The sequence below is a fragment of the Protopterus annectens genome, chromosome 15.part0 (genome assembly GCF_019279795.1).
Source record: "Protopterus annectens isolate FY-2018-M chromosome 15.part0, PAN1.0, whole genome shotgun sequence".
In the NCBI taxonomy this organism is placed as follows: domain Eukaryota; kingdom Metazoa; phylum Chordata; order Ceratodontiformes; family Protopteridae; genus Protopterus; species Protopterus annectens.
The window spans coordinates 284420623-284492711 of NC_056749.1; positions in this window are offsets into that span (position 1 = coordinate 284420623).

Sequence of the window (72089 nt, forward strand, 5' to 3'; positions counted from 1 at the left end):
TATATATATATATATATATAGAGAGAGAGAGAGAAAGAGATACGGATACTTGCACATACAAATGTATGCGTACATTTCTATCACAATGTATGTCTTATTCATATATATATATATATATATATATATATATATATATATATATATATATATATAAAATATAGAGAGGTTATGTGCAGGTAGTCAACTGAAGTTTAAAACCAACCTCTGTTTTGCCTATATACCTTTGACTGAGTTGTGTGACATCGCACAATTCCCAGGGTTGGGGAATATGCTCTTTCCCTAAAGACAGTACTTATTTATTCCAACTTCAAGATCGCAATTAGCAGGTGGTTTAGCTCCCTGAAAAAAACTCTGTTTAAAGCTTGCATGGTGCAAGGAGTAACCTCTGAGCATGCAAAGAAGAGTGTCAGTATTTGTTTGTTGACATTAATGTTTCAACGTTCGTGACATCGACAATTCATCGATTCATTGACTGCCACTAAACACCCACACAAGTCTATATCTTCTTGCTGCAGGTTCGTCAAACCCCAACTTAGTGAAGAAAATTTAGGAAAACTTATCTCAGTGAACCACAGACAGCTATGCTATCCTGGGTCCAGTACAGGAGGCAAGTCTGTAAGCTTAAAATCTTAATATAAAATGACAGTTCCTTGAAAAATTTGGGAAATAAATAACCAAACAAAACAAAATGAAGCATCTTTTTTTTTGAATGGCGGCATGTCATCTTGCACACCCCTGCGAATTACATATGCCAACACTGAGATCATACTACAGTGAGAAAAGAGCAAACCCCCTGATCCCTGCTGTTTCACAATCTCACAAGAAAGCTCATAATTTTTGAGCAGCTGACTTTCGATCATCTGTACTGGCTTTCTACTTTTCAGTGAAAAGAATTATTGGTGAAAGGTAAATGACCATACACATGCATGTATATAAACACAGAAAAGTGGGTGTACATTTGTGCGTACAGATATATAGTTGTATATTAACTTTGAAATGCTTGAATGTTGTTAATGGGGTGGCATCCTTAAAGGAGCAGATACCAATATTTTACATGACCCACCCATCCTGAAACCATTATTTTGAACCCTACCAGAGAGGTTAATTGCTTGGGACAGCCTATAGCATTTGAGTACCTGTGGCTGGGTGGGTGTGTGCATGTACGCAAGCACGTGTGCGTGTTCAAACAGTATTCCTTCCTAATAAGCAAGGGGTTCTCTCACACACTTTACCTGACCATTCCTGCTTCTCTCTTATGGTGGATGTTTTAGCCACAATTAAGCTGTGTGCCAGACTGAAGTCTAGAACAGCCTGCCGTTCATTAGTCTATTCCTATTACCCAACCATGTGGGCCACTCAGATCCTGTTCTGTCCATACTAATATGAGCATTCTGGTCAACCATTATAAACAGCAACTTATTTTGTCCTGCTTTATTGAGGAGGTCCTGAAACTGCTGCTTAAATGCCTTCTTTATCTGACAGCTGCAATCTTGGTCTTGAGCAGAGGCTGAGATCATGAAGACTGCTCTATCTTTATGCTGGCGTCTGAATGCCATGAGTCTATCACTGATTCTGATGATATCCCTCACTTTCTTCTGAACACATACTCTACTCTCTCTTGATCTCTCTCTCTCTCTCTCTCTCTCTCTCTCTCTCTCTCTCTCTCAGCAGAATTTGAGTTCTTGACTAAAGTCCAGTGCAACAGATTTTGATGAGCTGTCCTCCCACCCACTCTTCTCTTTACCGTAATGTCATCTACTTCAGAGCTTCTTCCATCAGTGAACCTACATTCAGTCACAATCCTTAATTCATGTTTGGCAAATTTGACTTTATGTCCAGATTTCACAAAACAGAACTATACCATTTATTCCTGTCTGCGCAACTGGCACTGGCTGGCCAGCAACTTTCTGAGCTAGGGTAGTTGGACTTTATGGTGGGCAGACATACTATCCAGTAGGGATGTGTAGACCCCTTCTGCTGTTAAGATTGGTCCTTGATTTAGACAGAAGTAGGCCAGGTCCTCGACCTGCTTAATATCAGCAAATACGAAGTCCTTTTGCCAAAATTAGTCAATGTGACTAAATCACTCAGTGGCAACTTTTATCACTACTCAGTAGCTAACCCTAAAATGCTGAGCAGCCTGCAGTCCACATTCTTCTGTGTGGAGGATACTGTGCACTGCAGTTGATACCTACATTTTTGGTCCAGACAGCTCCCCTGATCTACACCACCTAGAGTCTGCATTGCTGCACATAACTCCATTCATTTTTGGTGCTCTCTTTTTGCAGTCCACTGAAGTTCATCTGAGAGGGTTGGGGTTGAACCTAGTGCTTGGCTAACAAGGAAGTTAACTGAGCAACTACACTAGCAAAGATGGCTATATTTATTTATTTATAATTTGTTTACCTGGGTAGTGCACTGATCTCAATGGACAATTTGCAGGCACAGCCTGGGTGAATAGGATAACTTAAGAAATGAACAAAACATACGTCATTCTAATGCTAATGCACAAGAACAAAGGGGACATTGGCAACCGCAGGCAGTGCAGAGATACCATAATCCTGCCAGTCTACCCGAAAGTGTTTGAGAGGGTGATTGATACATGAATGCATACAGCACTAGAAAGTACGATTGGTGATGAGCAGTTTGGATTCGGATCAGGATGCAATATAACCAGTCTGGTACTGCGAGTAGATAAGAAGACAACAAAGAGCAGAGAGTCCAAATGGGCACTCTTAGACATGGAGAAAACATATGACAAATGTCCAATTAAGGTGATTCAGTCAGTTCTGCAATAGCTTAAACTCTCAGAAACAATAATGGATTTAGTTCCAGGGTATATATAAGGAAACTAGGACACAACTGTTAACAGTATTTGGACTCAAAGAGGTTACCAGTGGGGGTAGGTATGGATTATGGTTCAGCCCTGAGCCTACTCTTTTTCATACTTTTGACGGAATACATCAGCAAAAAGGCTGCAGGGGAACTATCAACAAAGTTCTTGTATGTAGATTATGTGACAATGCAACCAGACTCTGAAAAAATAATTTCAGTAAATGAAAGTAGATTGGAATGTAAAACTTGATGCACAGGAAATGAAACTGAGTACAGACAAGATAATGGTCATGGCAACATCTCAAATATATCTGTTCTTCCACAGGTTCGTAGGTTGGCACTAGGCTATCGGCCCTAGGGCCTATACAAGCCCAGCCACAACAATTCCCTGTTTATTTCTTCCCACAATATTTACTTCCCTGGACCCCTGGGAAGGTTGTGCTACTAGGTAGTGGCTGAATTCCTTGAGAAAGTCCAAGGTAGAGAGTTGGTCTTGAGAGGTCTGGATGGTGAGTGGAGTGGATGTGGAATCTCTAGATTTTTGTCCTGTGAGAAATTTTACTCCCACAGGCTTTCATTCAGTGAGCACTCCTCAATAATCTCCAAAATTATCTGCAAGCACCAATACTGTCCGCCAAATTAGTTACCTTCAGACCCAGATTCACCAGCAATACAGCAACCTTAAAAAATACAAAGCAACTTTTGATTGGTCTCCCATTACCAATTTACAGAACCCCAGTTGTACTACAACAGCTCTTACACATACCTTCCCACATGTTCTTTCTTCTCACACAGTACCTTTTCAAATGCAAAAGAAAATTCGCCAGTTAACCACTGAACTGAAACTCTGCTTAAACTTAGGAACAATGCATGGTCTTCATGAAAACAAAACCCCTCATCAGAAAAATTGGTACTTTTCCGTTATCGGGGCAACACTGTTAATGGGGTTGCTGACTTCTGAATCCAGTGTCAAACAGTGTATTTGTGTTAAGTCTTAACAGGTGTGAGTAAAATGTAGAAGTTACAGTTTTTTTTAATTTTTTTTATATTTTATCCATTTAACTGATTTACACACAGCTGTTAACATTAACATCCAAAAAACATGGCTTGACATTGGAGTCGGAGCTCAGTACCTGCATTGAAAGTGTTTGCCCGAAAGCAGAATAGTGCAAAAAAAAAGACAAAGTTCTACTATTACAGCAATCTCTCCATTATAGGGAAATAAGGCATTGTAGAAAACTTTTTTTTTTCAAAAACTCGACCTCAACATCTCTAATTATACTTACTCGGCTTCTTTAAGCCGCGAAGATGTGATTACAATCAGTAAACAGTGATCATTTGTTTTTTAAGAGTGTCAGGCATGGATTTAGGAAGGCATCGCTGAGCCTGGAAATAACCGTGTTTATGATGTATACATCTATTGCTATTGTACAAGGATTTTACATAATTAATTCAAGTCAAAGCCTAATCTTAACAACTTGTGTCTTGTAAGCCCTTCACGGCAAACATATACATAGCAATTTCACTGTCTTTTAAACATCATTTCACATGCCTCACAGAGGACTGAAAAGTGACTGATTACAAATGGTCAGCATGACTACGTCTTTGTAAACTGTAAGCACAGGCAGTTACTTCATGTTAGGCATTTCATGCAGTGTACATACCACCATGGCATGCCTAATTAACAGAAGAAAGGAATGTCATGTTATTTGCAAGTATTTCATTATTACTGATTTTCTGTCTGTGTGAGCAACACTTTAAAGTGATCGCTCCGCTGTAATGCAGTACCTTAACATGTCTGTCAGGCAGACGTGTGTGTAAAAGTTAGACTAATTTCTTGGTTAAACATTTAATTATTAACACAAGCATTTTTTTACCGACGTGCTCAAAAGGCATGCTAATGAGCTGCATTACACCTGAAAGATCGCATTAATAGTGTTCCCCCGATAACGGAAAAGTACCGAAAAATCATACTGTCTACCTCTCTGTGTAATGTAGATAAGCAAGTAATACTCGGAGACAAAGCCAACTATTTAAAAAAAATTACAACAGTTGACATGACAACCTGAACCCATGTAAAAATGAATACAAGTGGGTTAAAGATGATTACGAGAAACCTTCTGCAATACCTGACTTGCACTTAGCTATATCAGCCATCAGTTCATCTTGCTTTAAACAATTTAACATGGACATGAGTATCAGAAGATTCTTAAATCCTGTGATGAGCATAACTTTTCTTCCTATCCCTCGTCACTGAAGACAAGACAAGCATCACCCCATCATCTACTTTTACCTTTTGATAGCCTAATTAACTCTGATTACACTACCTGTAATTCTCCCACATGTACTTTTTTTTCTCCCATATGTACTTTGTACCAATTGTGACATCTGGCTCCCAGAACATCAGTCAGAGCGGTCATACTTTTTGTACATTTTTAATTTCCTACTGCTTATTCAATCCCAGTATAATGCATCCACACAAATCACCAATCACTTCTACCTACTTTAAGTGGGATTTCTTCTGCATATTCCTGTTTTTAAGCTTCAGGCTATTTCTACCTCAACACAACTAGCTTTATACAGTCAGGACAGCCCTTGTTTACTTAATGTGCTTTCTTCTGCCACCCAAGCCCTAACAGACACATATTCAGTCTTTTTGCTAGCCTCCCATTTCTCCTCCTTCCAACAAGTTATCACTGCATAGGCAGCCCTATATTCCCACTACATATGCAAGCTTCCTGCCACAGGCTGCTGGCAGCTTCAGCAGTCTTCCCATTGCATAAAGCCTTCCTTCTGTAATCATTCCCACATCTAGTACCACCAGTGTACTAAGCATTCTGCCAATGGACATGCTCCCTCAAGTCTTGAAAATATCTCAAAATATATTAGTCTTAATCTTTAGTCCTCCATCCCTGTGCTTCTGCAGCTCATCCTGATTGCAACTTTTCACATGCATCTTTGTCACATCTTTTTTTTTCAGTAAATCTTTGCAATTCCCCCATTGTTTTTTTTTTCTGGCCTCTAAATCCTTAGATCCATTCCTTTTCTCCTTAAGGTGTTTTGTCTTGCATTTCCTTTTCCATTGTAACTTATGGTATCTCAACCAGCCTCCTCTCTGAAGATTAGTCTCACACTTTACTTCATTCTACATGTTGCACATACTTCGCTCATGTATACAGATATCCTTATCTTAACTTAATCTGATTCTTCATTTTTCCCCACTCTATTTGATCTAACATTCAGCCTTAACATGCAGTGCAGGGTTTCACTAGAGAATCTATTACATTTTGTTGGAAACTACAGTCCTCACTATTCATTCCAGAGTCTAATTTTCCAGTGTCTTTTAATAAACTCCTACTTATTCAAAGCTTTCCCTTGATGATTTTCCTCTCTTTGTTTTCCGAATTCTACACGCACCATTTGTCCTGTCCAATAACATCCATATGTTTGTCACCACCTCATAACAAATGTCAAAAAAGGGAAATCAAAATAAGCAGAGAGCTGAAGTCCCAATCCTCCTTTGCTTCTGTCAGCTCACATCTTTCATTTTGCCATCCTCAATTTTAGTCCCCTATACAGCTGTCTACTGGAATCTTGAGACTTACATTGGCAACTATCAAAAGACACAAAAAAACACTGAAAACATCAGAAAAGAATACATTCTGAAAATCACTCTTCTCCCTTAAACTTGTATTTTTTTGAAGGGAACAAACCCACCTGCACACCTAACATGTGGGCATGTCAAAACCACTCAACTTATATATGCCAACTCTGAGATTACCATATCTCTGAGAAAATGGAATGTTCTGAGAATTGGCAGTCTCAGACTTTAAATATGTAAGCCATATTTTTTGGCAGTTTGGTGTCCACATTTTGGGACTCCACAAAGTGAGTTCTAATATTTTAAATGGCATCCTACCTTGCATCCTATCGTTGGGTGAATATAAATGTGTTGTACCCAATACCATACCAGAAACAGAATATAAAGGATAAGTCCAGATAAAATCACTTTAGCTAGGAGATCTAGGAGACTCTCTCTCTGTGATATCCTCCCTGTAGGAAGAATAAAGATACCTTGTTAAAATTCCCAGTAGCTTATTCAGTCAAGTAGGTAGTCCTTTGTCTCCTTTCCACACACTCTCTTTTCACCCCTTTTTCTCAAAACAGCAGGTAGCTCTCTTTACACTACTCTTAACTTTGGTCCTACTCAAGGATAATGTTTTCTCTTTCTCCCTTTTCCTTGCTCACCCAAAACTTTCCAATTTTCCTGGTCTGTAATATCTTATAATAGACAGTACACTTAACTATGTCTCTCGTTTGTTTTCTCAAGTGTTATCTCTGGTGCCACACTAAGTTACTACATAGTAATGTTTTACTACATGCATGATATATACCTTTAACTACGCCTATAAATGCTACTCATCCTTAGTAACAATATTATCTTTGTTTACCTCATGCCATTGTAATACTAATATAAAACTTTACTGTAAACATATATATATATATATATATATATATATATATATATATATATATATATGATGTACCTATGACGCAAAATGGAAATCTTTATGCAATCCAATCTGGAGCTTTTGTCCCTGGGCCTCCACTGAAAATGGACTATTGCCCAGTCAGGCCATCTTGGTAAGCCAATGTTAATAAATAAAATAAAAATAAATATCTGGGGATGGTAGAAGTCAGTCTTCCATTTTTTTCAGTGAGAAAATGGTTTCTTCAGCTTTAGTTTTTAATAGCCATAACAGATGGATGCTTTCCTACAGGAAATGCTCAAAGTACAGTGTGATTGTTGATTGGTATGTTCAATCAATGTGTAGTTTTTTGAATATTAAGTAGGGTCCATTGCATCATTATTTTGCAGATCATTGTTAGAAACATTAATTATATAATGTTGGTAAGATGGTCATAAGTATCATTAGATCTGCTCTAGCAGAAATTTAAAACAAAAAAATAGAAAGTGTATTTTTAGTTAAAAGCCTTAAAATGAGTCTTTTATCACTTAAGTAACTAAGTATAGTTACAATGTACAGCAAAAGAATATATAGTGCTTTGCTTAATATAATTTATTTGATATGCAGTGTGTTACAATATGTCAATGCATATAATAAATGATAATGTTAATTGAGTGGAAAAGATTTGCTTAACTGAAATACAGACACACACAGACCGGAGAATAGTCACTCTCGTAGACACTAATTTTATCTGCATCAAAGCATTGCAACTGTTTACTGTACTTAAACTTCTAAATCCTAAGTGATGCTTCAGCATTTCCTTCCGTAAGTATTGGTGATGTAAATAAGAAATTTGATTAAAATACGAGTGCAAAAAATTAAATGTTTTGTGCTTTGCTTATGTAATATTTTCACATTCTTATTTTGCCTCCTTCATTTTTTAAAAGTATTAGCTTATTTCTGAATCAGGAAGGCTCTGTATTTTCATAGGTTCACAGGTTGGTACTAGGCTATCGGCCCTAGGGCCTATACAAGCCTAGCCATAACAATTCCCTGGATATTTCTTCCCACAATATTTACTTCCCTGGACCCCTGTCTAGCAGGGTGACTGACATGATCACTGGGGTGAATTTCCTATCTCCCATCCAATCATCAAGGTTCCTTTTGAAGAGGGCTAAGGAGGTGCTCTGCTTGACATGTATGGGCAGTCTATTCCAGAGTATTGGGAGTCTCTGGGTCAGGAACCTAACCCTCCTGCATGTTTTGTTCATTGTGATGACAATGTTTAGATCCCTGGAGCGTGGGGCTCTGAGAGATTGGGATTTCTTTAAGTACAGCATGTCCAACAGCTCAGGGTTTCACATGGCCTTGTATGTTAAGCAGAGATCGCCTCTGAGTAGACGATATGCCACAGAGTATAGCTGGAGTTTTTTTGACGGTCAGCATATGATATGCTTTAGGCCTGTGATTCTTTTAGTGAGGTATTTATGTGGCCTTTCCAGCTGTTGCAGATGTCTTGTGAGGTACATACCAAATGGGGCATTATACTCTATAATGGGTCTAATGAGGGATGAGTACTGTGGGACAATGACCTCCTTTTTCCTGGATGAAAATCCCGTAGTGATGATGTGTGCGACATAGAAGGATTTCCTGACTGTTGTGGTGATGTGGTTATCAAAGGTGAAGAAACCACTGTCCACCTGTGTCCGTAAGTCTTTCATCACACTTTCTGTGTTTAGTGTACTGCCACCTATGTGGTAATTCATGGGTACATGGTTTTTCCCAAAGGGGATAACTATACATTTCTTGGCATTAAGCTTGAGCCCATGGCTCTGGCACCAAGTATCTATTTCTCTAAGGCCCTTTTGTAGAACATCCACATCATTTGGAGATTCAATAATGGCTCCCAGTTTGCAGTCATCTGCGAACTTTGTTAGCCAGAGTCCCTTAGTGTTGGCCTGTACTTCAGAGAAGTAGATGCCAAACAAGAGCTATCCGAGGACTGAACCCTGAGGTACTCTACTTGTCACTTGTCAGGAGCTGGATTTGGAGTCGGCTACTTTTACAGTCTGGGTTCTGTCAGTAAGCCAGTTAGCAACCCATTGAGTGACTTAGGGATTTATGCCCAGCTTAGTAAGTTTATCTATGATTCCAGAGTGGGGGATGGTGTTGAAGGCCTTGGCAAGGTCCACATAGGTTGTGTGGACCACCTTACCATCGTCCACAGCTCTGGAGACTGATTCAAAGAAGTCAATCAGGTTCAGGAGGCAAGATCGGCCCCTCACGAACCAGAACTGGGGGGGGGGGTCCAGTGTTTGAAGGTTGTCAATGTCTTTGTTTACAAGTTCCATGATAATGCGTTCCATGCCCTTGCAAATCAGGCTCGTCAGACTGATGGGATGGTAGTTCCCAGGATCCAAGGTGGATCCCCCCTTGTGGAGTGGGATAACTGTAGCTGTGCACCACTCAGTGGGCAGGAAGCCTGAGGTGAAGCTATGATTAAACATGACACTTAGGTAAGGTGCCAGTTCATTTTGTAGTTCATGTAGTACACAGCCTGGGATGTCATCTGGTCCCATGGATGCTGTATTCTTAGCTTTGTAGAGTGCAGTTTCTACCTGTGTGGCTATGATTACTGGAATTTGGCAATTGTTTGGTATTGCGATGGGCCCTTTAGGGGGTGATGGGGGAGTGAAGTTGTCACTAAATTGATCTGCCAGGATATTGCCAATATCCTTGGGATCAGTATATTTAATGACATTTTGTTGTAGCTCAGAGCAGATCTGAGCATTGCCATTTAGATTCTTGACATAACTATAGAATGCCTTGTGGCTGTCTTTGGAATCTTTGGCAATTTTACTTTTGCAACCAGCTTTTGAGGATTTTATGAGGGATTTCAGCTTCTTACTGAGGCTGGTAAGGGAGTTTTTTGCATCCTGGGATTTTCCTCTTTTCTGCAACAATTTCTTCCTTCTGTTGTATAGTTTGTTTATGGCAGAGGACCACCAGATTGGCTTCCTTTTTTTGGAGGAGAGCATCTTGGTTCTATTTGGGATGGCACGATTCATGCATGAGTGGATGTGCTTGTACAGTGCCATAGTGTAGGATTCAGCAGTTGAACTTTCAGATCCCGTCTGCATGGGTGTCATGAAGTTTGTCACTTCTGAATTGAGTAGCATGAAGTTGGGTTTGGAGAAGTTTTTTTACGAAGGTTTCCTATCTGGGGGGTGTGGGTGGGATGTGGATGGCAAGGGTGATTTGCTTATGGTCAGACCTGACCAATGAGGGGGTCACCACTGGTGTGGAGCATCTATCTCCTATGTTGGTAATGACCAGGTCTAGGATATTGGAGCCCCTGGTGGGACAATGGATTAGTTGATCCAGGGCATTGGAATTTATGAATTTCAAGAACCGTTGGGAAAATGTGTTGGTACCCGAGTAGTTTTCCCAGTTAATGACAGGGTAGTTGAAATCACCCAGTATTAGGGTGTTTGGTTGTATCTTAATATTTTCCAGTATGTTTAGAAAGGTGTAGTGAGAATCTTGGGGAATCTGTAGCAAGCTACAATTTTTATTGCAGTCTTACGTAGTGTTAGTTGCACCTGGAGAATTTCAGATGCATTGTGTTGGGCAACTAGCCTGGACGTGTGAATATCCTTGGTGAATATGGACACTCCTCCACCTTTAGTGTTTTTGTCTTGGTTTGGTGGCCGGAAAGTGTGGTAAGAGTTGTAGCCTGGTGTTGCAGGGGTGATCTCTGGAGCCTTGAACCAGGTCTCAGTTACTGCACAGATATTGATGTTCTCCATTTTTAGGAGTGCCTCGAGAGAGTGCATTTTGAGGTTTAGACTTCTAGCATTGAGTAGCATTACCTTCAGAATTTGCATGCTTGTATCTGTTATGGTGGTGGTTTTGTCCTTTGAACCTTGCCTAAAAATGGCACTATAGGGGTGGCAAGAGCTTTAGCCAGCAACCTGAATCCCAGGGGTGACAGGTGCAGACCATCTCTGGCAAAGCATCATAGTTTGTCGATCATGTCTTCCCAGGTAGACAGATACTGGATCCCCTTTGAATGACACCAGAAGCTTAGCCAATTGTTGAAGTCAATCATTTTGCCATTATACTGTGGTATCAATCTGGGCGAAGGCAGGATGCTACTAAGGGGTAGGGTCATACCTGCCTGGGCCACATGATCAGACAGCTCTTCCATGTCTCTTTTCATGTTTTCCAGGGAGGTACATCTCAAGTCATTCACTCCAACATGGACAATGACAGAGTCATATGTGTACTTGTTGTGGAGTGACTTGAGTGCATGCATTATGTGGTGGATCCTGGCACCTGACAGGCAGCTGACTGTAATTTTCTCCTTGTTCAGCCTGGTGAGTGGGACATCAGTGTGCCTGACTATAGAGTCACCTATGACTAAAGTGTTGGGTACATTCTCTTGCCTTAGAGGCTGTTGTTGGGTGGCACACTGGTGTTGTGAGCTATGTGTCACTGGTTGTGACTGGTGTTTTTTTGCGTTTCAGCTTCGGAAGTCCTTGTTGCTTGGGCAGGTTATCGTTAAGGGCCTCCGCATATGTGGGTTTAGTGTTGCTATGTGTGGGTGATGATGGTGTGGGTTTTGAAGGGTTATGTGTTACCTGAGGTGTAGTGTAGGTGTTAACCTTCTCCTCTTGACTGTCTAGCACAATCTTGGCTGGAGAGAGCTTTGTTTCCAGTTTGGCTATGTAAGTGCATCTCTCGCATATTGTAGTGTTGGGTGGTAGGAGGAGAGGGTTGTTTGTGTACATGAGGGAGTTGCCACATTGCCCCAGTATGCCCAGATTCACCAGGTGGACAGGAGAAATCACCAGAAGCTGACCCTTGGACATGCCTTTTTAGGTGCTTTTTTTGTAAAGTACAATGGCTGTTTTCCCTTACCTTTACAAGGTACTTTGCAATTATAGGCGGTTTAGTGCCTACAATTAATTTCTCCTTATTGACAAGGAGAATTGAGTGCTTGTATCAGTTTCAGGCCTCCTAGCAGGTTCTAGAGCAAGTGCTAGTCACAGGGATTCAGATTTTAGTGCTACTACTGAGAAACCAGCTAGTTCTAAGGAAAAATTTGAAGAGCACACTTTCTGGCACCTGGAATAGTTTAACTGTAGCCTCGCAGTGCTGCACAATGTGAAAAATGTGCAAACACATGCATTTTTAAGCCAGAGAGTTGAAAGGGATAGAAATCAGCCCAAAATGGCTAATAAAATTACAATTTCAGAGCTGGAAACCACTCCTCTAGCGTTAGATAGGCAGTACAATGCTCACCGCTCCCACTTGTAAGCAGTAGGACTTCCATCTACCACAGCAAGGTCTGGACAGCTCTGAACACAGAAAATAAAGTCCTGAGACAAGCAAAGCCTGGGATCAGGACTATACTGGGTGGGAAACGAGTAAACAAGATAGTATTTTTTTTGTTTGTTTTTGATTAAAACAGGCTAAACAATGCAATAATACAGTAAATAAACACAGAAAAGGCTAACACACATGAGTGTGTAGTCCTAAACAGTAAATGCAATTAAAACTCTACAAAATTAACAATTTAAAACTTTGTAAATGAAGCAAGGCAAGTACACAGCTGAAAAACGATTTAAGAGGCAGTAATACAGTAGAATAAGTAGCTAGTCTACATATACAGAAAAGTATATATATATATATATATATATATATATATATATATATATATATATATATTTACAGAAAAGTAGCTAAACACACAAACAATTCAGATGCAGTACAACCTAGAGCACTTGAGTTGTAGCAATATTAAGGCAAATACAATTTTAATAAATGCACTAAAATATACTCTATATTTCCAAAATGTTTGAAAAGCACAGTCAGAACACAAGGAGATTCAGGCATTTTTTTTTTCTTTTAAAGAAAGGGAGAGAGGAAGAACAGAAGGCCTTCTCAGAATGAACTAATAACACTAGACTGACAGGAGTGTTCCAGATCAAATTTACAGTAGGGGCTGACAACTGCAAAGCCACCAAGTATAGCAAGACACTAACAGGGAAGGAGGGTGGGGACCAATACTAAAGCTATTAGCCTACACTCTTTTAGACAGTAAACACTACAGAAATTGTTATGACAGCAGTGAGTCACAAAATTAAAGTTTTTAAACAGATAAAAGAGCAAGGAGACTCTATAGAATGCTTTTAACTGCAAGCAAGTCAGTTACCCGTGCAGATTAGTTAATAGCAATAAAATACAGTAAAAAGTATGCAGCAGGCAATAAAAAGTGTTATATATAAATTGCAAAAACTCATAACCAGTATAAATTAGCCAAAAAAACAGGATACTTGTTGTTATATATCTCAGATCAGAGTAGTAGTCAATGCCCCTCCTCCACTCTGCTCAGTGTGTACAGGAACATGTCACAGATGCAGCATATTAAGACTATGGAGTCTAACACACTACACTGATATCCATGTGAAACTTATCCTCTGCTTTCTGATCTGCCACAAGAAAGAAAAGGAGATGGCATTAACTTATCTGTTCTATGAACAAAGTATGTCTTTCTTCTCCAGGGATTTTGTACTCTCACAGGGTGATTAATGATGGTTCTAAGAATAGTATTTTATAAGACACAATATATGATTGGTGGTGACCTAGAAATAGAAAGAAGTTGTCATGTTGTATGATCCAAGCTATAGTTTTGAAAGGCTTCCAGAATGGATATAAATGTCTGGTGGAGTACATTTCGGCATTTAAATGAAATTTATATATATATATATATATATATATGAGTAACCTTCTGCAATTTGAAATAAATCTAATATCATAACCTACTACTCTGAGCAGTGTTAACTGACGAAAATCATACTAAAAATCAAGACCTAAAAGTACACTGGTGTTAGCTATTTGGCAGAATGTTACATCTGTGGTGAAATACAAAAAAACACTGATATCTGACAGTATACCACTGACTTAATTCATACCTCTCAACTGTATAGTTTTCTGCAGAATATCCAGATTTTTGCCTCATATATTTGGTTTGTTCCTTATAAAATTTGTGATTTTCTGGCAAATCATTGAGATGATCTAAGTAATAAAGTCACTAAATACTGACATACATTTGTGTTTAGACTTCATATCCTTCGAAAAAATGAATGCTAAGACAAATTTTGTTTTTCTAGTACCTTTCTAAGTTTATATGAGCAATATTTAAAATCTGTCCCTATTTTTAGGCCTTTGTCCCCCATTGTGTTAGGCTTTGTACTGATTTTTTGCACCAAGAGGTTGAGAAATATGCTTATTATGCACGTTAAAAATTCATATATTCATCACCTTCTACTCCAGATAACACTTGATACAGAACATGAAAAGATGATAAGAGTTTAACTCTGACAGGTGTAATATCTGGGGTAAATTTAATGCATTTTAAGGACTCTATACTGGTATTGTACTATATAAGTTAGCAGTGCAGAAGCTTTAAATTTAATGACAGTATTTTGAGTCATGTATTATATTACTCAGTGTTGTGGAATGTTAGTGAATATATACATATGTGAGTGTATGTGTGTGTGTGTTAAACATGCATATGAGAGTGTGTATATGTATGTGCACTAGTGTATGTGTGTGTGTGTGTGTGTGTGTGTGTGTGCATTTATATATATATATATATATATATATATATATATATATATATATGAAAAACCAACAATTCCTTAGAGGCTGAGAGTAATGTAAAATTAAGCGTTGAAGCTTACAGCAGCAACTAGTGTAGCAATTCCTTCGATGCAAGGACTTCGTTGTTCTTAGCAGAACATGATAACATTGAATCCAAAGAACATGTAGTTCTACTGAAAAAGGATGTCGGAAGTTGTTACAATATGGCAGTTGTTGCAATATGGCAAAGTGGCAGAGTGTCCAAGTTATTGCAGTACCTCAAAATGAAACGGTAGCGAGAACACGCTCACACATAACGCCCATGAACGCCAAGATACAGTATTATGAATTCCAAGAACTTTCAGCCTTTCCAAAAAGACGCCGTAGACCCTGGCAACCGGTCCACTATAAAACAACCTTTCGGTTCAAAAGATCAAATACATCAGAAATCCAAACGCTATTATCTCATATGTACAAGGAAAACGTTGCAGTACTTAAAAGAAGAGACAAGTTTATTTGTAAGCGCTTTCACGGCTGATAATCGCCGCTTCATCAGACAAACAGGAATCAAAAAAACAGAGTTACATTTAAAATGCTTAATGTCCAATCAACATCAGTGTGGGCGTTGTCATAGAAGTTTAAATTCTTCAAGCCACGCAAGCACTAGGCATGCATATATCCAAAATATGGATATTTAGACCACATATGCATTTAATAGATAATAGCGTTTGGATTTCTGATGTATTTGATCTTTTGAACCGAAAGGTTGTTTTATAGTGGACCGGTTGCCAGGGTCTATGGCGTCTTTTTGGGAAGGCTGAAAGTTCTTGGAATTCACAATACTGTATCTTGGCGTTCATGGGCGTTATGTGTGAGCGTGTTCTCGCTACTGTTTCATCTAGAGGTACTGCAATAACTTGGACACTCTGCCACTTTGCCATATTGCAACAACTGCCATATTGTAACAACTTCCGACATCCTTTTTCAGTAGAACTACATGTTCTTTGGATTCAATGTTATCATGCTCTGCTAAGAACAACGAAGTCCTTGCATCGAAGGAATTGCTACATTTGCTGCAGTTATAAGCTTTTACGCTTAATTTGACATTACTCTCAGCCTCTAAGGGATTGTTGGTTTTTCATATACTTTTGTGGGTTTTTGGAGGCTTCCATATATATATATATATATATATATATATATATACATACACACACACACACACACACACACACATATATATATATATATATATATATATATATATATATATAAATATATATAGATATATATATAAATATATATATATATATATATATATATATATATATATATATAGATCAACTTTACAAGCTCAAAGTATCAAAACTTCAAACTGCAAATGGTTAAGACCAGAAGATTGAAGTTTTGAAACTTTGAACTTGTAAAGTAGATTCATATATATATATATATATATATATATATATATATATATATATATATTTATATAGATATATATATGTGTGTATGTATATAAATATATATATATATATATATATATATATATATATATATATATATATATATATATATATATATGTTTATGAACTATCACAACCAATAGCCAGGAGTAACTGAACCCAGCTGACAATGAACTAACATGGCAATGGACAATGATATCCACAAAAAGTTACAGGCTGGTAAAAGATGCACTCTAGCACCTGTACAACTCAGAAAATAAAACAAAAACTTGACGTACACCACAGTGGAAGTTATGAAGACTTTAATAAACCAAAACAAAAAACTAAAAAATGGTAAGCACTTTCACAGCCATTAGACTGGTTCTTCAGACTCAACAAAAGGCACAAACCAGCCTCCTTTAAACACATACTAACCAGTCAGATAAAACTTTTAATTAAACTATAAAACAATAAACAGAACATGCCATCACTGCATATATAATAAACAAAAATAAACAATCCACCTATGTATGAATGTACCTTAAAACAGAAAAAAATAAAAGTCCACCAAAATGTTCATACTTCTAAAACTCATAAAACAGAAACAAATATAAAACATTCAATGTATCAAGCAACATGACTTTAAAAGGGGTTTGAGAGAGACATGCTCAGTAATACCAGGCAACTTATCTGCTAACACCAGTGTACTTTTAGGTCTTGATTTTTAGTATGATTTTCCCACCATACTATCCATTCCTGTTCTCTTTTTTCAGTGAAGTTCCTAAAATTACCTCTCTTATGTTCACAGAAAAAAATTCTAGCACCTCTCTGGTCTTGTTCAAGAGGAATCTTGACCAATGGATGGGAGATTGCAGATATACCCTAGGATTACTTCTTCAGCCAAGCTTTGACAGACACAGCAAAAAAATATGCATAGTTTTTTTTTTTCAAAACTAAAGGGTGAAAAAGCACATAACTATGGGCTAGGCTTATAAATGCCCTTGGGCAGATAGCCTAGTATGAACCTATGAACCTATGAACCTAAAGGTTTAGAACTATGTCCATCTTCACTATCACTGACATGTTGAGCTAAAGCACTTTTAAGCTTGTTATTCTTCACCTCATTGACATGTTCCAAAATACATTCTTTAAAATGTCTATTCATCTTCTCTACATAGTAGGCAGAACATTCTACATAGAAAGCAAAATAAACTAGATCCTTTGTTGCACAATCACCATAGAATGAAGTTTCTATGACAAAATTCTGTGTGGGGTGTGCAAAGCGGTTACCAACATGAATAAACGTACATGCTTTGCAGTGTCTACAAGGGAAAGTCCCTTGTCTATGTGAGGGTGGTGTATAACCTCTAATAACAAAGATGACTCTTTAAAGATCTACCATTTCTAAAACTAAAATTAGGTCGGTCATCAATCAGATGTCTCAACCTCTCATCTGTATTCAATATTCCCTAATTCTTCTTTATAATGCCACATATAATGTTAACATTACTGGTATAAGGCAATGTCAGCATTGTCACATCTTTCTGTCCTTGCCTAATTCTCTGAATGCTGTCATGCCCGGTATTATCAGAAAAATTAGCCCTCCCTCTCGTACTTCTCAGAAGCATTACTTCCTTAATACAGTCTTCCACTTCCCTTTCTCTATATCTCCTTTGTAGGAATTCTGCCCTCGACTCTAAAAATGCTGTTTTCATAGCTTCCTCATCATTATGTAACCTCATAACCCTGAGTGCTTGTCCCTTAACCACATTCTTGTATATGTGGCGAGGGTGCATGCTAGTTTTATGCAAAACATCATTCTTCTTACATTGTTTTTTTTTTTAAATAGATGTTTCAAAAGGTTTACTTCAGCAATGTTGAAAGTACATCCTTGAATGTGCACATATGCAACTGTTTTTGTGAATATGGTCTACAAAACACTGTGAACAAAACAGCGAACGTCAATATTTCTGACTGCTCCACACATGAGACAAGTGCTACCATGGGTCAAAAAGGGGAGTGAGATTTTATTATTCGGAATATCGGCATTCTCAGTTTTGATAAGTCACAACTTGGAGTTCACGGAAGCTGTTTCGGGGATGTGCTTGTGGAAATTATGAAAGTAAACCATTTTAAAATTGTCAATTAAGTTCTTAGTAATCTAAAAAATCAACACACTCCAGAGTAAATGTAACTAAACCTTAAAAATGATGTGGTTGAATGTAGATTTTTAATAAACTGCTGTATTTCTCCTACTTGCCCCTTCCACAAAATAAAAACATTATCCACGAACCGCTTATACACCACAATGTATTCACAAAACTCATTATTCCTGATGACACTATCAAACTCCCACTGTGCTAATTCCAGGTTGGTATAGCTACTGGCACAAGCTGTGCCCATATACAACCACCAACAAACACCACACCAAGTAAAAACCATACACATGTCACTAAAATAGCTGAAATACCATCCTTGTAGAAAATGCACTCAGGAAAAAAGAATAAAAATCCAGTAATTTATTAGCATTAAGCACTGTCATCTCCTGTAAGAGACTTCATCAGAATACAACTTCCTACTAAAAAAGAACCATTTAAATACTTTCAATTAATGACATCATAAATGAATCTCATTAATTCCAAAAAGTTTTATACATAACATTAAAGAAACCATGTCATAAAATTTTGAATACATTCAAAAACCCCAGTAAAATTCATATATTAGACATATAAAGTCTACCTATTTAAAGTAATGTAATATAAATTCACATACATAAATAAATGTCATGTTTAAAATTGTATATATATATATATATATATATATATATATATATATATATATATATATATATATATTGCTAAAATCTATTAGCTCTTTCCAACAACATGGGAACAATAGAAACAGTCTCAGTCACTGAGTTTCTCTTTTCTTTAATAAATTTCTTCTAGTCCCCACCCCTAGGGTTCATTTTGATAATGTCCAATATTCCAAACACAAATTTCACAAAACTTGTACAAATGAGGAAATGCTAATGCAGAGCACTAGATAATTTATGATTTTTTATATCATTGTTGTGCTCATACACTCTGTTTTTTAACATACGTTGTGTTTTTCCCACATAATAGTGAGTACATGACACATACTGCCAAGTAAACTAATCCAGTGGTATTACAATTTCCCTTCTTAAATGAAATTTTACATTTCAAGTTATTCTTCAAAACCATACTATTTGCTTTCTAATGTACGGACATTGTGCACACATCCCACTTAGTCTAGTGCCTACACCCACCACATCAATCTAATCTATTTTCATTTCAAAAAGCTTTTTCAGGTTTAGACCCATCCTGTTAATGAACATTGTTTTTTCTCCCACTTTATTGAAAATTTCCCTGTTGGTCGTAAAATATTCCAGTTAGAGTCCATCACTTTCTTTATACTATTGGTATTCCAATTATACTGCAATACACACGTTTTTTCAAAGTTTTTGGTCTGAAGACCATCCCTGGAATGGTTCACACTTGTAGTGAAGCCCACCCCCAGTAGTGATTTATAAAAAACACCCCATTTCACATGTACTTCATTCAAAATTTCTTCTACTAAATATTTGGGGTATCCCCTATCTTGGAACATGCTGGAAAACTTTTCTAGTTCGGGGCCCAAATCCTCCAAATGTGAAGTCATACAGGCCACTCTGATGGCCTGACCCTTAACAATACTTCTCTTTTGTCCCATGGGGTGGTTACTTTGAAAATGCAAATATGCATTATAAAAAGTGCCCTTTCTATATATTTTTGGCCTAAAAGCATCAATTCCTTTTGAAATCTAAGTATCCAAGTAGTTTACACCTTTGGTATCATACTGATATGTAAAATCCAAAAAAACTGTACTGGAATTCAAGTACTGAATAAACCTGGGGATCTCAGACTCACTACCCTCCCAGAGGATAAAAATGTCATCCAAATAACATACATACAACTTGACATTAACCCAAAAAGGAAAATTTAATACATACTGATTCTCCCAACCCAGAAGAACCAAGTTGGCATACACAGGTGAACACACTGCCCCCATGGCTACACCCCTGATCTGTTGACAGGACTCTCCCTCAAACCATAAGAAATTGTTGTCTAAGACAATGCTCATCATCTCACAGACCAGTGTAGCCATGCCATGTTCCAGTTTGGATTCCTGAAATAACATCTGTTCAAACAACATGAGACCCTCCCCTTGGGAATACTGTTGAACAAATCCTTAACATCTATAGTTAAAAAAATAATATTCTCTGTTCATAACTCTTTTTTTATTAAACCTCAAAATTCCCAATAATCCTTTACTAAGTGGGTGGGGGGGTCTTGTCAACCACATGTTATACACAGGAATCTATTAACACAGCCAAAGGCTGAATTTTGGAGCACCTGGCTGCCACAATGGGTCTAAATGGTGGTTTCAAAACATTTTTATGAATCTTGGGTATACCGAAAAAAACGGTATCACATGATCCCTTCTATACAAAAAGTCATATAACTCAGCATCAATTCTTCTATCTAACAGATATTCCTCAAGATATGAATTAATCCTAGAATAGGAAATATTAATTTGATTTCTAGAAATACCCAAATAGGTAGTTTCATCAAAAAGTAAATTCTGCATCTCATTCAAATAATCTAAACTTTTATATAGCACTACTCCTCCCCCTTTGTCTGGAACCATTGCACAAATCTGTTTGTCTTTCCTTAAATCCAACAAGAGGTTAAATTCTCCCTCTGTTAAGTTACCCTGCTTCCTGTTGTAACCCTGAGCTATGCCATAAATATCTTCCAAGACAAGCTTTTCATATGTTTCTACTAAGGGGTGCAGGGGTGGATTATAGGTACTTCTTTTTTTAGGTAAAGAAATAGGTTTATTTGAACTCACTATATTTTCATACCAATTAATACCAATGTTTATTAATAAGATGGGTCTAAACCTGAAAAAGCTTTTTGAAATGAAAATAGATTAGATTGATGTGATGGGTGTAGGCACTAGACCAAGTGGGATGTGTGCACAATGCCCATACATTAGCAAGCAGAGTAGTATGGTTTTGAAAAATAACTTGAAAAGTAAAATGACATTTAAGAAGGGAAATTGTAATACCACTGGATTAGTTTACTTGGCAGTATGTGTGTCATGTACTCACTATTATGTGGGAAAAACAGAACGTATGTTAAAAAACAGAGTGTATGAGCACAACAATGATATAAAAAATCATAAATTATCTAGTGCGCTGTATAAGCATTTCCTCACTTGTACAGGTTTTGTGAAATTTGTGTTTGGAATGTTGGACATTGTCAAAATGAACCTTAGGGGTGGGGACTGGAAGAAATTTATTAAAGAAAAGAGAAACTCAGTGGCAGCTTAAGTTAGCTGCAATGTTTCCACCCGGTCTGAATGACACTGTTTCTGTTGTTGGAAAGAGCTAATACATTTTAGCAATATATATATATATATATATATATATATATATATATATATATATATATATATAGTTTTAAACATGACATATTTATGAATGTGAATTTATATTACATTATGAAAAGTAGGTAGAATGTATATGTCTAATATGTGAATTTTAGTGGGGTTTTTGAATGTATTCAGAATTTTATCACATGATTTCTTTAATGTTATGTATAAAACTTTATACTACTAATTGAAAGCATTTAAATGGTTCTTTTTTAGTAGGAAGTTGTATTCTGGTGAAGTCTCTTACAGGAGATGAAAACACTTAATACTAATAAATTACTGGATGTTTATTCTTTTTTCCTGAGTGCATTTCGTCCAAGGATGGTATTTCAGCTATTTTAGTGACAAGCTGTGCCCATAGCTATGCCAACCTTCTGCAAGAAAACTTCTTCATTAAACATGAAGATGATATTTTCCAAAATTAATTCCAACAAATTACACACCAAATCAATCTTATTATTGCTCAGATGTGCCTCTCTCAATAATAGGGATTAGTGGATTATTTATTCTGTGTAGCTGATTCGGGTTGGACATGGCTGAAGGATTTACACTTGAATTGGACTACAACCCTGGTGCAGTGAATAGCTACTCTGGGTGGTTACAGAGACTTTTACAACCTGAGGTGAATCTGTTAACTGTTCTTTTGAAAAGAATGAGATTGTTGTTGTTGAGAATGCTGAGGTACAGAATAAATTTAATATGCATTATAGACACTTAGAAAACAAGCTGTATAATTTCAAATTGATCCAGTGGCAAAGGCTTCATTTAGAATCAGCATTGCACTTCAAGGTTATTCCAAGAGGTCTGGGGATTTAAAAAATGCCAACATATGGAAATACTTACCCGGAACTCATGAAGCAGTGGCAAACCCTGAACCTGAGATTTGGTTTTGACTACATGTGTTTGTTAACTGAGCATTTTAGGCCAATGAAAGAACCCATATTTAAAGATATTAAGATGCTGCAGCACTCTAGCTTCAGTAATGTCACCCTAGAAGTAATCGGTGACAAGGATAGAGTACTCCTTGAAAATGTACAGTTATGAAAGAACAGTTCCAAATGTAATGATTAAGAAGTTGCAGTGAGATCTGCAAGATTTTAGTAAAGGGCATGTGTTTTCCTGGCTGAGACAAGCCAGTTCAGCCAATTTGTATACAGCTTCTGCTGAACAGGTAAATATGCCTTTAAACGATATACAGATTTTGGACAGCGTGAATAAGGAATTACCGGCAACAAATGGAGCAGCTGCTAGTGTATCTAGAGAGCCGTGCCCCAGCTCTGTCGAGCAACAATTGCTACTTTCTCTTTTGGACTCTTGTGATTTTAAATAATATACAAGTTGTGGGTAGCATCAATAAGGAAGTATCGGCGACGAGTGCAGTGGCTGCTAGTGTATACAGAGAACAGAGTTCTACTTCTGTTGAACAACAATTGCATTTTTCTCTTTCAGAACCTCTTCCTCTACTATTGGAGTTCAAAAAGAACAGATCAAGGAGTCGGTCGAGATGGGGATGGTTACAAAAGAGACTTCCATCCACGGAAATGCAAACAAAGATAATAACATGGAGCAAAGCATTAATGAAGTAGTTATTAACCTTTCTTCTGTACCACTGTCTGTCGAACAATATAGCTTTTTGAGTTAGGGCTTGTCTTTTATCCTGACACGGTTTTCTGATATTTCAGATGTTATTTTTATTTATAAAATTACAGTTTCCAGACTCAGTTGGTGCACTTGAGTGTTTTAGGATGCCTAGCATTTACGTCCCGACCACTGATCTGGTAATTGACATATTTACGTTGGTCTGTGAGAGGGAAATACGACAAGCTTATAATAAAAAAATGGCAAGGTTGTTTTTTTGAACTTTTGACTGCAGGTGAACAATGTGCTTTACAACAATTGAAGGGGGCGGGCTATCTTCCATAGAAATTCGCCCCCAAACAAAGGTGGTAGCATGGTTATTTTGGATAAGAGCTATTATTTAGAATGTCTGTATGAATTGTTGAATGAGACTGGGACATATTTTCATCTGTCTAAGACACAAGTAAATGGTATCATGGAAAGGTTAGCCTTTTACTTGTCTGATTTATGTCAGAGATAACTTGTACAGTCCCATTCCAGTATGTAATAACTGTGATTATGCGTATCCTGTGGAGTACATGGTCTGCCCCCCACTTGGAAATGTAGCTTACTGATTTCATTAATTGTAGTTGAGGCCCCATCTACAAAACCACAATACAGTACCTTTCCCCACCTCTGAATTCCATGACATCTTATTCCTCAAAGATCCTGACCCATCCCAGCTTATCTCCTCATATTTCCTTTTCATTACACTGTGCACCCTGCTCCAGTACTCTAGCTAGCAAATAAAACAAACCTCCTGTCACAGCCACAGAAGTTGATAAGTATTAAATGCTTCAATGAAATTTTGCTTTTCTGTTACTGGCCTAGTATGTATCATAGTCTGCAATATGGATATTTAGACACTGATATGGTGCAATGCTTCCTTATTCTTCAGTTAGTTCTGATGTGATGTTATACTTTAAGATTACAGTAACCATTCCACTTGTTTCCTCACTTTGAAATGCACCTGAGAACAGCACTGTGATGCTCAGACAACAGCCTCATATTATCAAATGTCACAGTGGAGGCAGATACACCCTCTACTAATGTCTGTCTGGTATCTGGGCTAGATCTCTCTTCTGAGCTCAGTTATACATCCCCAAATTAATTACTTTACAGATGAAACTATATGCTGTCTCTATTGTGTTCCTACTGGATGTGCAAGGTAAAGAGTACAGAAAAAGAGATTGACAGACATCATTGGGGATTTAAGGGAAAATAACACTCATTCTCCTCACCTGCTGCCCTATGAAGGTCTCATTTTTTTATTTATACACATATTCTGACTTTGTTAAACAAGTATGCAGTAGATGGTGCTTCACTCCAGAAAGGAGATTTAGGGAATCAGCTGGCATATAAGGAAAAGTTATAATCCTACTTCTTAATCCATCTGAGGTCTAAATATCTTCTTTAGGTTTCTTTTTTAACATTATGCATTTATTGTAAAAACTGGTCAGAATTGTGCATTAATGCAATCAACAACAGTGTTTTTATCGCTTCTAGTTATCAGCAAAAAAGAGGTAGTGGAAGCAAAACTACATGATTACAGATAACACCAATATAGATCTACATCTAATGGATCTCAGCTATGTAGTAATATTATAGTAAAAATACTGTTCATAGGTAGGTACCATGCTATCTGCCCGAAGGCATTTATAAGCCTAGCCAGAATGTGTTGGCTTTCACCACCCCCTTAGATTAGTTCCCTGTGCCTCTGTCCAGCAGAGCTACTGAAGTGATCCCCGGGGTAAACTTTCTGTTTCCCATCCACTCGTCAAGGTTTCTCTTGAAGAGTGTTAGCGAGGAGCTCTGCCTAATGTAGACTGGAATCTTGTTCCAAAGTATGGGAAGTCCCTGTGACAGGAGTCTATCCCTCCAGCACGTCCTATTTATTATTGTGGTGAGGTTTAGATCCCTAGAGCATGTGGCTCGAGGGGATAAGCTTTTCTTTAGGTGGAGCATGTCCATCAGTTCTGGGTTGGACATGGCCTTGTATGTCAGGCTGAGATCACCTTTGAGGTGGTATGCAACTGAGTACAGCTGGAGTTTCTTCAGTTGAGCTGCATAAGGCATCTGTTTGAGGACAGTGATCCTCTTGGTGAGGTACCTCTGTGGTCTTTCTAGCTGTATAGGTGTCTTGTAAGATACATTCCAAATGGGGCGTTGGATTCTATGATGGGTCTGATGAGCGATGAGTAGTGGGGCACAATGACCTCTTTTGATCTAGATGCGAACCGTTTTGTGATAAGGTGTGCCATGTAGAAGGATTTTTTAACCACTTTGGCAATGTGATTATCAAAGGAGAGTTATCTACTTGGGTCCCCAGATCCCTTATTACGTCTTCCGTATTTAGGGGACTACCACCTATGTGGTAGTTTGTGGGTGCTTTTCTTTTTCCAAAGGGGATGACTATGCACTTTTTGGCATTTAGCTTGAGGCCATGATTTTGACACCAGGTGTCCGTCTCAGTGAGACCCTTTTGAAGGATGTCTGTGTCAGACGGAGAGTCAATTATAGCCCCTAGTTTGGAGTTGTCTGCAAACTTGGTCAGCCATAGTCCTCCTGTTGTTGCCTGTACCTCTGAGAAGTATATGCTGAACAGGAGGAGTCCTAGGACTGAGCTCTGGGGAATGCCACTTGTAACCGGTTTAGAGTCAGACCTAGCTCCTGCAACTCTTACCATGTGGGTTCTGTCCATGAGCCAGTTGGCAACCCATCTTGTGATGTAGGGGTTTATGTTCAGGCTGGTGAGCTTGTCTATAATACCAGAATGGGGAATGGTGTCAAAGGCCTTTGCAAGGTCTAGGTAAGCTGTGTGTACCACCTTTCCCTCATCTATAGCCTTGGTAACTGTCTCAAAAAAGTCCACCAGATTTAGGAAGCATGATCTGCCCTTAACAAAGCCGAACTGGGTAGGGTCCATTGTTTGGAGGTTCCCAATGTCTCTGTTAATGAGTTCCATGATGATGCGCTCCATAGCCTTGCAGACCAAGCTAGGCAGGCTTATAGGGTGCTATTTCCCGGGGTCTGTTGTGGCTACACCTTTGTTGAGCAGAATAACTATTGCTGTGCGCCACTCTATGTTTAAGTAACCTGTGGAGAGGCTGAGTTTGAACAGTGTTTAGGTGAGGGGTTAGTTCGTCTTTGAGCTCTTGTAGGATGCAGCGTGGGACACCATCTTCCCTTCTTGGGATTTTACTCTTTTCTGCACTAGTTTCCTCCTTCTACTGTATAGCTTGTTTATGGCAGGAGTCCACCAGCCTGGTTTCCTTTTCTTAGAGGAGTGAATCTTGGTTTTGCTTGGGATAGCACGATCCATGCATTCTTGTAGGTGCCCATAGAATGCATTAGTAAAGGATTTTGCAGCTTGGACAATGTTATCCTTTAGCATGGGGGCTTTGAAGCTTTTCACCTCAGTCTTAAGTAACATGGTTTGCTTTTGAAAAGTTTTTCATGGTGGTTTCCTTGTTCGGGGGTGGGGGCAGAATGTGGATATCCAAAGTGATTTGTTTATGGTCAGATCTAACCAGTGAGGGGTTGATCTCCGGTGTGGAGCACTGGTCGCCCATGTTGGTAATGACCAGGTGTTGTCACCTCTAGTGGGAGTGTTGACCAGTTGATCCAGGGTGTTTCAGTTAATAAATTGTAGGAAATGTTGGGCAAGGGAGTTAGTACTTGAGTAGTTCTCCCAATTAATGTTTGGGTAATTGAAATCACCTAATATTAGGGTGTTTGGTAGGACCTTTATATTTCCCAGTGTTTCCAGAAATGCAGAATGGGGGTCCTGGGACATGGTGGGTGATCTGTAGCATGCTACAATTTGAATTGCAATTTTGCCTGTTGTTAGTTGCACGTGGACGATCTCTGAAGCATCTTGCTGTGCCACTAACCTGGAGGTGTGAGTATCCTTGATGAATATGGATACGCCCCCACCTTTTGTATTTCAGTCCTGGTTCTGTGGCCGAAATGTATGGTATGAGTTGTAGCCTGGTAGTGCTAGGGTGCTCTCTGGAGCCTTAAACCAGGTTTCTGTTACTGCACATATATCAATTTTCTCCATACTGAGGAGTGCCTCGAGTGCGTGCAGTCTGAGGTTTAGACTTCTGGCATTGAGTACCATTACCCTCAGTTTTTTGTTACTTGTGCTATTTATGGCGGTGGGTTTGTCTATTGAGCCTTGCCTAAAAAAGGCACTATGGGGGTGGCAAGAGCCTTGTCCAGTATTGTTGCTAAAATCTATTTACCATTAAAAATAATTTCATTTATTCTTTCATTCCATATAACCCATATAACATAAAATAACTTTTTATCTGTTCTTTTAACATAGCACCCAATACACAAAAAAATGGCAGCGCTTTTGTCTCACCAAATAAGCCCTTCAGGCAATGCACAGCTATTCCAAATGTTTTAGTTATAGTGAGACATACAGACACTCCACTCACCAGGTTGACCAAGGAGAAGGTTATGGCCAGCTGCCTGTCTGATGCAAGGATTCACCAGATCACACATGTACTCAAGTCTCTCAACAAGTACTGTTATGACTCCGTCATGGTTCACGTTGGTGTGAATGACTTGAGATGTACCTCTCTGGATGATATGACAAAAGATATGACTGAGTTCTCTGAAATGTGTCTCAGGTGGTTATATCTTTAGCTTTGAGCAGCTATTTACCCTTGCCTAGGATAATACCACAATATAAACAGAAAATGATTGACTTCAGTAATTGGCATAGTTTCTGATATCATTCTAAGGGGATCCAGTTCCTGTCAGCCTGGGATGACATGGTGGATAGACTACACTGCTTTGCCAGAGATGGTCTTCACCTGGCACCTCTGGGCTTTCAGCTGCTTGCTAAGGCACTTGCCACCCCCATAATGCCTTTTATAGGCAAGGTCACAACAACAAAATTCTTGACACAAAGAAACTAAGGGTCATGCTGCTAAACGATATGAGTTTAAATCAGAAACTTCACTCTCTGGAAGCACTCCTCTCCCTGGAAGATGTTGACATGTGTGCAGTCACAGAAAGTACCCTGGCCTTGCAAGGCTACAATTCCTTTCACACTTTCAGACTGCAAATTGAAGGTGTGAGAACCAAAGGAGGTAGAGTATCTATCTTCATTAAAAATAATTGCACCTCTAAACTGCTTAGACAAGAAAACTCTATGGAGCTACTCCAGGTCCAAATTACAGGGGTAAGACCCCCCCCCTTTCAGGTCATTGTCAGCTACAGGTCCTCTTCCATGAACCATGATGCCCACACAACTTATTTAGACCTACTTGGGACAATTAAGGTACAACCTAACACCCTAGTAATGGGTGACCAAGTATCCTTCCATTAACTGGGAAAGTTATATGAGCCCAAACGCATCATCATCAGCCCTCTTTTTCCCAGTTTTTTTTCTACATGGGGTCTGGGTATCATGTTAACTGCCGCCAACTCTCTCACTTCAGTGCCACACTTCTGCCTTCTTTAACACTCATGCTTGACTGTCATAGATCTTCTTTCACACAATCTACCTCTTTGCTGGATGTCCTCGCTTACCTTCATCCTGTCTGTCTCAAATCTTCCTCTCCAGATTGTCTTCTGCTTTTCTTCACATATCTAAACCAACATGATCTGATCTCTGTGATCTTTTCTGCAACTGGAGCTACTTTGGCTTCTGCTCTTATGTCCTCATTTCTTCATTTATCCCATAGTGTGCATCCTACCACCCTTCTCAGGCACTTCATTCCATCACATCTAGTTTTTTCAACTGTTTTGCCTTTACTGCCCAGGTTTCTGTACCATACAGTAGTACTGGTCATACCACTGTCTTATACACCTTACTTTTCAGCTTCTTTGGCATTCTTCTGTCATAGACTACATCTGGCACTCTATGCCATTTGGCAGCAGACCCTCTGATTCTAGCTTTGACCTCTTCATTCAGACTTCCCTTCTACTCACCCATCCCTCTCAGATACTTGAAGCTGTTTACCTGCTCCACTATCTTCCCTTCTATCTCTATTCTCAGCTTCTTCTGATTTCCCCAGTTTGCTGCCATTACCATCTTATCTGTGCTTAATTTCATCCCATGTGCCTTCAGTTTTGCAGTCTATTCTCCTATCCTTTGCTGAAGTTCGAGTTCAGAGTCTGCTTGTAATGCCACATTGTCTGCATACAGCAACTTTATTGATCTGTCCCTTCCAACCTGTTTGCTAATGTAGTCCATCAGCAGTATGAACAGCAGTGGACTCAGAGCTGAACCCGGGTGTAGACCCAGTCCCACTGGGGAACCCCTGTGTGAGGCCAAACACTGTTCATACTTGAATCATTTCATTCTTGTACATAGCCTGCACTAATTTCACCAATGTTTCTGAGACTTCAAACCACTGCAGTACTGCACAGATCAGCTTTCTTGGGACCTTGTCATATGGTTTCTCCAAGCCTAGGAATGCCCATTTGGACTCTGTCCTCATCTCTAGCTTCTTCTAAAGTATCTGTCTCAGTGAAAGCATTGGGTTAATTGTGCTGTATCCTGATCTGAATCCAAACTGCTAATCTCCCATCTTACATTCTACTACTCTGCATATCCATTTATCAATCACCTTCTCCATAACTTTCATACAATGTGATAGGAGTTTGATGCCTCTGTACTGCCTTTGTTCTTGTACACTGGCATGAGTATGCTTATTCTCCAGTCATCTGCGATACGCATTTCTCTCCACACTGCTATTAGTACCCTCAGGAGCCATTTCTTCCCTATCTCACCCAGCATCTTTATCACATCTGCTGTGACCTCATCTCAGCCTGCTGCTTTATCACATCTGCTGTGACCTCATCTCAGCCTACTGCTTTCCCTGACTTCATATTTTCCTTCTTCTAGGGTAGGATTCTCTTCTTCTCCTCTCATTGTAGGCTGTTTCTGGGGCAATACAGCTTCTGTGGGAGATCTCTCTCTCTCTCTCTCTCTCTCTCTATATATATATATATATATATATATATATGCACACACCAGTATATATGGTTCCCCTTCATATGACTTGAATTAACATAAGCCTGAAAACAAAAGCCTGAAAAGTCAAAAGCCTGAAACTACAAAAAATGCATATACTGACTTTAAACAACAGAAACCATATTAATTTCCACTAAGTATTGCACTTCATTACACTAAGTGCAATCTCGGAGTTGGTATATTTAAGTAGCAGGGGGTGTGGGGGTGCAGCCTCCCACATGGGGGGTGCAGGGTGGCTTGCCCCCCTGCTTATACTTAGTGGAAATTAATATGGTTTCTGTTATTTAAAGTCAGTATATGTATTTTTTGTGTTTTCAGGCTTTTGAGTTTCAGGCTTTTGACTTTTCAGACTTTTGAAGTTTCAGGCTTTTGTAGTTTCAGTCATATGAAGGGGAACTATATATATATATATATAATGTATGAGCCCAAACTCACTCACACAAAAGTTCCTTGACTTTGTTGACTCAAATACTCTGGAACAAATAGTTCCAATATTCTACACCTGGTCCTCACCAGTATGAATGACTGATGCAACACCTCTAGTATAGGGCCTGCACTAGTTAAATTCAACCATAAATCAGTCACTTTTGAAGCAGCAATAGCACCACAACTCCCCAAAGGAGAAGTTAGGCAAAAAAAAAATTCACCAAAGCAAACAATGCCCTATTAAGGGAAGGTATAATCGACTTCCAAGCTCCAGTTTCCACACATGTCATTGATGACTATATTAAGGTATACACTGATGCCCCGTATGAACATCTGCACAAATGTATAGACATAGCTGTGATAGATAGGATTAAAGCAAGATCCTTAAATAAAAACAAACCTTTCTGGTGGGCATCTACTATTAATAAATTATACAGTAAGTGAAAGAAGCTGCTGTCTAAAAATTAAAAGTGAGTTCCCAGAACTGGTAGAAAAACGGACAAAACCACGGATACCTTGCACGAGCAAACCAAAAGTATATAGTTGAGTAAAAACAGTAAAACTGTTAAAAACCAAAAAGTCGCCTTAACGTCACTTTATTCAAAACGTTTTCGCCTTGCTTAATAGCTTGGCTTCATCAGAGGAATGTAGAACCAATTTTCGAAGTACAACTTTTAAGTAAAAAAGGAAATGATGTCATCGCAATACATCTTTTCTTAAAAGCATATCACTCAAAAAACAAGCAACTAATAAGAATTATTTACATAAAAATACTTGAATTACATGAACATTCAAGTAATAATATTAACTCCTAAACAGGGAAGATTAATTTAAAATATATAGATTTAAACTAAATAATAACTATAGGAAAAAAATTTTACTATTAATATATACAAATCTTTTAACCTACAAAGATTATAAAATGTTCCCAGAACTGGAAGAGCACCCTCCTCAGCCTAAATAAGCAAATAATACAACTCATAAAATCTTCAAAGAGCAGCTATGAGAAAAATATAGCAGCCATAGTCAAAGATAACCATAAGAGCTTCATCAGCTACATCTACAACATAAAAGGTAGAACTCAGATGTGTGCTGAAATTGCAAACCTGCTAGCAGACAGGCTTGGTGTAAATTTCACCCTTATCCCCCCTAAGCATACCACATACCATGTCTTCATCATCTCCTCCTCTCTCCATCTCCAAACAGCAAGTCATCAATGCTCTCTCCAAGGCTAAGAACACAGCTTCTCTGGGACCACATGGCATTCTGGGCTGCATTCTTAATGTTCTAAAACAAGAGCTAGCTACTCCATTAGGCACTCTATTCAATCACAGCCTGAGTACTGGCTTTGTCCCCACTGAATGGAAAATGGGGACTGTTATCCCTCTCCACAAGGGTGGCACAGCAACAGACCCAGGTGATTATAGACTCATTTGCAAGGTAATGAGACAAATCATCATGACCTCATAAATATGGATACAGGTGACATCCAAACTCTGGATCCCTTCCAGTTTGTTTTTGTCAAGGGCCATGCCTGTTAAACCTGGTAGGCTTCTTCGAGAATGTTACCAGAGCCACAGGGCAAAGCCATGCACACAGCCTATCTTGACTTGGCCAAGGCCTTCAACAAAAGCCCACATTAGGGCATCATTGACAAACTAACCCCCTGTACTGTCAGGTGGGTTGCAAACTGGGTCACAGCTTGACAACCCTCAGTCAAAGTGGGAAAGTTTACCTCTACCAGCAGACCTGTCACCAGTGGGGTCCCACAAGGGTCAGTGCTGGGCCGCCTCTTGTTTGGCATACACTTCTCAGAAGTCCAGGACAAAACAGAGGGGCTGTGGCTAACCAAGTTTGTGGATGACTGGAAATCAAATGCTATCAGTGAATCTCCTAGCAATCTCAGCATGCTTCAAAAGGGGCTTACACAGACCAATGATTGGTGCCAAAGCCATGGTCATAAACTAAATGGTAAAAAAGACATCATCATTCCCTTGGGTGCAAACAATGGCCCTGCTGATTATAAAATAAACAATACTACCCTAAGTACCAATTCAGTAGTAAGAGGCCTGGGAACACAACTTTACTGTGACCTCAACTTTGACCACCATATGTCTACTGCAGTGAGGAAGGCATTCTACTTTGCTCACCTGATTAGCAAAGGCACCACCTCAAGAGCAAAAGAGAGAACTCTCCTGTACTCATCCCTCATCAGGCCTATTATTGAATATAATGCTTCCTTTGGTATGTACCTTGCCTGACACCTGCAGAAACTTTTGAGACCTCTGAGATTTCTAAGAAAATTCAGGGTCTCCAGCACATGTTTTAAAAGGACAGACTGAAGTCGCTGACACTGTACTCAGTAACGTATAGAGGCAACTTATATCTGGTTTACAGGACTATATCTGACCCAAATCGAATGGAAATGCTGCACATCCATAAGTCAAATGGGACTAGAGTCACCCATTCCAGTAACCTCAATCTAGCCTGCGACATAATCTGTACCTGCTGGAGAGACGGGTACATCTTTCAGCGGGTGCCACTCCTCTGGAATAGGCTTCTGATCCATATCAAGCAGAACACCTCGATGATCCTGTTTAAGCCCAACCTGGATGACTGGATGGGAAACCATAAATTTCTGATGGGGATTGCCCCGGCTTCTTTCCTGGACATAGGTAGCCCTTGCTAGAAAAACCTTGGGCATAGATGATATCTCTCATCTAGTATTATATTGGGATTTAATGACTAGGCTTGTAAAGACCCTCAGGTAAATAGCCTAATAACAGCCTATGACACTACAAACCTATATTCTTTACTTAGATTGTTATAATATCCACATTTAATAATATCCATGTTTATTTATCCACTTCTTTTATATCTTCATAAATAGTCTTCCTTACATAGTTTCTCCATATCTTTTGTACTCTTTCACATTTCAGAAACACATGTTCTGTAGTTTCTTCCTCTTGACAATATAAACATTCCATCACTTGCCTTCTTATATGGCATATTTCCATTTACTGGCAATTTATCTATAACTAGTCTCCATAAAAAAATCTTGACATTCTACATTCTGATTATACCATTTGCTTCTTATTTTTATAATTTTAATTTTTTCATCTGTTAGATTTTCCCATGATTTTACATAATATTATTTTATTGTTACATTATTATACCAAACTTTTCTGTATTTTTCTACATATCAGTTACGAATAGGGGAAGTTCCCCTGTACCCTTGCCAAAAATTTTCCCTAGTTGGTATGGTTGCTGCCTCAGGTTTCCTCAGAAAAAGAGGCCATTAGCATGGAAAGACTAACCTGGTATAAATATATAAATTAATTGATTTATTATAAAAAAATATATATATATAGATATATATACACACACACACACACACACACACACACACACACACACACTCACACTCACACTCACACTCACACACGCACACGCATACATACATACACTGAGATTCTAGAATCATCTATATATGAAAATGGCTCTCAGTGAGGCTCCTTCCCTCGCTTTCTGCTAGAGTATCCATTATACTTTTAACTCCCTGCATTTATATGTGTCTGCCTTTTCATACAATGTGGTAAGCAAGAAATAGAGCATTTATGATTCATCATCAGCTATTACATTCTGCTGTGCACCCTAAAACAATGATTTCATTAAATCTATAGGTGTAGGAAACAAAGTCACCAACACCTCCTGAATCTGCATCTTGCATGTTTGAAGAGCCATACAGTCCACGAACACAAGAGCTAAGGTGTTCCTTGCCATATCCATTCACCTCCAGCAAGCATTCCCCACCTGAGGAATGTGTTGTATTCATGCCAGTGTGTAAAATTACTAATGCAGGCACTGCCTTGGAAATATTTCACAATATCTGCATGTTATAGCATATCTTATCAAGAAGCAGAGCCAAAGAAGTCACTGTCTGGTCTTTGCAGAATGGCAGGCCATGAATCTCTACACTTATCAATACTATTTTTGTTAGATTCTTAAGAGCAGTATAAGCTCAGCTGATTAATCTCTTCATTATTGGTATGTCCAACCACTGAGTCTAGAATCAGCTTCACAAGCTTTGGTTGAGAGATAATCTAAAATTTTACATGCCCTTTGCAACCATGATTAATCCATAATGGGCATCTTTCCAAACTTATCTCAAACCAGATCTTGCCTTTGCTAAATCCCAGTTAAACCCAAAACCCATCCGCCCAATCTGACCCCAGTAAATCAGTTGAGTTTTCTTATTTTTTTTCAATTAATTGCAGCCGTATCCCTGTTTGGTCTAGGGACTAAATGACCTAACCATAAAAGCACTTTTTGATTTTGGGGTTTGGTTCTTAGTATAGCCATTGTCTGTGTCATTACTTTGTGTGAACAAGATCTCTACAAAAGAAAAATAAATCCAAATATAGCCTCATCACCATACGGCTCAGTAAATGATAAAAGGAGTAACCTCCAAACAGGATGTATCTTGACAGCTTGTAGCTGAAATAGGAATTTAGCTTGAATAGCCTTAATGTAATTTAATGGACCCACCATGCCAACTTTCTCACTCAATTCCGTAGTTAATAGTTTCATGGATCAATTGGATTTTGGTCTTCTCCACACAAAATCTTTAAATTCTTAACACTTGGCAAGAAGTCAATACGTTGGGTAAATGGAAAGGACTGATAGGCATATTATAGTCATGGTAGAACAAAGAAGATAAAAGCCTCCATTTGGTGGGCATACTTCACTGTAACCATCTTCCATGAATTTGTCCCGTAATTATTCACAGTAAAGAATTGTATGTTTTCTCCACTGACAATGTGAGCAAAGAGCCCACCTAAATACAAATAGTTTATATACTGGGAGGTTCAGTGATAGGAGTACTAGGTCAGCAAGATTCTGTTTATGGCTTTACTGATCGTGGTTACTCTTCTTTAGTTTTGTTTGTTTATTTATTTATTACATTTGCTAACTGGAAAATGTCCGACTGGGCTAGCAGCCTGTTTTCAGCGGAGGCCTGGGGAGAAAAACTCCAGAAAACAGTACAGTATTTACATATGAAATATTAAAAACAAGATTCAGATTACAGAGTTATCTGAAATTAAAAACACAGATTTAGTTACAAACTGAAGTTCAGCTAAGTAACTTATGCTATTAGACAATTTGCATGTTTTCCAAAATAGTAATTGCTAGACAAGAATTTGGAAATATCAACAGGATATTATTTTGGATACAGAAGGTTAATAAGAATGACACTTAGATAGTAAGATTAGAGAGAAGTTGTAGCAAGGGGTGAAAACCTTTAAAGGGTGGGATGAGTATAGTGAATTTAGCCTGGAGTATGACAGGAGCAGAGCCAATGATTAGCTAGGTAATAGTTGTTTGAATTCCTGATAGTGAAGAGTTTTAGTAATGGTATGAGGTAGAGTATTCCAAAGTTTGGTAATTTTATTGGAATAAAACAGTCCCCATGATAGCTGCGGGACTGGGTTACTTTTAGCATTAGTTTATTGGAGGATCTGAGGGTCCTGGGATTGAGAGTAGTTTGGACAAGACTGGAGCGAGCAGGACAGTTTTTGGATTGGTGTATTAACTTGTGCACCATAGTAAGTTGGTTGAGAGCAAGAAGGTTGGGGAATTTTAGCCAGTTTAGTTGAGAGAGCACAGTACAGTGTTGAGTCCTATGTGAGGCATTTGTGGCAAATTTGGTGAGAAAATGAGATCCACCGAGGAGGGAACTAAGCAGGTGAGAATGGGCAGTGGCAAGCCTGGCATTGTGGGTAAGATATGGTCTGGCCCTATATAAGGTGCCCAGCTTGATGAGTACTTTTTTGTTTGTAAGTGAGACATGTTTATCAAAAATTAGATTCTCATCTATAGTGACCCCTAGGAGTTTAGTATGAGTTGGGGGTTCAATGTTGGTTCCATTTGAGGAGTGGATTGACAGTGGGGGATGGCAAGGTTTGGATTTTTTATTTTTGAAAATTATTAATTTGCTTTTATTAGGGTTTAGAATTAGCTGATGCTCTGATAGGTACTTCTCTATGTGTTGGAAGGATGATTGCATTTTTAATTGCAGTACCTTGGGGGAGGGGGCAGAGCATATAAGGGTAGCATCGTCGGCATATTGGACAATGTTGGTTAGATTGGTTGCAGAGCTGAGGTCATTTGTGAATGAGATAAAGAGGAGAGGGTCAAGTATAGAACCTTGGGGGACACCAACAGATATGTGGAATAGGGGTGAAAGAGTGTTTTTTCCATTCGGTGGCCTGCTGCCGATTGGAAAGATAGCTGAGGAACCAAGACAGAGAAGAGCTAAGGCCATAGGTCAAGAGTTTATTGAGTAGAAGTTGATGGGATACGGTGTCAAAGGCTTTTGACATGTCAAGAATGATGGAGGAGACTGCCTGTTCTTCACTTAGGAGCTGATGAGTGTTGTTAGTACATGAGATTAGAGCAGTGGAAGGTCTATGTTTGGGTCTGAACCAGTGTTGTGAATTGGATAAGAGATTGTTCAAAAGGAGAAAATTAAGGAATTGTTTGTGGATGCATTTTTCTAACAGTTTTGCTGGGGGGAAAAGAATGGCTATAGGGCGGAAGTTGGTCAGGTCTTTGGAAGAACCACCTTTGTTGAGTGGGATGATGTGGGATATTTTCCATAGAAATGGGACATAGTGTTCAGAAATTGAGTGGTTGATCAAGATAGATATGGGACAAGAGATAGATGGGGCTGCAATTTTCAGAAATTTGTTAGGGAGCTGATCGGCAGCCAGGCAGCAGGGTTTGAGTTTAGCTAGGAGAGATCTTATGTAGCTTATATGAATGGAAGTAGGTAGGTAGGAAGAAGGTTGCCTAGTAGGGAGGTTATGGAATTTATGAAGTAGGAGTTTATTTGAGTTGCTATGGGATCTGAGTTGTTGTTGGTTACTGGGGTAGGGGTAGGGGAGTGACTTGGGTTTAAGAGATAGTTTGTTTTTCCAGAATTTTCTGAGGTTGTTTAGGTGGTGTTGTTGGCAGGTTTGGAATTACACTTGCTTGTCTATTTTGATTTTAACGTTGTGTTAAAGTTGAGTTTAACTTTATATTCTGAAATTTTACTGAATTACATACTGTAGTATGTAATTAACTCAAGAGGGCATTCCTGTAGAAGTATTACTCTTGCCTTGTAGCCAGACCATATGATATATATTCTCTCATTTGTTTTTCTTTTTAGTTGAATCTTTTTCTTACTGATTACCAGGGATGAGTAAGACCTGCTGCAGAGCTTGTGTTTGTGCCAGAGGTGTAGACTCTCCTTTTGAATGTGCATGAACTGATTTTTACATGCTTTTCTTGTAGGTGGGGGTCCTAATATTCACTTATCACAATCTCCCAACTGCCTGAGTAAAATAAAAAGGAAAGTATTAGCCTCACTATTATTCAGAAGAAATCAGATAAATAAAGTATATCAAAAAGTCTACTCCTTAATTCTATCTTCATTGTTTCTCAATTGACAGCTTATAATACAAGTTACAGCACAAAGTAATATTGCTAACCAAACCAGAAGATAATAATTAAAGTCATTTTTTACATTTCAAAAAGCTATTTTACTAGCTACATAAGCAAATGTCGTATTCAAAATGTATTTTATTTTTTATTTATGTTTTGTGGACCAGTTTAGTTCTACTGGGCTGGTGGCTTCTTTTAGGGGGAGTCCAGAGATGGTATTTATACTAGGGAAAATGTAGTCATGGCATTGGGGAACTTCCGCTACTCATTACGACATTGATAGTACATGCGATGACGAGTTTGAGTGTCCATTCCATTCCTAGCATTGTGCCGGCTGGGGGAATGGTATGAAAACATGGTGGTTAAGTAGAATGGAGGTGAATGCCAACTCCATGGAGATGTTTCCTGTTATGGAGGACTACAGGCTTGTGCAGGAGAAGGGAATAGGAGACTGTGTGGAGGACATGGAAGATTTGTTTCAAAGGGAGCTGTTCAAACAGACAAGAGAGGAAGTATGAAACCAGGGAGTTATAATTACAATTGTCCAGTTAGTGGGGTTGTGAGATGATATACTGAAAGATTTGATAGTGCAAAGCTAGCTGGAGACAGGGAATGAAATATTGTGGGGTAAAATAATGCAAAAAAAAAAAAAAAATCAGGAAAAAGGACAGAAACTGAAGAAAAAGTCCTTTGCAGAGGTGGTCGGAGAACAGAAAGAATTTAGAAGGGAGAGGAATAAGACAGAAGAAATGGAAAAGAAGAAATTTGTGGCAAGAAATCAGAGTAAGGATAAGTTGGAAATGGGCAGGTATGATGTATGGGACACTATTGTTGTGTATTTAGTGATAATGGCACAATAGGTAAGAGTTTTTATTTTAATAAAGAAAGAGACCTGCACTGACATTCTACAAACATTTTTGTGTAAATCTGAAAAGAAAAAAATATATATCTACGGAATAAATATGTTGTTCAGACTTTTTTCCCCATGAGATGCAAAAAAAAGTTAATGTTGATTTTGAAATGAAACTGAATGAGAGACTGTTAAAAAGGTATTTGTTAAAGAACTTTTGTAATGAAGAGAAAGATGTTTCTTAAATAATTGATAATGCAGGATTGTAGACAGGGTTTTGGTACTGTATGGAAAATGGTAAAATAATACACATTCCAGGCATGATAAATGCTGATGGTAATAGGGCTGCAGTTAAATATAGGGGACGACAAAAACATATATATGTGTGTGTATATATATATATATATATATATATATATATATATATATATATATATATATTTTTTTTCCTTTTGTGGGAAGGAGGAACATTTTGTAAATAACTGTAATAAAAAAGAATGTTATTCATCTGGGGCAATTGGTCATAAAGCTAAGAACTGTGAAAAAAAAAGTGCTATAAATGTAAGCAAACAGGATATGTATGGATGGATTGTGAGAAAGAAAGAAGACTTGAATGTGACATGAATGAGAAAAAAAAAGCACAGCAGGAGGAAGTACAAGAAGGTATAAGGGAAACAATGATGTAAACCAAAAAGAAATGGTTAATACTGAAGAAAAGGATGGGGAGATGGAATGTGGGACATACATTAGTGATGGAGAAGAAATACATTAGAAAATGGTTAAAAAGAAAAGCTGAACTGGGAATGGGGTTAAAGACAGAAAAAATAGAATTTCAGGATGAAGGAATGAAAGTTTAAAAGAAGGGGAATGGATAAATAAACTATTTATCGTTAGAGAGGAGGATGGCAAATAATTTTATCTATTAATGTCTGTAGTATAAAGAATGCAATAAGGAGAATAGGAGTGTTAGAATGGTGTAATATCTGTAAAGCAGATTTGATAGTACTGGAGGATATTAGTCTTTTAAATAGAGAACAAATAGAACAGACAGAAACATTATAAACAGGGGTATAATACAGGAGTTGGGTAAAGAAAAATGTTCCGGGATTGTTATATTATATAGGAAGGGGATACACATTTTGGATTATTCTTTAATAAAACTAGTTAGATTAATTCTAATAGATTTTAGGTGGGAAGGGAAAGTGTAGAGATCAACAAAAGTGTATGCATATGTGATATATAAAAATGGGAAAAGTTATTTCTAAAGATATTAGATTATGTTATAGTCAATATGGATATAATAATAATAGCAGATTTTAATTTTGATGTAAGATATAGAAAGAAAAAAATAAGAAAGTAACGAAAGAAATAATAAAATGTGGAAATGTAGAGTGATGGAATTTGAATAAAAGCACATATCAAACAGGAAAATTAAAAACAGAGATATATTATTTTTATTCTCAAAAACTAAGTGACCAGTGATAGAGGAAGAAGTGGAAATAGGAGTTTCAGATCATTTGGCTACATGGACTGAATTAGCTGGAAGTAAACATTTTAATATAGGGAAAGGAATTAAGAGGATTAATGAAAAAGAGTGGAATGAAAAAGACTGAAAAGTAAGATTTGTAAAAAGATCATTTGACAATGAGAGATTTTACAAAAATTGGCCAGAATAGTGGATAACATTTAAAGAAAATATAAAAGAATGTATTTAATATGGGAAATCAGAAAAGACAGAAAGAAAAAAGGAATATAGGGAAATGCAAAAAGTTGTTTTATGTAGTCTTTATAGGAATGAATGGGAATATTTTAGATAAGAAGAATATATTTATCATAAGAAGATTTTTTTACATAAACAAAATTTTATTACAAGAATAAAAGGAAGCAGTGTCTCCATATTTATGTAGGAGAGTAAAGGAAGACAGTGGTAGAATGTGAGAAATGAAAAAGAAAAATAGGAAAATTGAAAGGAAACAGACAGATATAAAGAATACAGTAGTGAGGTATCTGAAAGAGATTGTAAAAAGGAAAAAAAAATTAAAAATGAAAAGAACAGTATAGGGTAAAGCAGTTTACTGAGGAAATTAATAAAGAAATGAAAAAAATAACAATAACAGAATTAAAAAAGGTAATGATAAAAGTAAATGTAAGCCCAGCAGTCAGACCAAAGGGTAGAGGATATTTAATGTACAAAGACTTAATGCAATGACAAGAAGAAATTTTAATAGCAATATTTAATGAATGGCTAAATAATAGTATTAGTTATGGAGATGAATGTAGAGGTATGATGAGGTTTATATGGAATAAAGGGGAAAAGAATGAAATTAAAAATTGGAGGCCAGTAATGTTGAATAATAGTGATTACAAACTAATAATGAAAATATGACAAAAAGATTAGAACATAAGTCCAGTTATGTAATAGAAGAAGATATTTACGGGGTTAAAGAAAAAGGATGTCAAGAGATATTAGAGAAATAGTGGATGACATTAAGAAAGAAAAAATAAAGTGAAATTAATAGTAACTAATATAGATAAAGCATTTAATTCTATAGTACATTATATTTTATGCAAAATAGGAGAAAATAATTTTAGTATAAAGATAAAGAAAGTATGTGAAACAGTATATAAAATACTAAAATAAGGGTTTTAGTAAATGGTTGGTTAAGTGAAAAAATAGCAATGACTAGAGGTATAAAACAAGGAAGTCCAATGAGTAGTATTTTGTTTGTGATGGTAATGAATAGTGTGGTAAAAGCAACGAATGAAGAAATGAAAGAAGTAAATATGTACAGGGAATGGGGGTGATATATCCTATTGTGACTTATGCTGATCATATAATATTAAGAGCTAAAATTGCAGAAAAAAATGAGAAAGGCAATTATAAATGTGATTGATATAATGCAAGAATCTGGATAAAAAATAAAGAAACATGCAAGGGCATTTTGATTATAAGGAGTTGGAAGGAATGCATTTTGAAAAGAAAAAGGTATCAGTATTAGGAATTTTCTTTGGAGAATATGACATTTTCAAGAAACAATGTGAGAACATTTTGAAAGATTTAAAAGGACTTAGTATTATGTGGAATAGATATAGATTGTCTTTAAATAAAAAAAAATGCATTTAATAACCACAGTTTGGATAGGAAAATTATTGGGTCTATATTCAGTCATCAAATGCAACTTCCATTAAATAGCTGAACATCGAACCATATCCATTGAACGTTCATTTCATTGATGGGGAAAATATTTTTTTAACAATCTTTTTATCTGTACATAAATGTTTTACTTGCATGTTTTTTTTTTCATCTGAAATGACTGTACTTTTATTACATTTAGACTACAAGAATCTCACTTTTGTAAATCATTACCTAGGATTTGAAATGTCTTTTTTTAACAAATTGTATATTATCGCTGTATTTTTCATTGTTCTACTACTTTGTTTACTTTTGTATAACTATTGTAAAATTGTTTATATCCTGTGGAGCTTTTCTCCCCGGGCCTCCACTGAAAACGGGCTCTGCCAGGCCCAGTGGACTATCTTGGTCATCAAACTATAATAAATTAAATAAATAAATAAATAGTTGGCCACCACTTTCATGTGTGCTCCATCACAGTAGTTCAAACCCACACCCCCTAACTATATATACTAGCTATGAGACCACACCACAGTGTTGAAAAGGGCAGATGGGGAAGTGGTGGCCAGCTAGTTACTTTCCTTGTCAATGATGGCTGAACATAGACCCAACATCATCATAAATAGCCAGCATATGTATGATGCCAAAAGAATTAGAGAAAGAGTTTACTGAAATTATATTTCAATTTATCTGGGGGATCCAGATTAAATCCATTTAAAAGAGAGGGGTATTATATATAGAAAAGGAGGAAGAGGGGTTAAGTTTACTGAATCCAGTAGTACATGGGCTTTATTAAATTTATATAAGGTTCTGGTATGGCTACATGGAAAAGAAAATAAGTTAGTAATAAGTTTATTTAATGAGAAATGCAAAAAATAATAAAATATTATAATTAACATGAATAAAATGAAGAGAGAATGGATAAATGAAGATATAGGAATCTATCAAGAAAAAATAAAATTGTGGAAATTAAAGATGGAAGAATAAAAGAAAATAGGAAATATGGTATAAAAATGTTGCAAAATTATCATGTGAAATCAAAGGAACATTTAATGGAAGAAAAACAAAAGCTATAAAGCAAAGAAAAACGTGTAAGAAGAATGTTGAATGTCAAGATTTTTTATGGAGGTTACAAATTAGTAAGTTATCAGTAAAATGAAGTATGTCTTATAGAAAAATAAATGGAAGAATATGCTTTTTTATGGAAAGTTAGAAACAACAGAGCATGTTTTTTAAGATGTAAAAGGGTTAAAAAATATGGGGAAAAGTAATAGAAAATAAAATAGTTAAAGAATTCCAAGATTATAATCAGATAAATATGGATATGATTGAATACATTTTTTTATGGGAAATATAGTAATGAATATGTTAATTTAGATGAAAAAAGTTTGGACAATTTGGAAAGACTGAATGAGATTATGTTCAATGAAAAGTGGATGTTACCAAATATAATAAAGAAAATGAAGTGGTGGTTGTAGAAAAAAGACTTGGGGTCTATACATATGTAAAGAGATGTTAATAATGAAAGAATACAGTTTAATGTAAATTTATTTGTATATATGTAAAGTGCAAATAGCTGTATAAAGAATGAATCACAACTCATCAGTGTTGCTTAGGACTCATTTTGGAGGACCACTTCCTGTTTCTTTTCCAGGTGCAGAGGCAGCCTGGTGAAACATGAAAGCAGATGCAGAGAGAAGGAGATGATGTAGTGGTGAAAGAAATGAAGAAAAAAATAAATACTAAGACTAGAGAACATGTGCAGGATTCTAAGGAAATGTTTCAGAGAAATCCATTTGATGGCGATTTGTCAACAAATAATAAATGCATTATTACAATCCTCCAGTTGCGAGGGTTGTGGGATGATTTACTTAAAGAAATGGTGCAGAGTAAGCCAAAAAGTGAAAAAGATGTTTCCTGGGGGGCATTATGGAGAAAATAAAAAAGACAGATGCAGAGACAATCCTGAAGAATAGTGCTAAGATGAAAATGAAAACATATGGAGAAAAAATAAAAGAAGGCAAAAGTGGAGTAGCAGAAAAGAAGACAGAAGAAAATGAAAAACAGAAATATGTGGTATGGATTCAAAGTAAAGAAAACAAAGAAATGAATAGGTATGAAGTGGGGGACAATTTAATAGCTCCTTTTTGCTGTAAAAACACATGAGCTAAAATCATTTATTCTTATTAACAAAGAGACATTTTGTGACATTATATTTGAGACTGTTTTTTTCAATGAAAACATTTCTTGGAGAATATGAAAAAAAAAGAAAAGAAAAAAAAGAAAGACTGTAACCCATAGGATCTCTATGTGATAAAAGCATTTAACAGCGAAACAAAAAAGAAAATTCATGTACAATTTCAAACAGAGGTAAAAGAGAGACTTTGAAAGGACATTTGAAAACTTCATGTCAGAAAGTACTGGACAATGCAAAAGTTTATGACAAAAGAGGTTTTATGAACTGGTGGCTGGGATTATAATGTTGTGTTAAAAATAGAAAGAAAAGAAATTATGCATATACCAAGACTGATAAATGTGGAGAGGAACAGGGTTATAGCAAAATACCAGGGTCAACCTAAAACAAGTTTTTTGTTGAAAAGGAGGACATCTGATAAGTAATTGTGACAGAAGAAAATGTTATATTTGTGGGGAAATGAGACATGATGCAAAAATGTGAAATGAAATGTTATAAAGGTAACAAAATGGAACATTTAGGGACGGCTTGCAAAAATGAAAATAAGAGTAAGAAAAAAGAAAAAAAATGAAAAAAGATAAGAAATTTTAGAAGCAGTAGAAATAGAAGAAAAATTAGATGAGAAAAAAATAATGTGAGCATAGAAGAAGGTTCTGAAATAAGTGAAGATGACAAATTGGGAGGTAAGAAAAAGTCTATTGGTAAAAGGGTAAATGAAATAAAAATTATAAGGATAAGTACAAAAGAAAAAAGAAATAAAATGAAGGAAAAAGTATATACAGCTAATGACTGGAGTTGATATATTGGTTAAGGTGTTTGACTCACAGACAGATGATACAGTGTTTGGGATGGAAATTGGCTAGGCTTACAGTGGCCTTTTAAGAATGCTAATCAAGTAACTATGAAGTAGCTATGAACTTATGAAACCATGAATCTAAGAAAAAGGGAAATGAAAATTTTAGAGTGCTCTGTAAATATGAATAGTATCAAGAATATATTAAGAGGAATAGGGAATTTGAACTGGTGTAATACAAGTGATGTAGATGTAGTTATATTGGAAGACACAAGAATTTTAACAAATGAAGAAATATTACAAACAGAGAAACTATGGGGAGGAAATATAATCTGGAATTTGGGAAATTAGATATGTTGCGGAACAGCTGTATTCTGTAAAAATTCAGTAAAGAGAGTAAATATAACTTTAGCAAAAATGGGAGGATTAACCATTGCAGATCTAAAATGGAAAGAACAAGTATATAGAATTACAACATTATATGCTGATACTAACTGTAAAGGAAGGGAAAGCTTATTTTATCAGATGCTAGACTATGTAGTGATAAATATGATTATTATAATAATGGGAGACTTTAATTGTGATTTAAGAGGCAAGCATAAAAAGAAAGAAAATGATATAAGAAAAATGTTTGAAGTTATAAGATGTAATAACTTAAAATGGGTTTATATCACTTTTCGAACACACTACTTACCAAACACCTCTTTGTTGAACTCTATTCAGCAAAATCTGATTCCATTGAATGATCATTTCAGTGAAATTTTTCCCAGGGGAAAAAATAGTTGGTCAACCCAGCCACCACAACAAAAAACAACACTATTTAAAACCCATACATAAAAATACCACCAAGACCACTGATACAAGCAAAAAGCAGATTTATGAAATACTTAGCACCTCGGCTTACACAGCCTTCAAAGAGTAAAAGTATCGCAAAACACAATTTACTCAAATACATTATACATCATAAAACAATTAATTAATTAATCATACAATTTAAATCACATATTTCCAATTACATTCCTTGTTGAGTCCAAGAGGATCCAAGATACCATACTTTAAAATAAGGAGAGTTTTCCCTATATAGGGGAAACATATTGGAGCTTTAGGGTTCACCTACAGGAACATACTAGGGACATACAAAATAAAAAACTAGACAGCCCCCTTGGTAATCACTTTATGGTAGTACATAATTCTAACCCTGAGTCTCTTAACAGCTGTGTTCTGGAAAAACTACAAGTTGATATAGGTGAATGTGTGAATTTAAAAAATAAACTTCTTAAAAAAGAAACCGTCCTTATTTTAAAGTATGGTACCTTGGAGCCTCTTGGACTCAACAAGGAATGTAATTGGAGGTATGTGATTTAAATTGTATGCTTAATTAATTAATTGTTTTATGATGTATAATGTATTTCAGTAAATTGTGTTTTGTTTTTTTTTGAAAAACAATTTTATTAAAATTTGAATAAAGAAATATATTACATAAAGTATTCAATTTTTAACAATATTAAAAAAACACAATCATTCTATATCTAACTAACAACATAACTATTTACAAATGACGTTCACATAAATGTCAAACTAAATTATTGGTTTGTTCATATACAATCAATAATTTTCTAGCAAGTTTAGTAAATTTTCCCACATATTAATTCTAGACGTATTTCTATTAGTTCTTGACTTAATGATCAAAACTTCCAGACTGCAAACTTCAGTAAGAAGATTTTTAAATTCTTGAAACATAGGGGAAGTTTCTGATTTCCAATTAATTGTTATAATTTTCCTTGCTACTGCTAAGATAGTCCATATTAATGTATATTTGGATTTTTTAACACTTTGATGTATTGGAGTGTTAAATATAATTAAAGATTTAGAAATCAAGAAGTTATCTGTAAATAAACCTTGAAGAAAACTATTTATATCTTCCCAGTATTTTTTTAGAAGACTGCAGTCATAGAACATATGAGACCAGTCAGCATTCAATACGTCTTTGCATCTCCAACAATCATTGATGTTCTTATTAATTTTATTTAGAATGTGAGGTGTTATAAATGACCTATGCATATATTTCCAGGTGTATAACTTCCACTTTAGGGAAGATGTAGTGTAGTAGGCTGATTCTAGTATATTTTGTTTGTCTTGATCTTTAGGAGCATAGTTATTTATTATATTGAAATATTCCTAATATTTATCAGTATGAAAATTTGTATCATTTCTAAGTATTTTGTTTATGTGTGCTAATTTGTTTTTGTCAGTGATTATATTTTGAATAAGTGTAGTCATAAATAAAATTATTTTAGGTAATGGATATATTAAATATAGGGGAATTAGATCCAAATTATTTATAATATATTGTCTACATTCCTATATGTAAAGCCATGAGTTAGAGTTGAAGTCATATTCAAATTTTAGTTCCTCAACAGACTTTATCCTATCTTTGTCTATTAATTGAGACCAATAAACAAGATGTTTCTCTTTGAATAATAGCATTTTTGTATTATCTGTCGTGGTTAATATTCCTTGAGTAAAAGCAATTGGGAAAAGAAGGAAAATCCATGTTTTGTAATTAGTGTATTTAAAAATAAAGTTCCTAAATGTTTTAAGGATGAGTAGCAAGTAATTTGATTTATTTAACTTATATGAATGTACTTTAAATATATCTTTTAATACCCACAAAATAGGATTATTTAACATTAGTGTTTTTTGAATGTTTAGTTTGTTAGAAGAGTCCCATGCTAATGAGATTAAATATTGTTTCCATTTAGAAGAATATGTGTTATCAATTAGAAAAGAGACTATGTTAATGATCGAGGATAGTGAATATAGTTCCAAGTTAGGAAATCTTATACCACCGTTTGTCCAGTCATTTATATGATGTTGCAAGGCTATTCTGGATTTATTAGGATACCATAAAAATTTCAATAACAAAGAATTAAATCTTTTAATTATCATTTTAGAGGGAATTAATGAAAGTGATTGAATAATGTAAAGCATTTTAGGAAGAATAGTCATTTTTACAATAGAAAGCCTTTCATCCATGGAAAAGATTAAATTATTCCATTTGTTTATAGAATCTTCAATTTTGCTTAAACAATTATTAAAATTTAATTGAATGATATATTTTATGTTATTGGTAACCACAATTCCTAAATATGTTATCTGATTATTTTGAGGTATAAGTTTTTTATACTTTTGTTGAATTGTGTTTTGTTTTAGATTAATAGGGATGATCTGAGTTTTATTGTTATTAAAACTTAAACCTGATATTTTTTGGAATTTATTAATATTTTTAAATATGGCAGGAATTGATCTTTAGTTTTCTCCTACTGTTATCAGAATATCATCAGCAAATAATTGAATTTTAGATGAAGCATCTAAATTTAACCTATAACCTTCAATGTTTTCATCATCTCTTACCAAATTGGCCCATGGTTCCATAATCAATGTAAATAAAAGGGGGGATAAAGGACATCCTTGTTTAGTCCCTCTTGTAATAGGAATGTTTTCTGATATGACAGTGCCAATTTTGATATATGCCTGACTCCCTTTATATAAGTTTGTTATAAGATTTATAAACTTATCTGAGAAATTCAACTCGTCTAGCAAAATAAATAAATAGTCCCAATTAACTGAATCAAAGGCACAATTTATATCTAAACCTATTAAAGTTAAAGTTTTATTAGAGGTTTTTGCTGAATCTATCAAATTTATTGTTCTTCTTATATTGTCATAAGTAGTTCTATTTACAATAAAACCTGTTTGATCATCATTTGCTAGTGATGGCAAAAAACTTTTTAATCTCCCAGCGTATATGGACATAAACATTTTATAATCTGTGTTTAATAAAGAGATTGGTCTGTATGAAGAACACTTAGTAGGATCTCTGTTTGATTTGATTATTGGTGAGATAAAGGTATATTTCCAAGAAGGGGGTATGAATGTGCTGTTTTGGGAAATATTAAATACTTTATGCAGAATATTTAAAGCAGATTTAGGTAATAATTTATATAATTCTGGGATAATGCCATAATTCCCGGGGGCTTTGTGTAATTTAAGTTTTGTTATCTGGCTTTGTATATCTTGTAAAGAAATAGGTTTATCTATATTATTAGTTTGATCTCTTGATAATCTATATTTAGTATACTTTGTTATAAATGTCTTAATCAAATCTTTTGAATCCGTTATCTGAGAGTTCTGATTTATCTTGTGAAAGAACTCTTTGAATTCCAGTAAAATATTGTGTATATTAGACACAAGTTTCTTCTTTTTTGGGAATAGATCTCCTTAATATGACTACATTTATTAAGTCTTTTTGTTTTATTTGCTAAGATATTTAAAGATCTAGGGTTCGTTGAGAAGGTTATAAATTTAAATTTCTCTATTCTGATTTTTGTTTTATGGTTTAAGATCTCCAGGTATTTTGTATTTAGTTTACTTATTTCTTTCTCTTTGTTTTGTCTATCAGTATTACTATCTAAATTAAGTTTTAGCTTGTCTAATTTACCTTGTAGATCTAATAATTCTTTGTCCCAGGATTTCCTTTTATTATTATACCACAAGAGAATTCTCCCATATAAGAAAGCTTTTAAGGCATCTCAAATATATACTTCTGAAATATTATTAGTATTATTTAATGTGATACAGTCTTGTATCTCTAAGAGTAAAAATTATTTAAATTCTTTCAAATTAGTTATGTATGCTGGTATTCTTTTAATCATAACAGTGTGCTTTGTTTTGATTAGTAGTTCAAAAGTTATTGAGTTGTGATCAGATAAGGGACATGAAATAACATTTACTTTAATTAAATCATCTGTTAATTCTTTTGATATTAGAATTCTATCTATTCTAGAGTTTGTTTTATGTCTATGGGAATAGTGAGTGAATGGAAGTGAATCTACATCTGCAAAGTTATTTATATCTTTTAAAATAAATGATTGCATAAAGTCCAATAGTAATTTAGCTGAAGTTGCAATTTTTCTTTTTGCTGAGGAGTAGTATCTACATCACTTAATATATAATTAAAATCACCTGCTATAATTAAATTACCTTTAGCAAGACTAACTATTTTATTTAAATGCAATTTGACAGTGTTTGAACCAGTACCTGGAATCCAATATATGTTTATTAAAGTATATATTTTTTTATTTAGTTCTATTGTGACTGAGCAGAACATACCTTTGTTATCTTTGTATATTTCTAGTATTTTAGGCATGGGGAGTGTTTTATTCCATAAAATAGCTACTCCTCTTTTCTTTTCACTACGTTCTGAACTTGTTAAGATTGAATAATAGCTGGTATTTAACTTATCAATATCTGTGGATATTAGATGTGTTTCTTGTAAAAAGACAAGATGTGATTTATGTATTTTAAGATATTTGAGCAAGCTTCCTCTCTTGCAAGGATTATTTAGCCCATTAATATTTATTGAAATACCCTTTAAAAGAAACATTTATATTGTGTGTTATAAATATATACAAGGTAAATCACTTGTATTCCTCTCTGGTAAGCACTAATGCTAGAAAACATGCTTATCAAATCATAGAAATATTGAAAAGTCTCAAAATATGTTGCTATTGTGAACATCATAAAAAAATAACATAACATTGTAACAAAACATCAATATAACAAGTCTACCAAAACCCTTCCTGGAATTATATACTCCTAATTCGAGTAGCATATACCACTCAAATTATCCTCCTAACAAATAGCAACAATAACTCAGCTACTGTCAAAAAGAGTTATTGTCTGTAAGAAAGAGAAAAAAAATGTATACATTCTTCACTGTTTCCTTCCCTCTATCCCCCTTTCCCTTTTAAACTATTCATTAAATTACTATTACATTTAAAATAATATATCGAATTACTATATCTGTGCTTGAAGTTCATTTATTATTAAGCAGTTACAACAGACAGGAAACATAATTAAAACTATTCACAAACTGTTTAACAATCATAGAATTACAGATAAGGTTGTCATAAACATATGCTGGCATTTCTTTTTCTTATATGACATTAAGTAATTTTGTATATGTGAAGTTTATATGAAGTACATTAACAATCAATGAATGTTTCATAATATGTATTTATGTTATTTAGTATGCTTTAGCACTGTATATAAAGTTATCTGATATAGTGTAGTTTTTATATTGACTATAGATACAAATGCAGGTAGGGGATTACAAAATGAAGAATATTGTGTATTAATATGTTTTATGTATGTGTTTATATGTATGAAAGTGTTTAAACTGTTTATTTGTGTTTATATACTTATTTGAGGTGAAACCGTGGTTCAACATTCTAAAAAGACAGTACGACTATCCCATAAGGTTAAAGTTCATAAGAAATGTGTCGCACAGTCAAGGATGATGACATCAGGATGTTTCTTCTTCCTATAATGAACAGAGCCTCTCAAGCTGGATTTCAAAGCTGTTCTGAGTAAAGCGGGAACAAATAATGCTTGAATTCTTTTTTTTTTAGTCTCTTGAGTCCGTGTGGAACAACTGTCAAAACTGGTATGTGAAAAAAAAAAAATGCTGGAAAGTGCACAAGTCTCTCAAGGGTTATCAACAAGATGTTACAATGTAGATGCATCATTTAATGACTATTTGCGTATTGTATGTTCAATCGCTAAAGTAATAATTATTAAACAGAAGCAGTCCCATTAATCTTGCATAGATATTAGTAATACATTAGAATTCAGATTGCTTTCTACATACATCATAGCCCTGAAAGCTTAACACTGTTCGTAATTACATTAACGTCCACAATCAGATCTCTCTATTTCACACAAGATCATACGAACAGCTTTCATTTCCCCTTGTCTTTCATTTAAACCAGATGAACATTTTCAATAGTATTCTTATTAAATTTTTTAAACACATTCAAAATACATAACCATATTTATGCTAACAGGATGTAGTACATGAACACACATACATATTTAGTAAAGTAAAAAAAGAAAAAAGGGAGAAGAGAATGTTACACTTACATGTGATTGCAACTGTGAATTTACTTTAAAGTCTTATGTTTAGATTTAAAATTTCATATTAATGGTGCAAATCCTTATTTCTTTAGCTTCTTTTTTTTTCGACTGACTTCCAGTTGTCATTTTCAGCTAATCTCTTAAAACTTGCACTTGCCCATTCCATATCTTCTAGCTTTTCAATTATTTTGTTAGAGCTAACAAAATTAAGGGCTGTGTCTAAATCATCAAAAGTTTTGATACCATCCTGTAGAAAAATTTTTAATCTGGCTGGGAATAAAAGATGAGATTTTATTTGTGCCTTTTTGAGTTCTTTGATTAAAGGTAGGAAAAGTTTTCTTTTTGCTATTACTGTTGAAGAGTAATCATTATCAAAATGAATGATGTTGTCATTTAATTTAATAGGAGCTTTTGCTCAGGCTGTTTTTAGCACTAGTTCTTTGTCATATGAAGATAAGAATTTTACAATTACAGATTTAGGAGAGTTATTCTTACTTGTTTTAGACGAAGCAAAAGATCTGTGCACCCTTTCAATACCATATGACAAGGCTTCTGGTAGGTCTAGTACTTCTTGGATCCACGTTGTCAGGAACTTTGACAGATTGTTTCCCTCTATTTTTTCTGGTAAGCCAAATATTCTAATGTTGTTCCTTTGAGACCGGTTTTCTAAATCATCCACTTTGGATTGTAGGTATGTATTTTGCTTTATTAGAAAGTCTATATTATTCTCATCTTTATGTACTCTACTGTCAATGTCATTTAGTGTTAATTCAATACCTGAAATTTGAGATTTTTGTAACTGCAGATCTTCGTGTATCTTTTCCATTTGTTTAGTGCAATCTTGTTTAAAGATATCAATCTTTAAATCCATTTTATCTATTTTGGTAGATAGTTCTTGTACAGTAATAAGTAAAGAATGTAAGTCCTTCTTTAGAGAAGATTCTTGATGTACTGCTTTTGATGTAGCCATTCTGTTGTCAGTGAAGATAGATAAAGTATCCAAAGTATTCTTGACAGGAAAAAATCAAAATTTCTTCAGAATTTTTATATGTATTCGTAGAACTAGATGACAGGAATTTATTACTGAAGACTGTAAGTTCCTCTAATAAGATTTACTATAAAAATCCTGTCATACAAATTCTAAACTGACAGAGCTGAAGAGAATTGCTGCTATTCAGAGTCCATCTTGGCCACGCCCCCTCAGTAAATTGTGTTTTGTGATGATTTACTGTTTCAAGGCTGTGTAAGCCGAGGTGCTAAGTATTTCATAAATCTGCTTTTTGCTTATAACAGTGGTCTTGGTGGTATTTTTATTTATTTTATTTTGCTATGGTTGAATTTTACTATTTAAAACCCACCCTGGTGGGGGGCTGTGCCCTCCACAAACCTGTAATTAAATATACCAACTCTGAGATCACACTACAGTGGGGAAAAGGGCAAATCCCCGAAGATGACCCACTGTTTCTCTCCTTGGAAAAACTCCACTGAAATGATTATTTGATGGAATAAGATTTTGCTTTATAGATTTTGACGAAGAGGTGTTCAGTAAGTAGTAAGTTTAATAAACTGATAGGGACCTGTTAAAACTCTCAGACAAAAATTCATGAGCTTACAAAATAGGTATGTATAGAACTGAAATAGATTATTTTATAGTGTCAGAAGGTTTGGTAATAGAACAAAGAGAGTTAGTTGATACAATATTTCTGATTATCTTGCCATATGACTAGAGATAAAGGAAAACAAGGACTATATGAAAATAGGAAAACATTTTATAAAACCTAGTCTGAATGGTGGACATTTAAGTTTTTTTCAGTGGCTATATGATGTGAAAAAAGTACAGAAAGAAAATTGTATTAATTTGTAGAAAGTACTTTGACAAAGAAAAAGACTTGTATGAAAGACATCAAGAAAAATTGCAAGAATTGTTATATAAGAAAATATATTTTTTTACAAGGAAAAAGAGAAGTATCAAGTTACTTAAGCGGATTATTAAAGGAAGGTAGTAGTGTAATGAGAGAAATAAAAATGTAAAAGGAGAAATAGGAAGAATGCAGGAAAATTTATGAATAGTCTAGTACAATATTTACAAGAAATGTTTAAAGAAAAAAGAAGGTAGTGAAAAAACATGTAAAGTAAAAAAAGTTAGCAGAAAAAGAGAACAGAGTTGGAAAAGGAAATTTCCTTAAATAAGTTTGATAAGGTATTAGGACATGTAAATACAGTTTTTTTTTCTGCAGTACCAGATGGAATATGGTATGAATGTATAGCAATTTAAGGGATAGACAAAAATGTTTTTTAAAGAACATTATTAGGACTGTAAGAAGAACAGTGACATTAGAATTGTGTGCAAAATGTGATGCAGATGTTATTTTGTTTGAGGGTGTAAGATTCCTGACAATGGAAGAAAGATTACAAACAGAAAACAATGTGGGATGGAAATATAATATGGAACTTAAGAAGTGAAACTTGTTTTGGAGTGGTTGTGTTCTGAAAAAAAGCTGTGAAAACACTTAGATGTAATGTCAATAAGGCTGGGAAGATTAATTGTTGTGGATGTGAGGTGCAGAGACAAAGTTTATAGAATTATAGCATTTAATGCATATATAACTAGCAATGAAAGAAAATTTGTTTAATAAAATATTAGGCTATGCAGGGGTTAACATGAAACATATAACTGTTGGGGACCTTAATTGTGATTTACGGGCAATATGTAAAATGAAAAGGAAAAATGAAAAACAATACAGAAAGTGATAAAATGTGGTAAAGTAACTGTGTGGAACAAAGGCCAATGGACTTATAAAAGAGAGCACTTGGATCTTGGATTTGAAACTGATTATTCTGCATTATCAGAACACTTGGGGGTAGCAGATGGTAATACAGTTGTGACAGGTTTTTCATACCATTTAGCAATGTGGATGGACATGGTGGAAGAAAAGGAATATATTAAAATAGGAAGGGAAATAAAAAGAATAAATGAGAAATTATGGGATGAAATTGCAGAGTGGTAAGTACTGCAGTTATGGATGGATCATATAACCAAGAAAGACCTCTATAAAAACTGATCTCAGTGGTAGATTGGACTTAAAGATAAGTATAAAAATGTTTTTCAGTGGCAGGATGGTGTAGGAAAGGAAGGCAAAGCAAAACATGAAAAATGTACAGAAATATATTAGAGAATTTAGAAAATAATTCAAGAGAGTATTTTGACATGGAACAAGATGTGTATAAAACAAATGTAGAAAAAATTAAGGAATTACTGTTTAGGCAAATATGTTATTTACAAGGGAGAAGGTAAGAGAGATATGCATATTTAGGAAAAATACTAAAGAGGATCTTAGTATAATTGGAGGAATGAAAAATGTAAAATGAGAGATTAAAGAGGATCTTAGTATAATTGGAGGAATGAAAAATGTAAAAGGAGAGATTAAAAAACACACAAGAGAAAATAATGACTATTGCAGTTCAGCATTTCAAACATGTATATAACATTATAAAAGATGAAAAATAAGAGAAAATGGAAAGTAAAGAAATTTCCAGTTAATGAAGAATTTGAAAAATAAATTATTATTAGTGATTTAGATGAAGTGCTTAGGAAAGTAAATATTAATTCAATATCAGGTCCAGATGGTATAGTGTATGGAATGTACCAGAAATTAATGGACTGGCAAAGATGATATTTTGTAAATGTATGGAATGAATGACTGAAGGAAGGGTTTGTTTATGACGCGTTATGAAGAATGGTATTAATATTTATATGGAAGAAAGATAGGAAGAATTAAATAAATCAGAGGCCCATCATGCTAAATAAAAAAAGAAGGAGGATATTATGGAAGAAAGTATATATGGTATAAAAGGGAAGAACTGAAAATAATTGTTATTGGTTGTGAGAGAAATTGTGGAAAATGATGTAAGTAAAAAGGAGGATTTTAAAACTTATGGTAGGTGATATTAGCAAGGCACTTGCTACAGTAGGGTGTGATGATCAAAGAGATGCCCTATGCAGACCGTCTCAAAAAACTGCAGCTTTACTCCGTTGCATATCGCCTACTCAGAGGCGATCTCTGCCTAACACACAAAGCTATGTCAAACCCAGAGCTTTTAGACATGCTCCACTTAAAGAAATCCCAATCCCTACGAGCTACACGCTCTAGGGACCTAAACTCATCACCACAATAAACAGAACATGCTGGAGGGATAGATTCCTGTCCCAGAGACTTCCCATACTCTGGAACAAACTACCTATCTATATCAAACAAAGCTCCTCATTAGCACTGTTCAAGAAAAATCTTGATGATGGATGGGAGATAGGAAATTTACCCGGGGGATCACTTCTGTGGCTCTGCTCAACAATGGCACAGGAAGATAATTTTCTTGGGTGGCAAAAGCCAGGGTACCTTTGGCTAGGCTTATATAGGCCCTAGGGCCAATAGCCTAGTACCTACCTATTAACCTATGAACCTATATTATGGAGAAGTATGGAATAGGTAAAAGAATTAGAAGTGTGTGCATTTTGGCATAGCAGATACATAGATTGAGAGTGTTAGTGAGTGAGAGCTGAGTAAAGAAACATTCATGAAGTGTGGTATAAGACAAGGATGTCCCATGAGTGGAATACTATTTGCATTAGCTTATAAAATGATAGAAGTTAGATATGTGATGCAAAAGGACATGGTAATAGTGATAGTTCTGATACGTAGTTTCTAATATGGATGAAGGGACTGTTAGTTTGTCTCCATGGATATTTAAAATAAATGGAAATGGTATTGAATAAAGATAAAATTTAAAGATTTGGTTGATGTGGTGAAAACTGAAGCTGTATATTTTTCAATGAAATAAGTGTCTTTTCTAGGAATAACATTTCAGAAAAATGATTTAGTTATGATGGAATGAAAAAGTTTGATATAAAAATGAAAGAAATATGTCTTCTGTGGAGGATGTACAGATTAGCATTCAGGAAAAAAGTTTATCTGGTGAATTAAGTATTAATGGGAAAATAGCAATACATGTCAAATATTTATATGATCATAGTAAAATGTGAAAAGGAAATTGTGCAATCAGTGCTTCCTTTCATATGGAGTTCAAGATTAAACCCAGTGAAAAGAGATGTTGCATATGAGTGTAGATGAAGGGGAATTGGAGTTACTAAACCCAGTTGTTTATTCTGCCTCCTTAAACTCATATAAAGTATTAAAGTAGGTAATAGAAGATAATGAAAATATAATAATTGAAATGTTTAAATATAAGTACAAGAAATTCTGTGAGATGATGAGAATAAGACACAGAGAAAATGAATATGCAACTGAATAAATTAAAATTGATCAAGAGCAAAATATTAACATGGAAAATAAAAAAAAAAACATGATGATATAGAGAAAGATAGAAGAACATGGTTTAATAATGTGATGAAACAAATTGACCAAAAGGCATGATTAAAGCCATTAATTTAAGGAAAAATTGATGAATCACGAAAGAAGAGTGTCAGGATTTACTGAGGGTGTGTGTAAAAAATTACCAGTAATGAGGAACATGCCATATAAAAGAAAGTTGAAAAATGTGTTTATTTTATTGGATACAAGAGACAAAAGGGCATGTTTTTTTGAATTGTAAAAGAGTGGTAAAACTCTGGAAAAAAGTTTTGTGTAGAAATTTGTTGAGAATATTAATAACAATTGATGTATATGGGAATATGATTATGTATAGCTATTATGAGAATAAGAATAAAGAATATGTAAAGAGAGTAGATCATTTATTTTATGTAATATGGGTTATTCTGAATGAAAGCTTGAATGAAATTTTGTTTAATGGGAAATGGTTTTGTCAGTTATACTGTAATACATCAGATTATAGTTGTGGAATAAGGTGTGGAGGACAATTTTGGCAGAATAACAATGTGGATGATATAAGAAAAAATGATAAATAATAAGAAATAGAAATGTGTATATATGTGCCTATAAATATGTAAATTTTATAAATATGTAAACATGCAAGTAATGTTTTTTATGGTGTGTTAAAGAAAGGATTGCTACTCTTTTTCAAAAGGTGCAGTGGGATCTTTTACATCCAGCTGAGCTACCATCAAACCAAGGTCTCATCTGCCCGAGTTAATATTTCACCCTAAGGACTGACACCTGGAAGTGCAGCACCATTCTTATGCTGCACTTCAGTATCAGCAATCGATCTACCTGGTGTTGGAGTAGAAGATACAGCCAAAGGTGATTATGCTACCTGTTGTATCACTGAGACTACTGCAAAAGAAAGAAAGGAGAAAAAGAAGAGAAAACGCAAACAGTTATTTTTCATCTTAGTTATATATACAAATAGACAATTTCTGTTAAAGTATCTAACTTATCATGCCAAACCATTCTTGGCTGCATCATACTAAGGAACACATCAAAATGGAATTAGAATTCTTCCAGTAAAACCCAGCTCTACATTTAGTCTGTTACCCTCAAAAACACCAAATAATACACCTTAATAAAATATACACTCTTTGCCCACATCATTTGGCTATGATAATCACTACTGCATGTTCAGAGTGTCACTATTACCCCAAAATGCACTAATTCTGTAATGACAAGGGGGTCTTTTCCAGATCATGCTTATCTGCTTAGTCTTACTGTTTTGTGGTGATATACAACCCATCCATGGTATACTCAAGTCACTCACTTCCCCTTCCCCTTTTCACTTTTCATCCAAATCAAAAGTCATTATCCTTTAAATGCAGACAGCTTAAAAAATTGAGCAACTAGACTCTTGGCTATCTATACGTTCTCCTGACATAGCTGTTACCCTAGAATAGGGGATTAAATAATTGATTTCAAAATGTCATTTTCCTAGGTTTGCAATAACTGTTTAATAAACTTTGGAAAAGGACAGGGAATAAACTACTATTCTTGATAAACCAAACAGGCTGAGAACATGTACAGCAAAGGCCACAACAAAAAATGACCATGACCATAACTGGCTCATTATTACTATAATAATCTAAAATTCTGAAATGATAAACTTAGCACCTTCCTCTCATCTAAAGCTTCCTTGGGGATATTACAGTTCCTTATACTTCTTCTCCAAGCCTCCTCACCATAAAAAACACCTTATGATCATAGGAGGGTCTATATCACAACGTCGAACTTACAAAAGTTCGATTGTTGTAATATTGAACCATTATGTCCGAAACTCAACAAAACCGAAAGCACAGAACAGCGATTTTTTTCCCAGGGGAAAAAAAAAATCGCTGTTCCTTGACAAAAAAAAAAAAACCTTAAACTTAAACTGAAGTGAGGGGCTGTGCCCCCTACACCCCCCTTACTTAAATATACCAACTCCGAGATCACATCACAGTTGAGGAAATAACAAAGCCCCGAAAACTTCCTAATGATTTTTTTCCCCTGGGAAAAAAGTCAATGTGCCGTGGCTTCGCTATTTTCCACTTTCGGACTTTAGGGTTCGATATTACAATGTTCGAACTTGTTTTAGTTCGACGTTGTAATATAGACCCATTATGGGACACTTTAATACGAGTCTAGTTGGCACTTGAAGAAATGAGGTCAGTGAGTTCTTATGGACTTAAAAGTCAACCAAATGTTTCAAGAGCCTGCTAGATGAAGCATTAAATCAGCTAACATTTCCTTGCTTCATACTAATCATAGATGATGTGAACATTTTCTATAAATTTTCCCCGCACATACATAGTAGTCACATGCCATTAACCTTGCCTGTCTTAACTATTATTGTTATATTTAGGCCAAAACTCAAAATGAATACTGAAACACCAATAATTCACTTTGTGAACAATGAGTGTACACCTGGTTCTAGTCTTAAAATGTTAATCATATAGCAAACGCACTCACTAATATGCTTTAAAGATCTCAAGATCCAGATTTTTACCTTTGTAACTAGACTCCATAAACAAAAATAGAACAAACTGATGACAAAAAAGTTAATGCCCTTGTAAAACTTAGAAACCAAGTATGGCCCATACAAAGTCTCCTTATGACAGTCCATTCAGTCTAACCTAATATGCCAGCATAGTAACTTCTGGAAATATGTTAACTTATTTGAAGGTAGAGGCTCAGAAAACAAGCAGGAAAAGTCAGAACACAGCCAGACAACTAATGGACCCATCTTATCTATGGACTTCCTTAATGAGTTCATCAGACTTCTTTCTCCATCCACATCTTCTTCTAGTACATTCCTTCCCAGTTTCAAGCAACTCTGCCTTTCTTCTACCATTCTGACTGTAAATAATCTGAAATAATGATTTAGAAAACTTTCTTGAGGAAACTCCTAGAAGTTCACTTCACAATTAGGGTTTTCCCTAGCTGATTTTACTTATTGAAAAAAGGCCAGTCCAGGCAGGCAGTAAAGAAGTTCTCAGCCTGATACCAGTTCTACTGGAATATGATTCATACCATGCAATATTCAAATAAATAAAAAAAAAAGCTGTCACCATTTTAGTTTAACTAAACGGGTGTCAGAGTCACAGACTATACAAAACCAGCAGGTTTGCAATATTTACCAAATATGTTGCACAGTGAACTATCTCCTAATTGTTTAAAGTGCATCTGTCAGTCATTGCAGCTTTCTTCTTCTTGGAATCCTTGTGTTCTCCCACTCAGTAGTAAAGCAGTTCAATAAAAAGGATCTTGCATTTCAAACATTTGAAGAAACCTGCATTCCCTCTTTGAGAACTTAACTTTGTGGAAGAAAATCTAACTCTTAAGGTATTTTTGGACTCAAGATAATTTGTAGTTCTCAAGTTTGTAATATAGGAAGTTTTTTTTTTCTGCTGGCTTCTATTTTAGTCAGGAGGATTTCTCAGCTACATGTTGTTATGCACAATCAACACTGTACTCATGTATGCCTGATATGATGTCAGACCTAGCACTTCAGAACATATAGGGTTGCCTGTTTTTTATCTTAAACTCCAGAACAACTGAAAGAGAATATACTACATTTTCTGGATGCACACCTATAACATTAACATTAGGGATTGTGTCTAGATCTAGGGATGTCATTGACTCCCTTTTCTCAGCACTCATTAGGCAATCCTTGAATATAATGCATCCTTTGGCATGTATCTGTCCAGACACATGCAACAACTGGAATGCCCACAGAGATACCTTACTAAAAGGATACAAGGCCTAAAAAGTATGACCTACATGGACCAACTCAAAGCCCAGTCTATAATCGGTATAATACAGACTGTTAAGATTTGACCAATGTCTGGCATACAAGGCATCCCTTGACCCATTACTGATGGATTTATCAGCACATCAGCAAGTCGAATGGCATCATAAATACTTGGTCTATGGATCTAAACAACTTCTGCAACATCAAAAGAATGGTTTGGAGGGACAGATATACCTTGCAGATGATATTGCTGCTGTGGAACAGACTCCCCCATCCACATAAAACAAAGTTCATCCCTGTCCATTTTCAAGCAAAGCTAAGATCTATGGCTAGGAAATAGAAAATGTGCCTCAGGACTGCCTCCTGTACTAATAATGGACAGAGGAAGCTCCTACATCTTTTATCCCATGCATGGGTACCCTCATATTATCTATGATATGATCCTAGTTATTCTCATTAGGAGTAGTATATAATTATTGACCATGGGATGGGTAAAGCCAATCTATAACCAAATGTGATGGTTATTTTGAGCACAAAAAAGGGACACTGGCAAGGCTTAAAATGGCCCACAAGGGCAGCTAGCCTAGTACTTACCTATCCTAGTACAAACACCATTGTTCTGCACTCAGTGCTCTTAACTGGCTCAAATTCCCAAATTACCTAAACGATTTTCAACTAACTACAGCCCACAAAATACTTTATCAACCTGAAAGCTGTCCAGCTTTAAACACAATTCTCCAAGCCTATATACCCGCAAGGGCTTTACTTTCTGAAGATAAGCAATTAGTAACCCTATACAGACCAAAAAAAAGCTGGACAGGGTTTATATTTGTACACTGTTGCTAAACTCTGGAATATCTTTCCTATAACTATCAGAGCCATATCTAACCTCAAGAGATTCAAACAAAAATTAAAGAACTTCTTTCTCGAGACATATATCTGCCCCTCCTCCAAAACTACCTAGTTCTCCTTTTCCTTCTGTTTCTCCACCTACCCCATCCCTACTCTTCACTGAACTTTCACCCTTTACCCTCCTACCTCTTTGCTAACATATTCAGTCAACCCCCCCCCCCAATTAGTTTCTCCTTTCAGCTCTTCATCCTCAGCATGCCATAGTGTCTCTAGCCCCTCCAGACTGTTTTTTTCCACTCTCTTTATCCTGGTGAACAGTCTCATGTAAGAATATTTTAGAAATGCATCCTATTCTGTTTTCTCTACACCCCCCTTTTTTATAATGTTACCTACATACTCCCTTACGGCTCCTTTCTTCCTTTTCTGCCTCAATGGGAAATTGGTACAAACTTTAAAGCAACAATAAGCATGTGCAGTTCATCATGCATATACACACAAAAATAAGTACTTATTCCACATTTTTCTGCCTCCCCAGTATATCTACAGTTTGTCCTGACCTTGTTTTTGTAAATTTCTTATGCAAAATGTAAATATATATTACCTTTTTGCCTTGTTCAAGTTTTGTTATCTTATACTGAATGTAAACCCTATGCTTTAGTGTATACCATGATGTATTCTGTTGTGGAGCTTTTCTCCCCAGGCTTGTGCTGAAATGGGTTTTTGATCCAGTCGGACTTTCCCAGTTACCAAATGTTAAATAAATAAATAAATGAACCTAAGAACTTGTATTTAAGATATACGATTCTCTTTGCCTTTCCTATATTTTAACTACTACCAGTCTGGCATGAAAGTGTACTCAACAACTAACTTTTAACTCCTCTTTTTCTAACTTAGCCATAATATACCTTTACTCTTATTATATTTTCTGTTTCTCTTTTTGTTTTCTTTTTTTGGTACAATACACCTATACTCTTATTATCCCATACTCTGTACTGTCTTTTTTATTTTTAGTCACAGTGTGCCTACACTGTTTATACTCCGAGCAACTATCTTCATAATTCTTATTAACAATATGTGTTATATGTTAAGTACAAACTTATGAAACAACTTGCATATGATTTTACAATAACTACTTTTAATAAGTTCCATCAGCCTGTATAATTTGGTTTATTTACTGATAACTGTAATCTGCTAATTCACATGTTCTCCTTGTAATCTTATTAATTTATACTATGCTCTGTGCCAAAACTGTCTATTCAATGCATAGCAATCATGTACAGTACATTTTACTTTTGGTTATTTCTGTAATTATTTGGAATATTTCTGTGTTGCCTCTGAAAATAGATATAGCCACAAAAGGCTAACCAAGTCACCAGAACATTCAACAACGCAAATAAATACATACATACAATTCTCTCATTAGGCACTCAGTTTTAAGAGACTTGTCTGCTTTAAACCAGGGAGTGTAAATGTAAATTTTCAGAAAATTTTGCTGATTTAATGTTATTTCCGACTCTGTACCTGGAAGACACAACTTGTACAGTAAGACTGAAAATTTTAAAAGACAATTAGACAGTTGTAGGTGAGATTAAATCTTTGGGTAAGTGGCATCTTTATGACTCTAAATTAAAGTAAGAACTTAAAGATGATTCTTTCAGGGCAGTTAATGATAAGTTGTGTCAAACCAAATGGGATAGTGCTTCATCCTAAACCTGCAACAGAAAAAGTAGAAACACTGACATAATAAGTTGGTGATGATCAGAAGCTTATGAAGAACATAAAGCCATATAGATGTCTACCTTCCATTGTTGAAGGACATTAGCAGCATAAAAATAAAACATATATATTAACCTCTAAGGGAAGAGCCATACCCTAAAATTCTAGTAAATCCTGAAGTCCTTTGTGTAACCAGAGTACTCATCTATATATATATATATATATATATATATATATATATATATATATATATATATATATATATACATACATATATATGTTTATATACATGAAGTGTTGTGTTTTTTATCAGTAGCAGTCATTGTTGAGTGCTAAGTTTATTGAATTTTGAGGGATGAGTGTCCGTGGAGTATGTGCTTTGACTTAAAAGTATATGGCTGAGGGTGTTAATGCTGAAAGTTTCATATATATATATATTGAACGTTTCATTACTCAGGATGGGACAGTGTATGTGTATGTTTTTCTGGTTAGGGTTACAGCAATTGTTAGGTCGGGATAGTTTTAGTTTTGTGTATGTATTTGCAATGTATGGGGAGTCTGTCTGAAGTTTATTGTTGTGGCATTGTTAAGGAAAGGTTTTTTTTTTGTACGTTAAGGTGTAGAACTGGGGTTAAGAGCAGGGTCAGGGGAGGGGTTATGGTTAGTGCAAAGTAAGGTGGTTCAGGGAGATGAAGCACAATTATCAGTATTGAGCAGTTATACTGATACTGCTATGCTGTGTTTCCAATACTGATATCAGCACCCTAAATTAATTCAAATATTTTATGCAGAGCTTTAGGGTTTTATAACAATGTAGCACACTTTTTTACAAAAATACTTTTTCCTTTTTATGACTGAGTGAATGGGGTGTGCCAAGGCAACTATTTCATCAATATCTAGGCAAAGTCAATACAGTATATACAAATGGGAAAGGAACAGTGCTAAGTTACAGCTATACAGATAATTTTACAAAAAAACAAAAAAATTACTAAATAATGCAGCAAAATTAATACTGCTGTACAATTGTTTTACTCTACTGATGACCTGCTTTATCAAATTCAGAGCTGTGGGGGAGCAAACATTTATCCTGATACTCCATTTACATAAGGAGTAGAAACTAATCCTGGACAAGATGCCAGTTAAATGCAGGATCTATATATATATATATATATATATATATATATATATATATATATATATATATATATATATATATATATATATATATGGTTCTACCTGACTTCGTCGACAGCTGAGAAGACCGACATCGGAATTCGGAGCTCCAGAAGATCGAAAACGAAGAAGACCGACGCGAATCGCGGGTTGCAGAACATCGACAATGCAGAAGACCGACACGACGGATGACAACACCAACGCCGAGGATGCCGACATGGGGAAAGGCTGTGTGAGTATGCGGTAGTGACGGACGTTAGGGTGCGAGGCAGGTAAGTGTGGAGATTGACGGTCTGTGGGGATAGGGGTGGGTTAAGTGAGTTAGGGTTAGGGAGCGATAGGGGTGGGTTAAGTGAGTTAGGGTTAGGGGGCGATAGGGGTGGGTTAAGTGAGTTAGGGTTAGGGAGCGATAGGGGTGGGTTAAGTGAGTTAGGGTTAGGGAGCGATAGGGGCGGGTTAAGTGAGTTAGGGTTAGGGAGCGGGTAGGTAAGTGTGCGATAGTGACGGACCTTAGGGTTAGGGTAAGGTTTAGTGTGGGCTTGTAAGGATTTTGGTGTGCTTGTGTTGTGTGTGTGGTTTGTGGAATGGGGATGTGTTTTGTTTTGTATGGGGTTTCGTGTTTGTGTACCGTCGGTTATTTCGTTGTCGGTTATGTGTGGTTTCGTGTTTATGGACTGTCGAATATGTGGTGTCGGTGATGTGGTTGTCGGTGTTGTGTGGTTTCGGCTATGTCAGGTAGAACCATATATACATATATATATATATATATATATATATATATATATATATATATATATATATATATATATACATACCATACTCACACACATGTGCATTCATTTAGTTGTAATTTCAAAGATCACAAATTCATTTGAGGAATGTCTTTGGGATATGGATGGAAAGCAAAACATCAAGCAGAAGTCCATATGGACCCAATGAGGACATGCAGACTCTACAGAACTGATTGGAAAATAGCAATTTTAATGGCTTCGATGTGAATGTAATCAACTCAAGTAAAATAAATGCATACATAGGAACTTCCCCTGAGTGAAATGGACCAATAATTACTTCCCAAAGTGTATGATATGATTCACTGATGTCTGGCTCTGGAAGGTAGACTGTGTTACACTATGTTATGACATAAGGGGTTTATGTCAGAAGCTTGAGTTTTCAGAAACTCTAAATTCATACTGTCGAGATGAAATGACCAAGAGTCTGAAAAGTTGAAATTCAAAAAACAACAAAAATCTACCCTCTTCACCCCCTGCATATTATATACCAACTCCGAGATCATACTACAGAGGAGAAAAGGGTAAATTCCTGGATCTGCACTGTACCACAATCTCCATTCAAAAAGTCTGAGTTTTCGGAACCTTGATCATATCATCTCAACAATATGAATTTTGAGTTTCAGAAAACTCAAACTTCTGATAGGGACCTGAAATAAGTACCTATATATAATGGAAGTGTGTGTGTGTGTGTGTGTGTGTGTGTGTGTGTGTGTGTGTGTGTGTGTGTGTGTGTGTGTGTGGCGGGGGGGGGGGTAAAACTAAAGCAAAGAGTTACAAAGTACAACTGTTAATACATTCTTAAGTATACAGCATTAATATGCATCATTCAGAATAAGGCTCTCTTTAAGAATCCTAAATATATATTTCTTTTCTCCACTCATAATTTCCTACACTGCTGGAAGAAAAAAAAAGAATGAATGGTCACAGCTTCATTGTAGAAAGCCAGGGGAGCAGCATCAGAGAACAGTGCATTAGGTCTGGAAAGCAACTGGGAAAATGCTGAGTAACAGTTTTTGTATGTGTAGAAAAACAAATAGGCAAGCCTCGTAGTACTCCAAAAATGCTCCAACACGTCAGTGCTGTACTAAAATCGTACCAGACAGCAGACCAAACAAAAATTCAGTGCCACGAATAAATAATCCAAAATGAGTTTAATTCTTAAGCGCTTTTCGTCTGCTGCTAATGGCAAACTTCTTCAGAGTAAACTCATCTTACATCCCTACTCATTTATACAAAAAACTTAATTAGTTAATTGGTCTAATATGACATTCATTACTAATTTAAAAAGGCAATGGCTGTAAGATGTTTACTGTTCAAATTATACCAACATAGTGTAGAGTTTTAAATTAGTAATTAGTTTTTAGCCATTGCTATTTAGCTATTAGTAATAGTTCTTGGTCAGTATTTTTAGAGTATTTTTTTAGGGTTTTCTAGCATACAATTTTCAGTATATGATTATGTATTAGTAAATAACTACTTTACAGTAGTCTAATATTATCTGACTGGAGTTTACACATTTTCTCATTTATTTTTATATGAGGCACATATATGTAGAAGATGCTATTGTATTGATATTATTTTTAGAATCTTGCACATTAAGAAGTTGATATTCCTAGTTAAGGATTTTGAGGTAGGATATTTATTTCATTTAATGTCATATTTTAGATTAGGAAGTACATAGTTTTTTATATACAGTAGGATTGTTTACGATGTACAAGACACACAGCATATTTTATTGGCATCACCATTTCAGAATAATATTCAATATTAGTGTTTTATTACACATTTTATTTTATATTTTATATGTTTATAGCCTGTGGAATTGTACTGTTCATTTATGAAGTTTTTTTTAGTTTAAGCAAATGGACAGTATACCTTTAAAGTTTTTGGCGGGCTTTTTAAATTGAACTGTGTTTGACACTATAAAAGTTTAGTAATGTGGTTTGCAAAGTGTTCTGAAGAAGACTGTGTTATCAGTTGAAAGTGCTTAACCAGTATTTTATGGAATAACTTCTATGTGGAATAAAGTTTTTTGACTACATCCCGAGTACGAGCACTGATATCTACAGGTCAACATTCTCTCTTTTTACTAGTTGGTGTTCTGGTTTGCTGTTTTAACAGTTGTATATGATGTCTGACTTGGGAGATACCCTTCGTGCTTCATTGTCAAGGGATGAATTTAATGCATTACGAGCGGACGTCTCAGCCGTTCAACTTGAAGTGCAAAAACTTTTAAATTTAGTTGCCAATTTGGTTACCAAACATGATGAACTATCCAAAAACTCCAATACATCTAAGGGAGCGGACTATGCTTGTGATGTCAACGGTACATCTTCCGCGAATCGTAACGGGGAGGTGTTTGACGTTCCCTCTCCAGCGTACAACATTCATGAACGAGTACGCATCCAGGGAGTTCAACGTACACCAGATCACGGGTTTCCAGAGGCATTGCAAGAGGGGGAGGACGCCGCCCAGGTACATAATGTTGCGATCGACCTGCCTAACGAAACAAGTGATCATCAACAGGAACGTTTTGGCTTTACTGCTCAGGGGGAGGAACATTTTTTATTCCAAGAACAGTTGTGTCTTTCACCGGCACAGGATTTCACTTTTGATTTCAGCTTCAACCGAGCGAGGAAGGAAGCTGAAAGGACAGGCGCTCGCCCCAAGGCGACACTAAACACAAAAAAATATGGGAACAACAAGCAAAAGCTGGGTAACGGCTATAAAGGTACTGTTAAATACAATGTTTCTAGTCCTAACAAGGGCTTCAGGACTTCTATTCGTCACGACAGTGTTGAATTTAGTGTGGCTAATAATAATGTGTTTAAAACTACTGTTACTGAAAGGGAATTAATGGAGCAGTTTTTGAATGATAACCATGACATATATGATTTTGGTATCAAGGGATCCTACAATAAACACATTAATAAAGAACATGTATACAACTCTCTAAAGGATTTAATTTATGATTTTGGTAGAAAGTTGGTTTCTTACAAAAATACCAAAATTGACATGAGTTATTTAACCAACTGTCTTAAATTAAATGTTGTACCTAAGGGGCTTAGGTTTTTTAAGCTACCACTGGGTATTTCATTTAAGGAAGATACTGTTAAAGATTTTAACAGTTTGTTTGACAACTTTGGTTTTGCATATATGAAACTTCTGATTAAATATCAAGATGAGAAACTGCTTTCCCTAGCGAATGGTTTAGAAAGTATGAATGATGCTATTACTAGAAATACTGAATTTGATTCTTGGAAAGAGTTGTTTAAGAAGCAATTTCACATTGCTGATAACAAAGCACAGAATATATTCGATAGAAAAAGTAGAAAGATATCTAGGGATATAGAATTGTATAAACATAATAGGGCTTATATTTGGCCATCTGACAAAGGAAGAGAGCAGGTGCCCCATCATCACGCAACTAGATTACCATCTAGAAGTTTTAATAGAGATGGAAATTTTCAGGGGAGCAAACTATCATCCAGAAGGAATTTAAACAGACAGTGAAACAATTACAGGAAGTAATGAATAATCCCCACACCAGTTACAGTGTATCAACAATACATGACATCAAAATGTTGAATCACACTTCATTGAAGCCTTCGACTGTAGATTCTCTTGACAACACTGAGAGTACAGTTGCAGTTGAACTAAGCAAGGATGAGACCAAGCGAATTTTGACTAGTTATGAAGGCTTCAATGTTTTTAATTACACTGATGTGGAGGTAGATGAAGACTTTGTCAAAGTTATGAGTAAGGGCATGAAATTCATACCAACAGCCAGAATGGACTTAGTTGATAACATTAAACAAATTAAATTGTATTGTCGTAAACTTAATCTTGCCATTATGTTTGACAAAAATGAGCAACGAGAACCTAATCAACATAGTATAGGTTGTAATAACATACGTAAGAGAAGTATATATATTCCAAATTCAAATCCGAACATAGCTAACTTTGAGAAATTGGTGTGTAAAGACATCTATTGGTTACATAAGAACCTGAGATGTAGTTTTAATAATTGGACTGTTACAGATAATAACCTTTCATATAAGGAAAGGGAATGTTTGAATCGGGTTATATGTAACAAGGATGTTCGGATTATGAAACCCGACAAGGGCGGAGGGATAGTTTTATACTACACTGACGAATACAACTCCAGTATTTATCACCTTTTACATAGAACTGATAATTATGAAAATGTTTCTATGAATCAAATTAACATAGGCCATAGGCGAGTTGATTTAGCAATTGAAGAGTATCTGATTGACAACAGGATTACCAATGATACCTATATGTTTTTGAAAAATGATTATCCAGTGTTGGCAAAAATAGTAGGTATTCCTAAGACACACAAATCATTGGACAATCCACCATTCAGACCAATTGTATCTGGATCTAAGTCGAAAACATTCAACATTGGCAGGTTTATAGATAGTCAGCTTAAACACATATATAAGGTCATTCCACATATTATGAAGGATTCCTGGAATTTTTTGGGAAAGCTCACTAAGGATAAATGGAATTCCAACATCATTTTTTTGACCATCGACGTTGTGGACCTTTTTTCCAGCATCCCGAAGGACATAGGCCTTGAATATTTTGCAAACAGCTTAAGGAAACATTCGGGGCTGAACTGGGACAAAGTGAGCTTACTTTGTGATATGATGGAACTAGTACTGGACCATAATTATATTGTGTTTCAAGGAGAGTACTTCAGACAAACAAAAGGGATTGCTATGGGAGCATCATGTGCTCCCATATTTGCTAATTTAGTGATGTTGGAAAGGGAGTCTGAGGTTCTTTTTAAAAGTGAATTTTATACAGACATAATTTTTTATGCTAGATATCTGGATGATATCTTTATCTTATGGAAGGCATCCATTGACAGGTTGCAGGAATTTATGAAATTCCTTAATGGTACTACGGAATTTTTAAAATTCACTCATAATTACAGTAAAGTTGAAATACCATATTTAGATATCTTGGTTGGACATGATAATATTGGTTTCACTTCCAAGATATACAGGAAACCTACTTTTTCTAATGATTACATACATTTTTCAAGTAATCATCCACCACATGTTTTTAAAAATGTGGTGAAGGGCCAGTGCATTAGAGCAGCCAGGATGTCATCTACTGAAATAGTTATGAAGACAGAATTGGAATTTATTAAAAACTTATTCCTTAATCGTGGATACCCAGAGAATATGGTAAAAGACACAATTTATTACGTTCAGAGAGAATGGGGGAAGAAATATCCACCCTTACTAGGTAATTATGAGATTAAAGTTAATAAAGTTGGAGACGAAAATGTATACTATGGACGAATGTGTGTACTAACATATACACCACAGACTAATATCATTCTGGACATCCTACATAGACACTGGGATATAATTACGACTTCCAATTTGGTCAAATATGTAGGACCCACTCCCAAATACGTATATAAGACAGCGCCTAACTTGAAAAGAATATTGGAGAAAGCCAGTAATATCACAGATAGTGACGACAAATATAAAGGTACCTCAAAATGTGGGAGATGTAAACAATGTAGGTATATTAATGAGGTAGTACATATACAATTAGAAGACATTAACCACACAAGTATTAAGGTTAGGACAGGAAATTGCAACACCAGACAGGTGGTTTATTTAGCCACCTGTATTACCTGCCCGGCTTATTATATTGGCAAAACGGAAAGACAATTGAAAAAACGTATTTACGAGCATTTGTATCGCATTCAAAAATGTGACACTAAAAATGCCCTTTATAGGCATATAATGGATAAAGGGGAGGAACACAGTTTCCGTTTTGCCAACATTGATCATGTCAAGTGTACCCCATTTGGTGGTAATTGGAAGATGATCTTGGCATCACTAGAGAGTAAGTGGCAGATGTTAACTGATGCCACTAGGATGCCAGGATTAAATGATTTTGTCAGCATCAAACCCTTTTTAGTACTCTCACATTAGTAATAGTTCTTGGTCAGTATTTTTAGAGTATTTTTTAGAGTTTTCTAGCATACAATTTTCAGTATATGATTATGTA